Genomic DNA, 72089 nt, shown 5'->3' with positions numbered 1-72089 from the left:
AAAGACATTCATTTTCTAGAACCTCTGAGACATGAAGAAGAATCAAATTTAAATTTATTTTAAAGAAACAACAGGATTCAGTGACATAGAGAATATAAAAGATTAAAAAGAAAGAGATGTCTTACGCAATTCCAAGTTTTATAGACAAGCATCTAGACAGTCATCTGGAAAAACCTCACTGACAGAATGAGGTTAGCTGGAAAGTAAACGCGCTGTGGAGGATGATGAGAGGAGTTAAATTTTGCATACACTGAGTCGATAGAAACAATCCTTTAAATGGTACATTTTTTTACACATACAAGTTATAAATTTGTAGTTGAAACCATCAGTCTATAAACTTGAAGATATTGTTAAAAATTAAAAGACTAATGATGAGCTTACAGAGGAAGAAAATACAGTAGATTTCTAAGACTGAGTATCTTCCTACATTTTATACATCATAATGTTTTCCAGGGAAGTGAGGATTTTCTGAAAGATGAGTGGATATTAGAGGATATAAACTCAGCATACCTCTCTTTCAGATTATTAAGTGTCTAAGTAAGTCATTCTTAACAAATGAAATTTTCATGAGGGTTGTTGCAGACATGTCATAAGAAGACCTAGTTTTCAATTATGTTTTACCCACACAGCTAAAATAAAATTATCATGATCTAGAATGTAAGAATGCGTTTATGTTTTGGAGGAACAAAATTCATCCAAGTGTGTAAAGTAATGTGTTATTGTACATAGAACTAAAACAAAGCCGTATTCTTCTGTTGCACTCTTTCTGTTTTATTTATTTATTTTTGTCTCTATTTTAAAGAAAAAGTAAGCACACAGCCTGAAGCTGTGTCAACCCTATGTCAAAACAAATTGATAAACTCATCATGAATTCAATAAAGATGAATACTTCTTTTAAATAACTTTAATATTTCTTACATTCTTAGAGAGATTTCTAAGAGTTAAAATACACAAGTTAGTAGCCTAAGCCTTAATTTCTATGTACATGTCAAACATTCTTTATGGAAACATATGGCAGGGGTGTTTTCTATGCTTAAATTTTTGATTATTTTAAATATTCAGATAGTCATGTTATATATCAACCTATTTGCTCAAGCAATAAATGGCTAATTTAACTTATGACAGCATACTTTGCTTCTATCTTTGAAAATATACAAATCATATTACTGAAAAGACTAACAAGGAAAAATTGCATAATACCACAAATAAAGGCAGGCCATGAAGCCTCCTAGTTGCTCATGTAGCTATGTAGTCTCTAATATTTCACCTTCTTGGGAAAGTGAAAGACAACTTTAGCTACTGAATTCTGTCATGGTTATTTGTAAATGATATTGTGCCTAATTAATTAGTTGTAACAAGTTTCTAGAAATAAACTATGCTTCCTGATCATATTTAATCTACATTTAGATACTACTTATTCATTTTATCATTTATAATATGAAAATTAAGTCAAGATATAAAAAGGGAGCATTTAGTTTAAAAGTAAATAATTTATGAAAAATTAATTATTAACTACATCCAAACAGTGTAATATAACCCAGTTAGGAAGGGGCTTTGTCAGAAATCAAGCAAGTAAGAAAAAAAAAAAAAAAAAAGAAATTACATGAAGCATTAAAAACTAATAAGAAAATAAAAGGAATTGTTTAGCCTTAAAACAAATGAAAATAAATATAAATGATCAGAGTCTAGGAAAAGAAATATGAAATTTTCTTGATCTTTTTCTTTTGAAGTTTAAAATTATCCTAGACAGTTTAGAACTATATAGATATAATGAGGAAAGCCATGTTTCCAATTTGTACCATTCTGCTTCGATAGCAAGAAATATACAAATCTATTTGTCTTCAGCTTCCTACTAAGGAATAGGAAAATCTGTACAGGTTAAATAATAGTGCCCTGAAAAGCCACAGTGAAAGTGAAAGGAACCTTTTGTTAGAACCTTGACAAAGCAGAAATGAAATTTATTTTAGACGTTCTCTAAAACTGTGTCTATCTTTTTCTTAGACTTACTGTTATAAACACCAGAACAACCTAGGAATAAAATGAAAGTCAGTATTTTCTTTAAATTCAAATCTTTTCTTTTCCTGAAAAGGGGGTGAGGGGAGAAAAATACAGTGCTATTAAAAGATATGGTATCATTTCACTGATTACTTGTTCACTCAACATAATAGACAACATTGCTAAAAATTAAAATTTCTTATTTGAGTTATATATCTATGTTAACCAAGGATAAGAGATTAATTCACTTAAACTCTAAATACATAGTAAAGCTATTTAAAGTGAAATATAGCTTGTACCACTGCGCTTATTTGGGAAAACATATTCAAATAGAAGAATATATTTAAGAATAAGTTGTTTCCAGACCAAAATAAGACATGAGTGAATATTCTAAAATTTTTGCATGGGAGAAACTTTCTGTAAGTGACAATTCTTACTTCCAGCTCATTTTGTAACTGTTTATATAATCATGAAACCTGTTGGTGTGAGCCCAAGGAACAGTTTATTCATGCAATGTAAATTACCTCTCATCTCCTCCATGCTTCTTTCTCCAATATTCCTACTAGAGATAATTGGTGTAATTCATGTATTACCAGGAATCCTATGAGCCTACAAACAACTTTACAATTATAACCTCAGTTTAAAAAAAAAAAAGACTTTGTTAGCTCTGACAGCCACCTACAATTTACGTATCTTATTCCAACTACAATTTAGGTTGATTGTCACAATCTCAAACAAAGAGAACACGAGGGGTATAATTGATGACTGGTATTTTTCTCATATTAAATTTTTACATACATTATAAGAAAGTCTGTAATGTATATTAGAGATAATGCCATTAGAGATGATGCACAATTGTAATCCCACTACTCAAGAGGCTGAGGCAGGAGGATCACTGTGAGTTCGAGGCTGCCCTGAGCTACATAAGTGAATTCAAGGTCAGCCCCATACTACATAGGGAGACCTTGATTCAAAACAAATAAACAAAGAAACAATATGAGCAATATGAAATATCTGAGCAAATACCAGAAAGGCTCCTTATAAAGAAAACTCTGTGCTCTTTGTTTTTAAAACAGAGTTATATCATGCATTATAATTATATCTATATTTTTTGTTATGAATATATTTTCCTCATAAGAAATTTCTAGAATTTTGCCAACTTTAGCAGAAAAGTGGCCATTTTTATTCATTTTTATACTTTTAGCATTTAGCATAATGTCTGGCACAGTATGCTTTGTGGAAAAAATAATGGAGATAGACAGGAAACTTAGGAAGGAGAAAGGGAAATTGGTTGACTAGAAGGTTAGGCCTTCTGAGGACAACTAAACTAAATCTTATTAGCATGGTAGCATTTCACAGGGAAAAAGCATAAATATATCCTGGAATACTTATTCAGTACCTGCTTTAATTCATGGTAAAAATAACCAAGTGATATTGAGTTTTCATCTTAGCAAGTTGAAGAATGCTTGCTTAGCTGTCATGTGTAATATTGATTTAGAGACACCATGTATAACGTGAATGATCTAGAAAATGCAGAAAGTCTCTAGGAAGAGAGACACATTTTCTTTTGCAGAATGCTCTTGGCTGTTTTCAGGAGACTGCAATATGTATAGGCTAAGGACATGCTTTTGAGAAGCAGCTCAGCTCTACCTGTTCTCATATACTTAGGATTGTGAGATAAGCTTTGATGCCCTGTTTCAGCATGAATAAAACTTAATAAATCTACATGCGTATTCAAATCATCATTAGATTGTTAAACATCAAATGTCCTATACCCTGTTTGGGGTATAAGGATGTTTCCTTCAAATGTGCTTTTTGATTTACTTGAAGTCAATAAATTGAAGTTCTATTCAGTATTTTTTTAAGTTTCTTTTTTATAGAGCCCTCATTGAGCTTTTTTAGCTTTTTATCCTGTAGGGCTTGTTTCCTTCATTTTGACTTGAATATTTCTGTTTAAGAATTGATCAATTAGTTGGATTATATATTTTCAAAAGTTGCTTTTTTCTGTTAAATATAAATAAATATGCATTACTTTTAAAGTACTTTGTTATAAATATTTTGTCACTCAAGTTGTAAATAGTTCATCATTTTCATAATTATAATTTTTCATTTTATTTTTGAGACAGAAAATTGGCATGGATTCTGGGCTGGCTTTCAACTTACCATATAGGCTAAGAGAGCCCTAGACTTGGTATCCTGTTGCCTAATCCTGTCAATTACTGTAATTATAATGTCACCATATCTGGCATGATTTCTTTAATAATCTACATAATATTAAGAAAGTTTCAAAATAAAGTCATTTAAACTTTTTTTCCCCACTTAAGTTGACATTCTCTTAAGATCTGAATATGTGTTTTAGAGATAATACAGAGGTTAGAAATGGTATTGGTCTGTGCCCTGATGGGAAAGGGACTCCACAACACAAGGTGACAGGTGGGTGAGCTGGCTAAGTTTCATTGCCTACTCATGCAGTACCACCTGAACTCCACCTCCTGTCAGAGCAGCAGTGACACTGGATTTTCCTAGGAGCAAAATCTATACTGTGAATTGTGGATGTAAGGGATCTAGGTTTCTGCTCCTTTTGGGAATCAAATCCCTCATTACTAGAGGAGGAGCGGAGTGTGTAATGCTTGTGCTGGGGAATAGCTGCACATGCAGATTAACATTATCAGTAAGGTTTGATTACACAGAGACCACAATAAATTAGTTGCTTATAGACTCATTAGAACCCTACAAGTGAGTGACAAGTAAAGATTAGAGGCACCAGGGACTGGTTTCATAATGGCAAGTGAGTTGTGTCTTACGACAGGCTTTAAGTCAGTATGCAGCATCTGAATGTGGCCTACCCATTGTTTCATTTACCACATCTGTCTGTCATCTCTTTTCTCTACTGCATACTTGTCTCATTCACAGTTTTGGTAAGACCACACGCTAAACCTAGTAAAAATTACTGAAAAACAAGTGTCACAGGAGAACTTTTTGAAAAGGGGTTAAGACTCAATTATAAGAAAGCAAAACACTAAGACTGGCAATAAAAAAGCTGAATTTTATTTTATTGTTTTGGTCTCTTTTGAGGCCTTGAACTTACTTTGTAGTCCTGGATTGCCTCATGGCAATCCTCCTGCTTCAGTCTCTTGAGTGCTGTGTGTTTACAGGTGTTTGCTCCCACAATCAGATTGAAGGCTGAATTTTAAAGACTATCAAGGGTTCTAAATGAATTGCAGATTTATTGCAAGAAGTGATTCACATTCTGCAGGCAGGCTATTTTGTATAACGTATGGTGATTGGCTGGGAAGTGAAATGATATCTTTGAAACTGTTTCAGCACATGGAGACTAACTAACCATCCTGCATGAAAAGGCAGCACTTTGGAGTTTTTCAAAGAAAAATGATCATGAACACAATGAATGAAAGCAACTGTTGAAGCCAGTACATCATCAAATGTGTCTGCATTGAATGCATCATTCTTCGTTACAAATGACTTTGCTAAAGCTAAGAAGTGCTTTATTATTGGTGAAAAACTGATTCTGCCTACTGCTAAGGACACTGGTTACAAATTTTTAGAAGAGGCTGCAAATTTTTAGGAGTTGCACAGTTCCATGACTAGATAACTTGTTAGAATAACCTATGATATCATAGAATAACCTATGATAACTGTTAGAGAGGATTAATGAGTCCTTGGAATTTTTGTGTAAACAGGTTAGTAAGTCTGATATTTATAAGAAAACAACACTATTTTTGTGGAGTTATTTTAAGAAAGATGTGCATGAGGTTATATTATGTGCATTTTTGTGGCCAACCAAAATCACAGCTGCACAGCCATTCAAGGCTTTGAATGATTACATATCGAGAACTTTGAATAATCATTCATATCAGGAACTTCAAGTCTGTCATTTTTCGTCAGTATATGTGTGAATGAAACATCTGCCATGATGAACAGCTTCATGGTTTCACTGCATCAGTCAAAGAGGCTAGGTCTGAATATGAGTCTGCACACACTTTCATGAATGGAAACATAATGACACACTGAAAAAAATGTCACCTAAAACATGAAGTTTTCCAGAAATAAAGCATAATTAAAACATATCCACCACATTAAAATACATACCCGTGACTCACATATGTTCGTGCAGTCCTGTGAGGCCACAGAGAGAGAAGTCATATGTCTTCTGTAGTACTTGAAAGGGAGATAGTTTCCTAAAGGTAGATCACTGACCAGAGTTTTTGAGTTAAACAAACCATTCTAGAGATTTCTCATCAAAAGACAGTTATCAGTGGTAGAAAATAGCAGAAAATTTCTCAACCATGGAAAAAGAATTTAACATACAATAGGTAAGGCGTACAAAATTCCAATTAGTCCTGACCAAAACAAATGTGCACTGAGTCATGTAAAAATTAATATTTTGGAAATTCAGAACAAGAAGAATATTAACAACTGCTAGAGAAACAAACAACCTTTTTGATTTAGAGGAAGGGCCTACAGAACACAGGAGACATCTTAGCACATACAGCTTGGTGTGAAGTATTTCAAGCCCTGAAAAAAAAAAAATAAACAACTTCCAACCAGGCTGACGTTATCTTTCAGAATCAGAGAAATGAAATATTTTTCCTGAAATAATAACTAAACAAATTCATTACAGCAAAACTAGCCTTCCAAAAAGCACCAAACAACATTCTAAAAAGAAAAAAAACCAGGGCCACAATTCCAAGAGTACCAATTGAAAGAGCCAACATTCAGGGTAAGCAATTAAACAGAAAGAAATTACAGGAAATCTTCAGCAAGGAAATTATACGATAAAGACAAGCCAATACCAACCAGTTATAACTATCAATGTAAGTAGTCACAATTCACCAGACAAAGAAATTGCTGACAGAATGGATCAAGAAACAAGATCCAACAATGTGTTGCATTCAAGAAGCACATTTAATTAAAAAGAAATGCATAGACTGAAAGTCAAAGGATGGAAAACAATATTTCATGTGATTGGAACCCAGAAAAAGGTAGAAGCAGCTATCCTATTTGCAAACAATGCAAACTTCATGCCAAAATTGAAAAAAAGAGATAAAAAAGGCTACTATAAACATGTTAAGGTCAAGTTACAAGAAGAGATGAAAATCATAAATAAGTATGCACAAAATCCAAAGGAACTCTGCTAATTAAAACAAATATTAACAGACATTAAAAATCAAACAAGCACTAACTCAATTGTTTTGGGCAATTTTATTACCACATTGTCACATTCTTATTAGCACATTGTGCAGAAAAATCAATAAAGATATATCAAAACTGAAAAAAGTAATAAGAACTGTGGGAGTAATAAAACCCAAAAAGTGTAATTGTAATTGTAAAAAAAAAGAGGAAAGGAAAGTGGACTAAGGGATATAACCGCAGGTATGTTTGAGTGTGTAGGATGGAAAACCATATTACTGAGCTTTTGTTGGATCATTGAACAGAACTGTCTCCAATATCACTGTATGAATGTCCACTTTATATGCTTTAATTTTATAATTTGGGCAACTGTTTCTAGGAAGACAATATGTAACCTATGAACTAGTGATTTCTTACTGTATATTTTTCCTTGAAATTCTGTATTACTTGTACCCTTTTACTGCTTTTTTTATGTACTTTCTTTTTTCTCTTAAAAAAAGATGGGTCCTAAAAAAAAAAAGTGAACTAAATCTGTGAAAGTAGCAGACGTCTACAGTGTTTTACCCCATAGTTTCAAAATACACATTTTTTTTTTTTACCAATGCATGGAACATTCTCCAAAATAGACTGCATGCTATCTCATAGAATATGCTTAATTAATTGCAAAATAATTGAAATTATATCGCGCATATTATTGGACAATGCTAAATGGAAAATACAGAAGAAATGACAGGTTCTTAAATATACATGAATTACCAAAGTTGAATCAAGAAGATATAAAAATTTTAAATAACCTAATGAAAATGAAAATGTAATTTTAATTTATCAACAAAGAAAAGCCCAGGTCCTGATACATTAATTTCTGAATTCTGCAAGAAACTTAGAGAAAACCTACTACTATCACTTGTCAAACACTTCAAGAAATTGAAAGGTAAACTGTGATAAAACCAGAGAAGGACCCAACCAAAAAGGAGAACCTCGGGCCATTCTTCATTTTGAACATAGATGCAAAAATTCTCGAAAAAATTCTGAAAAACGGAATGCAACATATCAACAATAGGAGTATACACATGACCAAGAAGGATTCATTGCAGAAATGCAGGGATGGTTCAACAAACAAAAACCAAAAAATGTAACATGTAGTATCAGCAGAGTCAAAGAGAAAAAACACATAAAGTTCTCAATAGATACAGATAAAGTATTTGACATAGTCCTATACCCCTCCATAATAAAAGCCCAGGAGAAAAGTGGAATAGATGATTTTTACCTCAATCTGATTTTTAAAAAAACATGAATGACATTTACTCCCCACTCTGTTTTTCTATTGCCATTGTTATGGCTTTTGTTTAGATACTCATCCAAAGCCTCATGCAGTCATAAGTGGGGCTCTTCAGAGGTGGCTGGATCTAGAGTGTATGATGCTAGTTTTAAGTATGAGATGCTGGAATCAAAGTAGGTAATAAGTTGGTCTGCTCATTCGTTTGACATATTTCTAGGCATGGATAATGGGAGGGCCCACTCTGGGTGTGAGTGCTAACCATGTTAAGGGCCTGTAGGCTGGCTAGAATTTAAGGACAGAAAGAGTCCTTGGTGCTTTATTGCTGCTTTTTCACTATATCTTTGACAAAGGAGCTAATTATGATTACTGGAAGACAGAAAGCCTCTTTAATAAACGGTGCTAGCAAAAATGGCTTTCTGCATGCCCAAAACACTAGACCCATGTTTATCACCATGCACTAAACTAACATCAAAGTGGATCAAAATCTAAGTGTTAAAACAGAAGCCCTTAGTCTCCTGGAAGAGAGAATAGGTAAAGCTCTTGAAGACACAGATACAGGAAAAGATTTCATGAACAAAATTTTGCACAGGAAATACTACAGATAATTAAAAACTGGAATCTCATGTGATAAAATCTTTTTACAAGACAAAAAAAATCACTAAAAGAGTAAGAAGACAACCCATAGGGTGAGAAAAAATCTTAGAAAGTTGTTTATCCAATAAAGGACTTCTATTGACAGCAAATAAAGAATTAAAAAAAAAAAATAGACTCACCAAATTTAAAGACCCAACGCCAAAATGGCTATCTGAAGTGAATAGACACTTCTCAAAAGAAGCACAAATGGCCAATAAATGCATAAAAAAATTCAACATTACTGATCATTTGAGAGATGCAACATAATACACACTTTGATTTCATCTCACTCCAGACAGAATGGTTTTTATCAATAAATCAATCAATAACAAATACTGGCGGGACTGCGGGGAAAAAGGAATGGTTCTGAACTGTTGGTGGGCATATAAACCGATGCAACCAGAAATCATCTTGGAGATACCACAAAAAATAAGACCAGAAGTTCCATTTGACCCAGATATTCTGCTTCTTGATATCTTTCCTCAAACAATTAAACACATCATAACACAGCAACATATTTACACCCATATTTATAGCAGCACTTTTTGTAATAGCTAAATCTTGAGAACAACCCAAATGTCCATCACCTAAGGAATGGATAAAACAGTTGGATTTTTCTTATACAATGAGGGAATGTTCAGCCATAAAAAAGGATAAATGAGACATTTATAGTTAAATTGATTGAACTTGAAATCAAACTCTTCAGTGTGTTTACACATGTGTGTAAGTATCCCATCACCTCTCTGCTGTGAAAAAATGAGAGTGTAATGAGAAGTGAAATGTATGAGAGATGTTAGAAAATAGAAAGTAATTGTTCACTGGGCAAGGAGAATAAGGGGAAGAAAGGGACACCAAAAAAGTAAGGAAAAAGGATGAAATGGAAATAAGCTTTGCAAATAGGAGAAGAGAAGTTGAGAGGGGAGAGGAATGGAAAAAATGAGATGCAAAGTATATCAGGTGCAGGTACAAACTCCCTATGACGAACACCATCACCTACGCATGTCTAAACTTTAACAATAAACTTAATTACAAAAATGAAGATAATTACAGAAAAATAAATTTGGATTAGTGTATAATGTTAACATATTTTATGTTCAATTCCACAAGTGACTTGTTTTCTATATTTATATGATATAAATTCAAATTTATTTTATAGTGATTTAAAATATAAAGGCTGTATATTTAAATTTGTATAACATTTAAAACTATAGGTTGTCTTTTTAGTTGTATCCATAATCCCATGACACATAATCACAAACTTTTCACTCAACATTTTATTTTGTTATACCTACCGTTCTATACCTATTGCAGAGTTTCATACAAATTTCTGTTTAATAAATTTCCCATTCTTAAATCATGAGAAAAATGAAAGACTTGTGTCTCTCATGTTAGCAACTTTGCCATTTCATTTATTTTCACTATTTAATAATGAAACGGTCATCTTAGGCCTTGATGCATTTTTCTCTTTGAAGGTAAATGGTCTCTTCATAAATTATTCTTTTAGTTGGATAAATGTATATATATATATATATATATATATATCACTATTTATGTTTCTCAGACTTTGATCCTAATCTTTGAGAAAAGAAAAACATAGTTTTTGAAAATGATGTTATAGCTCGAGAAATTTTAAAAAAAAAGAATATTTTCGCCTTAAACAAAATAGGAAAATGGGAATTACTTAGCTGATTTATTTTATCATTTCAGATTCCTCTCATTTCCGTAATTTTAGTGTGTTGCAGATAAAATGGGAGAGACGGAAAATGTACACCATAAAAATACGTAGGCAGCTGAGCATTGTGATACGTGCCTTCAAAACCTGCGCTCTGTTTGGCTGAGGCAGAAAGACCCCAAGTTTAATCTCAGCCTGGGAAATTTAAGGAATAGCCAAGATCTTATCTCAAAGGGAAAAGGGATTTGAAGATAATACAGTGTGAAGACCCTGGGTCCATTCCCTACGACATCCCCTCGTAATGGTTAGGCATCTCAAAGGGTCAAAAACATTGTGATATTTTAAATGCTGCAAAGATTAGTTTGTATTAAAAAGTACACATTATAAAATTTAATATCTGGTGATTTTTAGGGAGATAAATTGCAGACATTTTTGATTATTCATATTAATGTGTATAATTTTAAAAGGGAAACCTAATTACATTTGCTAAACAGAGAACAGACATAAAAACTCAAGTCATTATTGTCTATTTTAATGCATTATATGTTTTTAATATTTTACTTCCAAAGGACACAAGATTATTGTGGAGTTCACTGCAAGTATTTATGTGACAAGGCATACATAATAATAATGAAATAGAATGCATATGGTAAAAATTTATATACTAAATTTTTTTCCAACGCTAATTTAATTTTAGGGCAATGACCATCTCCTATACTTACCTGTATTTATTTTTAATTAAAATATTCATCCTTTAGTTTCTTCCAGTTCAACAGTGCATGGCCAGCTACTGAAAGCCTCATCTTGTGTAACTGATTCAGATTTAAACAGATCCATCAAAATCCATATTAAGCATTGTTTAAACAAAGATTATTCTTCTTGTGATTGAAACATAGGTTATACCAGTTAATAACTCATTACTAAGCTCTGAAGAGTTTTCTAGATTTTGCAGTCTACAGAACAAAACAAGGTTTGCACAGGAATAGTCTACATTTTTCAAAAGATATGTCATGTTAATAATCAGGATTATTTTTCCAACAAATTTAGTATACCTTCATGAATATATAATTAACTACTTGATGACACAAAATGTACTCTAGATGGTGAGGGGAACAAATGAGCAACATTTAATACATATTCACAAGGACCTGTGAGACTGGTAGTGAGAATGAGTAGCTATGACAATGAGTAATCATAAAGATACTGCACAGACTTTGAAAGATTATGAAAGTGCATTGGGAAGGTCAAAAACAGTGATCCAAGTTACCTTAATATACTTGAAGTTTAAGGGATTTGTAAAGAGCAAAGTATTTTTATAGCGCAGTACAGCTACTGGTGAGGGATACTTGACTTAAAATAATGCTAAAAAGATATAAGATACTCCTTTGGTTATTGCATTTTATTTGACCTCACGTGTTCTGGCCTTAGTGCCTTTAGGGATATGTAAATTATGCTAACAGTTACACTAGATATAAAAACAGTGCATAAAAATATATCTTATCTTTTCTTTCCCATAGTGAAGTTATTTGATATGTAACATGCAAATATTTGGAATATGAGTTATCAATAAAGCACTGCTTAAAAGAAAAAGGTCGATTACTAATTCATTAGTTACATTTTCTCTTCCTGTTTGCCAGTACAGGAAATTCAGTATGAACAAGACAGGGTTAGTTTATGTCAAATGTGTACACTACCTTTGATCATACATATAACAATATGAGGGGTAGAGGATGCACACTTACTAAGAATGTTTAATTGGTAAGGCAACAAATTTAGACTGTCCTCACCTTTACTGTTTTCTTTCTAGCTAGAATCAATAAAATTTAAAGGCAGTATCTTACACTGATTACATTATAAGTTTTATACTGGTTCACCAAATAATACTTGTGAATTAATTTCATATAAATCAATTGCAGTAATAGAGATGTTTTGGATAACATATTTATTTCCTTACACTCACATAATTTTGTAAGTACATTGCATGTTAAAATCATGACATTCTGTTTACACAACCAAGAAAAATAAAACCCATGATAATGTTTAAGTATGTAGACTATTAATCTATATCAGATTTTTCACACTAAGTGAATAAAAGCTATTGGAATTTAAATTCTGTAAAATTCTTTTTTGATTACTGTTTTCTTTTATCTAATACATGCTCCTAAACTAAAAAAAAATTATAATAAACTTTTTTATGTAGTCATGCTTTTTTATTGTTTTAGAATTTTTTGCTACTATAAAAAATACCACATATGGGATATTTTATATTGAAAATAAATTTATTTTGCTTACAGCTCTGGAGGTTATAATGTCCAAGAGTATGGCACTGGTTTCTGGCATGCATCCATAGACAGTGTGCTCCCACAGCATAAGATAAAAGGCAGTAAAGTTAAGTCCGCAACAGTAAGAAGAGTCTAGATTTTATAACTACCTGCTAGCTAAACCACTCTTTCTAAACAGCCAGTGTCCATTCTTGAGGGTTCAATGACCTGCCTCTGTATATGATGACTCATATTTAGTAAACTCTTATATGACTTCATATATCAGTAAAAAGAACATCAAATATCAATTAAATATTTAGGACATCACATATCAATAAAAAGATTCCTAAAAGAGACAGATATATTGCAGTTTGCTTTCCTAAACATCTTTAAGTTTAGCACAAACAAAACAGAGATTGTTTTCAATGTGTAAACTCTACCTTTGGTTGTACTTGAGGCGGGAGTGTAGTTACCACCATCAGAGATGTTGTCTTCGTTAAATAATTACCACTTATTGTGCCACACATTCCAAAGCTGTTGTCACATGAACTATATGGGACACCTGTAAATCATAGCACACAAAATGTAGGTATCAGGCAAGGGAAATCTGGGTTGATTTGAATTTCAAGTCATAGTTTGGACTTGGGTTAACACTGAAAGAAGGCACTAATTGCAACAATGAAGGAGAAAAGCTTTTGATTCAAGAATATTGAAATTATTTTCTTAACCATATATTTGCCATCTGCATGCTGAGATGACAATGTACAACCTAGTCTCCCAACAGTTAAAGTAGTCTCATTTGAGCATTTTTTTTATCGTAAACATGTTTACCAGTTAGATCTAAGACACTTGGAGAAGTCAGCAGAAATTACAAATGTCTTCAAATCCTTGGCTCAATTGCATTGCCTGCACAAAAGCAAGTATTGATCTGTGCTTTTCAAATGATAGTTGAAATTTATCAGATAATCAAACTTAATATATTGCCCATTTTTTCTTATATTGAACTATGTTTAACTGGTACTATTTTTGAAAAAGTTAAAATTTACATTAAAATGCTTTTGAGTTCTAATGTCATAATTATGCTTCGTTGTAGGTCACTTCCTAAGGTCAGCATATGTTAGTAATTCTTAGACTTTATTGTACTTGAGAATTACCTTGGGAGTTGTTATAAGTGCCTGATTCTTATTCCCCAACCATTAATAGTAATTGGAATTACAGTGCTGTAGTCTAATAATCCACTTTGTATTAGGGTTTATAAAAATTCTTATTCAAGTTATTAAGTTACTAAGATCACCTCAATGTGTGATTTTAGTTGAAATCCACTGTTTTGAAGTCTCATGAGTCATACAAAGAAAAAATATCTTCAGCATGAATCATATGCCTCCCTTTAAAGATTTTAAATTTAAATCTTTATCCTGTCTCATTGTGATCCCAGAAAGCAATAGTCATTTCTATCCATCTATTTTTTCACTAACATCTGTGTGAAAAGCTTCTTCCCACACTAACAGTCTGTCTGCCAGCCAGTCACAGAAGGACCAAGTTTGGAATGCTATTCTTATAGCATTGTGGAAGATGCTACTGCTGCGTATGATGCTAGTCTATGAGTTATGGCATAGAATGGAGCTTGAAGATTAAAACAAGAAACACCTCATTTCCTTCAGTTCATCCAAGTCTTTTGCTGTTCTCTTTATGGAGGAAGTTGATTCCAATCACAAGATCAGGTGAAAACACCCACCCAGGGCACATTCATTTGCTAGCAGCAAGTCATCATCTATTTTTCCTGCACCTTAGCTCCATGGGACTGCCAGCTGCACTGTAAATGTCGTTCAGCTCTCTCGCTTAGAGTAGCTGATTTTTACCTAGTGAGATATTGATGAAGATTGTATGATTCCAGTCAATTTCACTCACAATGGGTAAGAAGTGCCAGTGTACAAGCTGGTATGACACTTTCAGAACAGCTGCAGCCATTTACATGAACCAAGATGAGATGCAGAGATGAAGTGGAACAAATAAGAAGCTGGGAGGCAAATGTGCAATTCTACCTTATTTCTTATATTTTTATATCAGAAAGTGGCTATTCTTTTTCTCCTCAATTAAATTACTGAAACATTCACCTGTGCTCAGAGTTTGATCTAAGATAGTACAATTCCCAAATAGTTCATAGGCTTTCAAACAATAGGGGATTTATTTTGAATGAACTACACAAGAGCACAGTTTTATTTTTTGGTCTTCTGTTTGTTTAGTTTTATCTTAAATCTATTTTCAGAATAGAAGACCACTAACAAACCATGACCCTTTCTAAACATTGTAAATCAATATTTAATGAAATTCACTCATTTTTGTCAAACATTTACAAAGCAAAATGATTACCTTGAAAATTTTACCTGAAATTCAGACAAATAAAGATAAAAATTATAAGGGAGTCTCTGCAATTCTCTGCTCAACTTCTACATCAAATCTAATTTACACACTGTTGTGCATGCAGAGCTAATCAATTAGCCTAGACAGCAAAAGTGAAGTATTTTTACAGCCTTCTCTTCTTATACCTCTTCTCTGGATCCTTAGATACGGCTCTATTCTTTTGCTCTATTATATATGTTCAGTTTTTTTTTTTTTCTGGTGACAATGTACATACACTATTCACCTAGATTTTTCTCTCTCCTTCAATTTCTTTTCTTCGTTTCTTTGTCTGTGTGAATGTTTCCCAAACTATACTAATAGTCTACTAATAAAGGAATCTCTTCATAATTTTAAATATATTTATGCATATAGTAGCATCTGCATATTTCTAATACCTTCCACAATTTTTTCTTTGGAAAGACACCAGTAAATTCTTTATTTCCAACAAATATCAGAATCTCACACTTTTATCTCCAACTCACCCTATTTAGACTTGCTGACCATATTTTTTTCCCTAAAATATAATTTTCCCACTTGGATCATCTGATATTATTTATCCAACTTCTCCATCCAAGTAGACATTATTATTTCATCTTTTCTCTCAGTTTTGCTTTTTCTGTTCACTTTCTGATCTATTGTATTGGTCAGTTTTCCCATTCCTGCAGCAATTACTTCATGGCCACAATTTAAAAAGGGAAGATTTTATTTGGAACAAGGTTTCAAATGAGTTAGTTTGTGGTTGGCTGACTCCACAGCTGAAATGTCATGGGAGGAAAACTGCCCACTTTGTGGTGTCTGGAGAATAGAGCACAATGGAAGAACATCTACTAAGGACCAGGTACAGATCCCAAGGTCACAACCCATGAACCACTCACATGCACAAGACTTAACAGCTTATCTATTAGGTAGTTCCCAAGTCAAAGAAGCTAACAATTAAGCTTACCTATGATATTTTACCCATTGTCAATTTGAGATCCAAACGTATTTCCTTAAATTATACATAACGTTGAAGAGAAGTTCCTTATTCTGCCTGCTATAATACAGTAATGCTGTGTTTAACCACAAACTCAAGAATTCCTTCTTCAATGTATCACAAATTCCAACATCACTCAAAAGCCTAACCCTAATTTTCCTTTAGAACTCAAGGTAACCTCTCAATTGTGAGCACTTATCATAATCAAAAAGCGAGTTACATTATGCCAAAATTCATAGGCACAAGACAAATATTTCCATTTTAAAAGAGCAATAGAATAGAAAAAGAAAAAACAGACCCAAACAAGCCTCAGGGTGTACCTGTTATTTGTTGTCATTTCATGTCAAATATTCAGGACACAGTGAGAAAATGTGAGTTTTGAGGGGCTTTGCAGTCCCACTACTCTGTGCTTTCCAGTTTCACCCCAAAATGCCTGTCTCTTGAGCTAGTTCTATTCACTGGCTGTCAAGGTAGACATTCTATATTCCTGAGTCTTGGAGTTCCTCGAGTCTCAATAACACCTTTTAGTTTTATTTTTGGAGCTCCACGCACTGTCCCCTCCAGTTTCCTTGTCTAATCTCCCAGACTCCTTTTTGAAATTCGGGTGTAATTCAGATTTGACCCTCCAACTCTTGCAGTCTACATGCATGAAAAACCCGCATTACCTGAGCAATGCCAAGCTCCACTCCAGCTTGTGCTCCTAGAACCATTGCTGAATTGGCCACTGAGTGCTTGGATGATTGAATATGGAAAAAGGAATCTTCCACAACCAATTTCTTAGGTGAACTTCCTCAAGCAAGGGGCCCAAAAGCTTTTTTCTTAATTGACTGGTTTACCATTTCATATTCTTCATCCTCTTATGGTGGGATCTTACTGATACCTGAGATGCCTTCAAGGTGTCTTTCTTTTTTCTGTCCTAGATCAAAGTACTTTGTTTAATGTTAATGTCACCAATCTATTTAGCTACTCCAAGTCTTTTGGCTCAAATTTCTTTTATTTCCTTTCTTGCCAAAATTTAAGATTTTTCAAATCTTATGCTCTGATTTTTGCTCCTGAGTGTCACTAATTTGGTTAAAGTCAGCCATCAGAACTCATGCTATATCCTGAGCTTCAGCTGCCTTCAGTGCTCCTTTGTCAAACTTAATTCATATGCCACTTTTAAGTTGAGTCTCAAACAAAGCCCCAGATCATGGAAAAATATACACCTTGTTTTCCCCAAAAATGTAACATTCCTGGCCTTTAATTCAATTCTACTAGAGTATTCATTCCCATTGAACTCTTTTGGAACTAGTCTTTTTTTTTTTTAAAGAGATTAAAACAAAAGAGGACAGAATAAAGCAGATCAGAACAGAACAATGTAAGCAACACAGCACTTCCAACAAGACAACAGAATATTAACAGTAGCTACCATAATGTCTCATTCTTTGAAAAAGTTGAGCATACCTTCACATACAATAGCATCAAACATTAACAAAATAGTATAAAATCATTCAAGAGAATGAAAGTATTACAGAGCATTAGGAACCAAGTAGCAGAAAATGAACAATGGCTACTATATTATCTCATTTTCCATACACAATTTGTTTATACTATCACACAAATTGAAATCCAATAACGTACATGATAGAACAAGTGGAAACAGAAGAACAAAAAGCATGATGGGACTTCAAAGCAAGATGATATTAAATCAGCAATGGCTGCCATAATGTCTTGTTTTCTTCAACATAGCTATTCCTACCATCACACATAATAAAAATCAAACAAAACAGAATGAAACCATTCCAACTAATGTTCTTAAGTGTTTCTTGTCATATTTGTATTCTCTTCCAAGGTTTGATCAGAATCACCTGTTTGATTTCTAGTTACAGCATTGTTAACTTCTCTAGCCTGCATCTCCAAACCAATCCAAATTCTTCTCATATACCAGTTCCAAATGTTTATGCATCACATGATCATATATAGTTGCAGCAAGCACTCTACCTCTTGGTACTAGTTTTCTGTGTACTTCCGCTTTCCCACCACTGCACAAATGCCAAACATTCACATGTGAAATTTTACTTTTGTTTTTGTTCTAGCCCCATTTTCAAAGAATTTAATCTCTGGTCAGCTGGCCTCAAACCATACATATTATAGAAAAAGGGCATGATGGAACAACATTCTTAAATTATACAGCAGTGAAGAATAGCAGAGAAGGGAACCAGATAAAGACCCACAGGTCATGCCTCCATAATTCACTCACATAGACACAGGTGTATGCTATAATAATCCCTAGAATTTCTGAAGCCAAATGCATTGACAATCTATTTTAACCAGCACATATACAGTAGGGTCTTTACCTTAATACTTTTTTATGTAAAATAACTTTCCCACTTACCAGTACTTTGTTGCCAACTCTCGATGTACAGTACTATAAGTACCAAATACTGGCTCATAAAATACTAAACTGGGTCTACACTTGCTTTCTCATTTTTATCCCATTTCAAATAATTCCTCTCAGCCTTCGTTCTCCAAGCTGCTGTGGAAAAGTATAATAAAATATATCACTTAAAATAAAAAGAATTAAGATAGGACGTGTAAAAGAACTAATCCCCCTTTTTTAGGATGTCTTGCAGTATTCTCTGTAGAGTTGAATTGGTGATTGCAAATTCCCCTACTTCCTTTTTATCCTGGAAGCACCTTATTTTTCCATCAATTTCTAGGGACAGTTGTGCAGAATATATCAATCTTGGCTGAGGTTTTTATCTTTCAAAGCTTGAATTATTTCCTCCCACGTTCTTCGTGATTTGATGGTTTGTGCCGAGAAGTCTGCTGTAATTCTGATGGGTGTTTCCTTGTAAGTGATCTGTTTCTTGTCTCTGACGGTTGTTAATATTCTGTTCTTATATTGGATTTCTGGAATTTTGATTACTATATGCCTGGGTGTAGCTCTGTTTCGGTTGTAGGTGGCTGGAGTCATGTATGCCTCATACATCTGAGTATATTTACCATTTGCTAAATTAGGGAAATTCTCTTGGATTATTTCTGTGAATAGCTTTTGTAGTCCATTTGTTTGTATCCCCACTTCTTCTCTTATGTTCTTAATTCTTAAGTTATAGTTCCTCTTATCATCTTCTAGCCTTTGTATTATTGCTGTTTGTTTTCTTCTTATTTTTAAGAAGTTTTTCATTTCATGCTCCCAAATTACAAATCTGCCCTCCAATTCAGATAATCTATCCTTAGTTTCTTTCAAACTGTTATGACAGCTTTCGACAGTTTTTAGTTTCCTGGAAATCTCTTGGAACCTGCTTCACATATTTTATGTTTTCTCTATTTTCTCCATCAAACAATTCTCCTTTTTTCTGTTCTTTCATTCAACATCTGTTTTTTCTTGGGTGGTGCTTAGCATTTCTCTAACTATTCTACTTATTTCTTGCTTTATTTTGTTAAATACTTCATTTTTAAACTCGTGTATGAGGCTCTGGAGATAATCACTTTATGTCTATTGGTGCCGTGTCTCATATTGCATGTTTTTTGTCTTCCTTTGTGTTTCCCTTTCCTGGATCAGTGTTCTCAGGATTGGGGACTGAGGACCCTTTCTTGTTGCTTTCTCTTCCCCTACTTTTTGTTCCTTCCATACAAGTGAATGTAGAAGGCCCAATTTTTTTTCTCTTTTTCTGTTACAGTTTATTTGAATTGCACCAGCCAGGTGTTCCTGCACACTGCAGTGTACTAGGGAGACACAGACCTGGGCAGCCTCTGATGGGCCCACCCCTCAAGGTCAACCTACCAAAAAGCTTCACTGCTAGGGTGCACCTCCAGGCACTGGGACCTGGTTTGGGCAAGACTACTGGGTCTTAGTCAGTGGCATCACACAGGCCAGGCACTCCCCACCAATCCCACTTGAGAGGGGAATATGTGACTAATGTCACTGCAGTGTCCTGTTCTGGTAAGTCTACCCAGTCCCAGTATGTCCTTTGCTGGAGCCTCTTACTCTATGAAAGGGTCCCCATCTGCTCACTCACCGCAAGTCGATGTAGGGCTCCCTGCTAGTCCCGCTCTCAACTCCATTCGCAGATTCCCGCTCTCAGAGCTTTTGCGAATCTCTCTCCCTGTCCAGTAGATTTGGACGCAGCAGTGGCAGCAGGAAATTCAAATCACGGCTTCCAGTGGCGCGGGTTCAAGCTTCCGTGCTGAGATTTTATCTGTTCCTGTTATAGCACCAGGATTGGATTTCCAGTTGGTTTCTCTTAGCTTAGTTTATTCCTGGGTCAGCAGGGTGTATCTCCCCTTGCTTAGGACTTCTCGTATCACACCATTCCTGGATTTTAAGTGGGGTATCTCAGAGAGCCTCCATAGCTGCTGCTATCTATCCGCCATCTTCTTTTAAAGTCCTGTAATGTCTCCAATGTTTTGGTTTTATTCTTTACTGTTTTGTTCAATTTTATTATAACTGATGATATAGGTAATTCTTTTTAAGATAGCAAGAGGCAGTATGGTAACCATTGTTAATCACCCAGTATTTTGTTTTTACATTATCTGTTATGTCCATCATTTTGGTTTGACTGATTCTGTTCTGTTATGTCACATTTGGTTGTACTCTCTTCAAAGAAAAGTAATAAGAACTATGGGAGTAATAAAACTCAAAATGTGTAATTGTCATTGTACGAAAGAAGGAAAGGAAAGTGCTCTAAAGAATATAACTGCATATATATTTAAGTGTATAAGATAGATAACCATATTACTGAGTTTTGTTGCATCATTGAACAAAACTGTTTCCAGACTCACTGTTTGAAAGTCCACTTTATACGCTTTAATTTTGTAATTTGAACAACTATTTCTAAAAAAAATATATAATTATTAACTAGTGATTTCCTATTGTTTATTTTTTCTGAAATTCTGTATAACTTGTGCCCTTTTTCTGTTTTTTTTTTGCTCCTTAAATAAAAAAAAAGGAACCAATTCCCCATAATGACTGTATTTATTATGTATCACAAATATACACTAATTTTAAAAATGAGAAAAGACAATAATTTATTTCCTACAGTTCTTAACATTCTGATATCCAAGACAAAGTCATTGACAGAGTCTATCTGGGGAGGGCCTGTTTCTTCATAGACTGTATCCTTTTATTGTATCCTGACATGGTAAATGAGCCCTCTGGAGCTTACAATAAAGGGATAATCCCACTCTGAGGTATCTATTCAAATGACCTGTTCAACTTCGCTCTAAAGCCATCACTTTGGGGGTTAATGTTGGAATGCTTGAATTTTGGGCAGGAAAAGCATTCCATGTGTTTTACCCACATTAGTTCCCTTATTATCATCTGGAAATATATGCATCATTTATTTAATTTATAAACCTAAAACAGCCACATAGATGTCTAATGCTGTCCTGTACATTTAAAATAATGTCAAGTGAATACACATTATTTTATTTTCTACTCTTTTACACTCTTTTTCTCTTCATGCTATGGTTCTTTTATTTATTTCTAACATTTAAACTATAAAATATGTCCAATGGCATTATAATTTATAGATTTTATGATAGATCCATGACTGTATTCCCTGTCTGCTCCTTTATGCTCTCATAAGCAGAAACAGCTTGTTTTTCTCTTCAAATATCACTTTGTTCCTTGCTTAATGGATGAATATTTTTTCCTTCTCTGATGATAAACCATGGGCTATCATTTTCCATTCTTAGTAAGCCTTTATTGCCCCAACTTTGTTCATCTATTGATTGCAAGGAAAATATCTTAAATCTTAAATAAAATTGAGTATTGCCTCATAAATAAACTAAACACAGATAGCACTATGAATTTTTTAATGAATTCAAGGTACTTTACAAAAATGAAATATGTCTGGCAGAGAAACAAGTGCCATCATTAGCATCAATGATATATAACTATAAAATATGCCTTTCTCTCACTAGTCCTAAAATCAAATAATATGAATAGAGTTTTTAAAAAAAATTTAGAAAGAAATGACCATTTCTTTTTCTCTTTAAAAATTCCAAGAAATTCACTAATTTTTGTATGACTTAAGAAATCCATGAAATACTCAGCCATATCCACATTCTGTACCAGGAAAAGGGATATGGGTCTGAAAACCAAAACAGAAACCTATAAACCACAGCTCTCTATATTTCCTCCAACAATCTCAGTGTCATATAAGATATCCAATACATGGCAATTCAGCTTAGGAGAAACATCCCATAATCAAAATTTATTAAAAAATGACAACTGTTAAATTAGAAAAAATTACTCAACCTCAAAAATACATTTAAAGGTATATGATTTCACTCTCACATTTCTGAGATACAGTAACCCACACACAAAATTTAAAGAAAGAACAGTTTATATTTGTTCACATTTGCTGTGAGTTCAGGTTAAATCTTTAAGGCAGAAATGGCATGAGGAAACTGTATGGTAGAGGGAAGCTGCTCATGCCTCAATAGCCAGGAAACAGAGACAAAAGAAGAACCTGGGATCGTAATACACCCTTCCCAGGCACAACCCAGTGACCCATCTCTTCCCAAAATTCTTCATATATGAAATCATGGTTCACATTAAATTCAATAAAAATTAATCCACTGATGATAAAAACATTTTCATGACCTAATTATCTTCTAAAATCTCACTTATGAATGTTGGAGACTTATTGTGGACATTAGATTTCTAAATTATAAAGTTCTGCCCTTGGCTTCCAAAATACTCATGTTCATCTCTTTATGCAAAATGTGTTTAGTCTTTCCATAAGAATCACAAAAGTCTCAGCAGTTATCGAATTGCTGCAAAATCCAAAAGTAAAGTCTTCCTTAGGATCAATGCAAACTCTTAAGCCCCAGAATCAAAAGGCAAGTTCAATACATCATAAATATAGTGACACAGGATAAATATTCTCATTCCATAAATTAAATAAATAAATAAATGGAAAAAGAGAAGAGAAAGAAATCAGACCATAACAACACTGAAACTCAGCAAAGCAATTATTATTTCCTGAAGCTCCATATACAGAACTAGATTGTGGAGAGATGGCTTGAGTTGCCAACCCCAATGGCTTTCCTCTCTTAATTTCCCAGGAATGTTTCTTGGGGTATCTTTATTTACTATCTGATGTTTTTCTCAGCAGGCATTCCCCATGCTTGGAATCTCCAATTTCCTGGGTCCTTAAATGAGTTTTTGGTTTCCCTGTTACAGCATCACACATTGCTCTCTCAGTTACACACATCTTGGTTTCCAAGCCATCTATTTAAATATGTGTAGAAATTTTCATGACTTCGTAACACTTACATTCTACATGTCTGTAAACCATCAACCATGGGTGATGGTTTTTTTCAGTGTCGAGCATTAGCTCAATCTGAAGTTAAATCCCTTTGGATCATGGCTACAGAGGCCTTTAAGTGGGTAGATGGCTGAGCATTATGAAATACATCAAGTCAACTGTTTCTCTAGGTGATTCTATTGCATTAGAGTGCACAGAGGCTCTCTTAACTGAATGCTTTATATTACTGCAATATTAGTCCTGCAAATGGTGGGTCTTGCTGTTTCCTGATGCAACTTTGAGACATCTTTCCTATTGCAAAATTGTTGGCTTCCTTTTAATGATATTCTTTTATGCAATTAAGCTCTCCTGCTCCTAAACTTACAGGAGAAAATTTTCTTGCCACCACCATAATTTTTCAAATTATTTGCCTTTGCTATTTGATTCTTATTATCACAGTAAATTTTGCTGAAATAAAACAGTAAGATGATGCCATTGATTGAACATTGATTGCATTGTGTTACAGCTTTCAAATTAATTAATCTACTGCCAGATTAACCTACTGCTTTTCAATTTATTCTCCAGGAAACTCTCAAGACATGGACAAATTGTGGACTTTTTTTTTTGCCACACTGAAACACTGATGGTCTGTATTTCAACTGCCAATAGCGTCATTGCTCCCAACTGAAACTTCTTGAGTACTATCATTCTTGTCCACATGCTGATCTGCATTCTGGCCTCCTAAGTTCTGACAAGTACAGCACATTGTTTATAAGATTCTGGAGGTTCTTTAGCTCACAACTCCTAACTTTTCCAAACAAGTTCCAAAGGTTTCCAAAGCACAAGTCAACACAATAAAAGAAATGTGCCAATTCTCTGGTACCAATTTTCTGTGTTAGCCAGATTTTCCATCATTGAGATGCAATACCCAATATCTGCAATTTAAAGAAAGAGGTTTATTTTGTCTCATACTTGAGTTCAATCCACAGTTATGCATGGGAGGGAAGAAATGACTTGGTGAAAGTACATGGTGGAGGAAAGCAGCTTGTACCGTGGTAGGCAGCAAGCAACGAAAGAAGGGGAAAGAAATATCCCTCCAAGTCACACCCAGAATAATGCAACACTTCCAAACAGGCTTCACTTCTAAAAACTCCATTATCTACCAGTTCATCAATACACTAACTTACTGATGAGTGTAGTGCCCTCATGATCCAATCACTTTTGATAAGCGCTATATCTATATACATGGACTTTTTATATCTAAACCTGGCAAAGTATTTGAACATCAAATATTTTAATGATGCTTATGAAGCAACACTAAAACAGTTTTTAGTATAAATGCAATTACATTTTGTCCTAAAATTGAGAAAATTTAAAAGTCTATAAAGGTAAATTCCAATTTAATGATGCACATGAAAAGAAGGTGGCATTTTTCAATTCTAAATTTACAAAAGATAAATAGGAAAATTGAAACTCAGTGCCTTATACTGCAGGGTTCAGAGATCATATTCTTCACATTGTAGTTTGAAGATACATTCCCAACTAGAGACAGTGAGATTTGCTTACCAAGACCAGAAGCTATTTTAATCATTAAGGGCTGTGAAAGCAGTGATAGCAATTTCAACAAATTTTCCCTGATGTGTGTGAGAAACAAGTAAAGGTTAAACACTGTGGATTCAACAATGAATTCCACCACATTCTCATAGTTACATAGACTCATTAAATTATGAGACTTCATCAGAAGATTTTAAATTGTTTTTTTTTCTTTTCCACACCTTTCTGTGACTATAGTGTAATATCAAAAATTACAGCTGAAGCAAGTACAAAATATAGACTATGTCTGAGAAAGGTGTACTTAAATATGTCCAGAGTCAAGGTGAAACCAATGAAATATAGCAGAGCTATCTGAATTATTGGGACTATATGAAATTTTAAAGGGAACCTGAATCCTAGCCATATTAACAAAAATATATTAGACTAAAGCACTGTTTTCTTTGGTTTATATTGACCAAAATGAGTCTCTTTTAATGACAAAGGTGAAAAATTATAAGGTATGACAAGAGCCAGAGGGAAAATTCTAAAGAGATAAAAGAATCAACAAATTAGATTAAGATGTCACATCTGTTGCAATTATCATAGGAGTCATTTTGATCAACTATGGTTAACATGGTATGTTGATTACTTTTCTCATTGCTGATGCATATTCCTTACACCCAAAGTCAAAGGAGTAAAGAGTGATTTCAGCTCACATTCGGTGGAGGTTTCAGTCCATAGTCTGCTGGCCCCAAGGTAAGGAGGCATGGCTGGGGGGGGGGGGTATCACAGAGGAGAAATAGTCCAGGGTAAAACAGGGCAGGCAGCAGGCTGCAGCAGTCACAAACAACAGAAGGAGCAGCAAACTCCTTTGTTCCTTATATAATCCAGGTGAAGCACACCGAGGGTAGGCACCCTAGATCCCAGCACCCCAACCTTAGGGCCAGCATCATACCTCCTAGATTCAGCCAATATGATCTCAGGAGACTTTGCTGTATATCTAGATACAAGCCATAACTTGTCAAATACTCTATGAAAAAAAAAAATCCAAACAAACCAAAACTAGAAAACATGCCAGAACAGATATATAATATATACAAAGGGATAAAACTCTGAGAAAATATCAACAAGAAATGCTACAAAGAAAAACATAGTGATAGAAGCATCCTTAAAAATTATACTTAATAAAATCATCTGCAAATCCTTGTTCCTTATGTGAAACACGTATTAATTTGCCAAAGTCTAATCCTTTCAAAAATCATATTTCTATTTTATATTTCTCATGATTGATAATTAAACAGTAGAAATTATCTATCATGTGTATATACTGTGCTATGATAAGACATTGTTATCGGCAAAAAATGTATGATTTTAAATACAAGTTAGAAACAAAGTGAAATGCTTCTTCTCCTCACAGTTTCTTCAGTAGTAAGCTATGCATTTTCTTGTGTTCTACTCTAGTTAAGCACAATTTGCAAAGCCTTGCCTTTGATAAATTGTATTTCAACCACAAGAAGTTTCACTTACCAAGTCTGAGTGAGAACATCATTTGCAGTAGCTTCACCTGAATATTTGTCACAATGAAATCTCAGTCCAACGTTATGTTAGAATCCTTACTAATTCAAAACAATGATTCTAAGTGAAATTGTACCATAATATAGATTCAAGCATTGATTCTCTTATTTAAATCTTGTCATGCATGGAAAGTAAATATCACATTATAGACAATATTGACATTACTGAAAAAGAAAGTCTTTTCAATTTTAGTTAACCATTCTCCAGTAGTGCTCATAATTCTGTTCTCAAAAATAGGTTGTATTCATAAGGAAGCTTGAAGAAAAATGTCTCACATGTATTTCCAATTAAAATTAAGTTATTAAATAAAGAAGAAATTATAAGAATGAGAGTATTTTTCACTGTTTACATTAAAATGCTTGGAAAGAATTTACAAGTTCTGAGCTTCTTATTTCAATTATAAAAAGTGTTTAGGAACATTACTTCTGAAAAGATTGTATCACATTTCTTTGCAGAGATTTTTTTCTGCAACTAAGAACATACACATTTTATCAAGGAAGATAATATGAGGAATAATCTTGTAGACAATAGATATAGTATAATAACTGCTTTGATTTGTATTGGTGAAAGAAAATAAGTTTTGTAGCATATTTATTCTTTCATATATTCATTATTTCAATGTACTTTTGGAAATATTTCATGTAACTTGTGAATTAAAAGTTGTGTATTCTTCACTTTAATATTGTCAATATGTTTTGCACACAATTTATTAATAATTTACACACTTATTTCATATGAGGAAATTACAATATATTGAGGTTAAAAGTTAAAATTACACTATTTTTTAAGAACACTATATTTTATTTATGAAGTTTTGATAGCCAGAACTAACAAATAGGATGTTTGATATATGACCCACAAATGATGGCAGTATAAGGAAAATGACTCTTATGTAAGAAAAGTATATCAAACTGAAGAAGAGAATAAATAGGATATACTATTTGTTTACAGATAAAAGTAATTTTACCTACTATTTATGGAAACATGTTTAGTAAGTTTTATGTTATCAAAATATACAAGAAACAAGACTGTTTTAGCCAACACAAAAAAATAGCAGAAAAGGGCAGGAGAAAAGAAAATTTTGGGTTTCAGTTTTTGAAAAATAAAAAGGTATAAATCATCACAACCATCTTTACTAAAAAAACTGCTGAGTAATCAGGAAATCAATAGCTTTTCTTAAACCCATTAGAAGATGAAATCACAGGGAAAACCAGCCCTTTGAAATCTAAAGAAACTGTGAATTTAGAAAGCCACTGTTGAGGTATGATTACTTAGAATAGGAACTGGTGACTGAGGAAATAGTTTGGCACCTGCCTAGCAAGTGTAAGGTTCTGAGTTTGATTCCTGTTACCAAAGTATTTTTTAAAAAAGAAAAAGAACTGGTGAAAAATATGCTGGTAAGAATAAGAAAAAGGGCAATTTTGACAAAATTCTGAAAATGTAAATGAAACGGAGAAATTATGTTAAGTAAAACTACCAAGACATACGTGAGAGACAAGCGGATAACTGAATTAACACAAGACTTTAGAAAAATAAAGCGCCAGATTTCATTAATGATATTGTCTTTAGTTTCAGCGATTGTAAACCCCAGATGAGGGTGTCAGTGGGGCTGGTTCTTCTGAGAGCTATAAAGAAATATGTTACACTTTCCCCCTGCTCGGGAGGTTTTTCTCTCCATCTTTGGTGTTCTTTGGTTTGTAGAAACATCATCTTGGTCTCAGCTTTCATTTCTGAATTATGGTATCACTGTGTACTGGCCTGCACATTACCTCTTCTTATGAAAACATCAGGAATACAGTAAATTATGAACTTAAGAATATTCAAATTGTTAACTTGCACAGATACTAATGGACCTCACATCACTACATTCATAGTTTTAAATAAATCACAGAAGTAGCTCACACGTCAACTGGACCTTGTTGCAGTTTGTGCTGCTGTGTGTTTGCTGTAAGGTATGATAGTGTTCAAATTAAATTACAGTCAGGGACTAACTAAACATCTTTTTAGTTTTAAAAGCTTTACATTGTATATTTTTGTCAATGGTGTATAACACTCACTTTTTTGCACTTCTGAACAAATCCAACCTATAAATGTTCTCCCAGAATGGAGTTCTTTTGTAAGTCAGGGGCTGATTGTATTGGATTAGAGCTTATCAAATCATTTTACTTTAAGATGATTATTTCTGTAAATACTTTATTTCTAAAACAAAAAGTCACTTTCCAATATACTGCAATTTAGAACTGCAGCACGTATTTTTCAGAAAAAGATTCAACCTGTTTCAGAAAACTATGTATACATAATAAATTATACTTAAGGACATATATCAGAGGATATTAGGCATGTCCTTAATTACAGAATATTTTAAGGATATAATTAAGGATATATATTAGATTAGTAACTATGCTAGATGTGATCCCAGAATATAAAATTAACATTAGACAAAACTGAAAAGATATTTGCAAAATGTGGACTTTAGCTACCCAGAATGTAACAGTGCTAGTAAGTTAGCTCTAAGAAGCATACTACATTAATGTAAAATGTTGATTATAGAAAAAATTGAGATATTTAGAAACTTAGTACTCTTTTCAACTTTTGTTCCTTAGTCTCCCCCCAAAATAAGGTATAAAGTTGTTCCTAGATATATGTCATCCTTAGGAAATTCATTCTTCCTTGCCTCAGTGAACAAGAAATACACAGATGTTTAAAACTTTTATCTAAGGGACTGGGGATTTAGCTCAGCAGCATAAGCGCCTGCCTTGCAAGCAGGCAGTTGTGAGTTTGATCCCTGGTACCGATAAAAATGAAAAAACGAAAAAAAAAAAAAAACTTTATCTAAAACAGAATAGTGTTTATATTTAATTTGTGAAATTTCATCTATTTTCAGAATACCTCTACATTATTTTTACTACATAATACTACACATTGTGTAAGTACTAAATAAATCTACTGCCTAGGGCAGAATGACAGGACAAATAGTCTATGTAAGTACAATACTGAGGTATTCTTTAAAACATTTTTGAATTACAATTTGATCTATCCACAGATGTGGAAGTCAACTATACCAAAAACGTGTAAAACAGATGTACAGTATTTAGCAAATTTAAGTTTTCTCATCTCAGATGTCACAGATCAATTTGATACTAGGTATCACTAGATAAAGTATAAACAATTCATGGCTTTCCATGTTCAGTAGGGTTAATGAAGTATTTACTTAAAATTCTAGGCTTTAATTGATTTTTAAAATAATACCCAAGGATTTACCTGAGATTACTCTAAAGTTTTAGAATTTTTTTTTACTTTTCTTAGTTAGTCATATCTTAAAAATGTGGCAGCAATCTAATTAGAAGAAAGTTTCTTTACAGTTACCCATCATTTAAGAGAAACCATAATTTGTATCTTAAAGAAAATATTTTTATTTCTGATACACTGGAAAAATGTTTACAACTTCTCAAGAAAGCTACTAATTATTTACTTAGGAGAGCTAATGCCAATATTATTTTTAAATAGGGAAAATTAGAGCAGTGTATCAAGATTATCAAAATTTGAAAGATTTCAATAAGGATAAAAGTCATATAAACTCTTTAATACATAAAATTAATTTTAAATGAAGATTAGATACATTTGTGAGAGGTATAATTCTCATTTTCTGAATGAGAAAACTAGAACATTTTCTGAATTGTATAAGAACTTTAATATGTTCTTGTTTTGATTACTTTTCTCTCATTGCTGAGACAAATACGTGATGCCCAAAATGAAAGAGGAAAAATTTATTTAGCTTATAATGTTGGGGGTTTCAGTCCATACTCAGCTAACTTTAAGGCTAACTGGCATGGCTGAGGGTCCACCTTTCACAGTAGCCACAAACAACATGGGCAAAAGCACAAAACAGGGAAAGGGTGTCACCTTCCCTCCCTTATATTGTATGTGGTCTACCCGCCCCCATATGGGTGTAGCACTCACATCACAAATCCTAGGGCTAGACAATGAACCAAGCACACATGCTAGACTCAGCCACCTTCCAAAGGTCTGACCCACTTTGCCACATGAGCCTTGGAGGGACACCAGAACACAAACCATAATAGTATCCATTTAGCTTTTACATTTGAATGCTAATAAAACTATGGCTTTCAGTAATTCCTCATAAAAGGCAGAGGATTTAGTTCAGTGGTGTAAGCACCTGCCTGGCAAGTGTGAGGTTGTGAGCTCAATCTCCAATTAAAAATACTTCCTCATGAGTAAAAGTATACATCAAGTGTTACAAAAATATTCATCCACACAAAATTTCTATATTCAAAAATAAAAGAATTAAAAATATAAAACTAAACATTTCATGTGAAAGATACAAGTTTTTTTGTAGTTGCTGTGCTTGACAAATCATATCAGTGATGAAAGATAATTTTTAATATTATGGTCAAAATTGAAGAAGAAACTGGGGAAGAAAACATCTCAGGACTCATGTAATGATAGCTAAGTTGTCAACTCTACTTGTTGAACGGAAGTGTTCTCAGACACCAGTGTCAATAGAGTGATCATGGTTAGTGACAGACAAAACAAACAAAAACAAATAAACAAACAACAACAACAATAAAACAATCACTATTCCATAACCTTTTTTGAGGACAAAAAGAACCGCAGAGTTTTAAAAATCGCATGTCTGAACAACCAAAAAGAAGCAGCATCACCTCGTTCCAGGTAACACAGCTCATTGTGATTTTGCTTTTTTTTTTTTTTTTTTTTTGTCATTTAAAGAAGTGTGATCTTTTTTCAGTTTTCCAGCTTCTACCTAAGTCTTTATTAGAAACAGATTTTAAAAAGTATTTGAGCCATACATACAACCAGTAAGAAGGATCTGTTATAGCTTGTATCATGATGTGTCCTCAGACTCGGTCATAAGTGTGGCTTTGGGAATGACGCTAAATCTAGGTGACATGATTCTGGGATTAAGACTGTGATGCTGAGATTGATGGCACAATGCTGTTATTAAGGATAGAATGTCAGAGAAAGGAGGAGGGTGCTGTCATCGTGTGATGCTTCTTCCGTTCTTCACAGCTTTGCAGCCTCATGCTTCCCCGCTTTGAACAGATTGTGCTTTGCAGTGCCCCTCTGCTATGTCACACATGAAACCAGCTTAATATGAAGTGTAACATCTACAAACTGTGAGCTCAAGTAAACCTTTCCTTCTTGAACTTTAGGAATTTGTCTCAGCAGTGAGAAAAATAGTTAAGACAGTATCCAAGAGAAAATTTCTCAAACAATATTCCTAAGTATCCATCTGCCTAAATATCCACCAGCTGATTAATGGATAAAGAAAAAAATGGCATGATGATAGATAGATAGGCAAATGATAGACAGATAGGTAGATGCCAGACTTTAGGAAATTTTGTGACAAAACATGTATAAACCTGAAGAATATTGTGCTAAGTGACAAGCAAAAAAGCCAGGCAAGAAGGACAGATATTGATTATCTTCGCTTCTATATGGAACTGAAGAAATATTAGTTCCATAGGAGAGACAAGACTGCAATTACCATGGCTAAAGGGTTAGCATGATAATAAGAAGATGTTGGTTATAGGGCAAAATATTTGTTAGACAAGAAGAATAGGGATTTTTTGGAGAAAAGAAAGATGAATATAATTAATATTAGTGTTTAGTGTATTTGAAAATTTCTGGAAGTAGATTATAAATATTTTAAACACCAAAAAATAAAAATGTAAAATGATGGATATTAATTAGTTTAATTTAAAGATTTTATAATATATGCTTATCAAATATTAGACTGTGTCCCATAAATGCATGTAGTTATTATTCACTGAGAAATATTAAAAATAATTTGTTTCTCAGTCCTTTGCTAATCTCTATAGATTCTTCTGATATTCAGGACCGAACACTTTTACAATTATGCCAATAACTTGTATCATACTTTTCATTTTTCATTAGAAGTTAATCTTCTGTGAATCATTTCCATACAGATGATTTCAAGTATTTTTGTCCCCATTAATAGGAAGAGCTATCTAAGGTCTGAGCCATTCTATAAATCATCCTGAAACTTCAAAACATAGTATCTTTTAAAGTCATCTGAAGATGTATTGGCAAAGGATAGTGCCTCTTCCTTACAAATGAAATTTTGAAGGCTGTCCAGGGGAGGATTCTTCCACCTGTAAATATCTCCATGGTGTTAAAATCCATCACATTAACAAATTGTTGATGCAAGTAATTAATGTGACTAACACAGTATGTTTTCTAAGTTTTAGTGAATGTGAGCTTTCTACTTCCAAAGAGCACACATATAAATCTTTACTTTCTCCAGTTTTATACTTCTGAGGAATGACTTTCATCATCTTAGAGGCTTGTTCATAAGAAAAATAATTCAAGTACTATATTCATTGCATAAAGAAGTTGACAATAATTAGAAACAAAATAATGTCTAGAACATGTAAACTATTCAGCTAAAATAAATTCTGTAAATATGTAGATTAATAAACAACTTACAACAAGTTGAGAGATATAGTGTTTAGTGTTTTGGTGTGTGTGTGTGTGTGTGTGTGTGTGTGTGTGTGTGTGTAATGTGATGCTTGGGCACAAACCTAGGGCTTTTGGAATGCTAGATGAGTACTGTACCATGAAGTATATTTCAGGGTAGAGATACATATTTAAAAGTATGCTTGGAGCACAACTTCGAAATGACCAAGGAAATTTGATGATTTGATTTTGTGAGAGTTTTTCACATTTATCAATCTTCAGGAAACTTTTTAAAGCTTTTTTGCCCACTATGATGATAATAATTTAATAATGAACATAATAAATATAAGCTAAAAGAAAGACATTGGTCTGTTCTGTGATATTAGACAGTATATACTGAAAAGTAGATGATAATCTGTGAAAGATGCAATGACATTCTTCTCAAGTACTCCTAAATTACTATTTTTTCCCCAAGATGGTCAAATTATGGAAATATATTTTAAGAATTTTCAATGTTTTGGATTTCCACACTGGTATTTATTTATCTATAGAATTATTGAGTAGAAAACTGAAAATTTTTTGTTTTCTTAACAACAAACAGCATAACTGTTAGGTATGTATTAGACATTGGTGGGTCTGAGGGATTGAGCAGTCTAAAACAGCATTCTCTGATACACCTAAAAGAAGAAAGTTTTATTTTATAAATTTTCATATCTAAATGAAGAGATTTCAGTGTGCAAAACACTTAAAAGCATTTGTTTCGTTTCAGACTCTAAGCAAATGCACAAAGCGTATGATAATATAGGGATACATGCTGTGCACAGATCTTTCAATAGAATACCTGGCTATCCTGTTCACTGTTTCCAGAATAATTCATATCTAATTCCTGCGTTCCATGGCCTACACACAATGATATCAGAATGGATAAAATTGGTTAAAGGCACACCCTCCTTGAGCTAAGAATTGATTTGAATTAGAATGTTTTCTTTCCTTTATAGGTTTCTTACATAAGGTCTCTGATCATGTGAAAATAATAAGGAAGGCATTGATATATGCATCAGATTTTGGAAGTGACTTCAAAGAAATATGTCAATAAGTGTCATATTCACCATATTCCTTAAACACCACATATAACTCTTGTGTAGATAAGAAAGTAACTAACTTTCAGGGGACATGTCTTTTCTTACACTATCCACTTCCTTGCTTTTAAATTCCTTGCTTGTAAATTCCTTTTTGCCTACAATAAAATAAACTATGCCTATACTTCTGCATTACTACTCATAAATCTTGACTGAAATCTTTCATCAAGGCATAAAGTACTGAGGATAAAAAGGAAGAGACCAGTTCTTTGAAGCATTGGGACTTAAGTTCCCAGTGAGAGCAGACATGTATATGTACTTTGACATCTACTATTTGCAAGCAGATACAAAATAAAACAAATTTCAATAATATCATATTAATTGAGAGTATCTTACTTCAATAAGAGCATAAAAACATAAAACTAATGTATAACATTTAATAAAGTAATAATCAATATGCAGATAGTTAAGGTAGGCTAACAATGCAGAGTGTTGGATGTCAATAGAGAATACTTTATATAGTGTATCATATCAGATCATTTAGCCAAATTCATGATATAATAACAAATAATCCCACACTTTTTGTGGCTTGTTTACTTCCAGAGAAAACATTTTGCACAAAACAATGTCCCATATACTGTAAATACATCAAAATTAGACTACAACTAACTATAAATTATACATCTGATATACAATATTGACAATGTTGTCTTTGAAGACAACATACCCACAAAGTACTCTAAACTCTAGTGATGAGTGTTATGAGAAGACATACTGGGCTGTATAATATTTCAATAATCATATTACATTATTTAGAGGGATGCAATGGTTAATTTCAATATCATAAACAAAAGCAGAATTGCCTAGATATTAACAAAAGCATTATTATCTTTTAGCAAAACATTATTTTCAAACATACCTAAGATAATATTTTGAATGAAATTAACATTTGAGTCAGGAGACACACTGATATTTCTCTCACCAATATATTTGGATATCACTGAAGTCCTAAATGCAAGATGCAGAGGAAGAGAGAGTTTCCTGTCAAACTCTCTGAGTTGGAATATGATCAGCATTCACAATGGGACTTACACTATTGGTTTTTAAAAACTGGATTCAGACTGGAGCTATACAAGTGCCTTCCAGGGTATCCAGCAAGCAGATCACGGATTATGCAACTTCTCACCTTCCAGAATCACATAAACTGTTAGAAAGTGGCCACCAGGAGGAAACTATTAGGCAAATTCTTCAAATGGATGCCAAACAAGTGTACAATTAAGATTCACTACAGTTACAATGTTACAGTAATCCAAATTAGTATTGTAGTGTCAAAAAAAGCTGACATGTAGAACAAAGGAAGAGATATAAGGGCACAGAAATGCATCCACACACAGATTATCAACTAATCTTTGACAACAGTGTAAAAATGAATCATTAAAATGGGGAGTCTCAAGAGAAAATCTTATTCTCAAAACTACAAGATGCTGCTTCCTTAGGAGCAGAGAATAGTGAGAATATGGCAAAGTGGGCTCAGTATGTGGCCTATGCCTGTAATTTCAGCACTTGGGAGGCAGAGACAGGAAGATTTCTGTGAGCCTGGGCTAAATAATCAACACAAGGCTGACCTAACTACAGAGTGAGACTCTGTGTCAAAAAAAAAAAAAAAAAATCAAAATAAGAGGTGTCTGTAGCCAGCAGGTGCTGGGAGAACCAGTCAGCCATACCTTAAAGAAGCCACAGGTATCTGAAGAAGCTCACCTCACACCCTACCACCTCCCTGGCAACCTGGGTTAGGAAAAATCCAGGTACCTGACCCATTCCCCCTACACCATGGATGGGTAGCCAGAATGGGAAGTGCCTGGGACCCCACAACCTGGTTTTCTGGAGGAGCCCAGGAAAACATGAAGACCAAGGAGAAAAAGGAAATTTCTGGTATTCAGCTCACACAGAACAAGTCCAGGAGACACTGTCATGGAAAAAAGTGGAAGCTACTCACCTGAAATTTCTGGGGTGATAGCAACAGCAGTAAAACAAAATAAAACAAACAAGCAAACAAAAAACTGTTTCATGAGGCTGTATGAGATCAGAAATACTATTCAGGTAAAAAAAAGAAATGACAAACATAACAAAAGAGTTACTGAGTGTATCTAAAGAAGACATAGATTTAAAAAAAAAGATGAGGATAGGAGAATGATAAAAATCTTGAATGAGTAATATAGAGAAGAATTGGAATGCGAGAAATAGACTCAGAGAAATGTCCAATAAATTAAAAACTCCATCCAAACCTGGAAAAACCATTTGAAAGTAATTGAAAATAGACTTTTGAGATACTAAAGATAGAATAACAGCTAGCAATTGCAAAAGGAAAAATCCCAGAAAAATAATAAGAAACTAGGAAATAGCAATTCAATGGCTGCAAAATGATACAAGAAATAATAATTTAAGAATGATAGGTATCGGCAAAAAAGCAGGAGTCGACACAAATGACATTAACAGGCTATTTACAGAAGTTAATAGCAGAAAACTTCCCAATTGGGAAAAAAGGACCTAACATACAGATAAGTGAGGCATATAGAAATCCAAATAGCCATAAGCAAAATAAATCTACATTTAGACATGTAATAAGATTTCAGAAATTCAGCACAAGAACAGAACATTAAAGGTTCTTAGAGAAAAGAAACATGTTGCCTACATAAGAAAACCGATCAGAATCAAGACAGACTTCTCAACACAAACTGTCAACTCAACTGAAATCCTGAAAGGAAATGACTTCCAATCTAGATTGGTGTACCCTAAAAAACTATCTTCCCAAAATAATGGAAAAATAAGATACTTACACAACAATGAAAAACTTAAGTAATCCATGACCACCAAATCAAACCCATGAAGAGTACTGAAGGATACTCTAGAGAGAGAGAGATTAAAAGGACCACAGTCATTGTCAGCAGTAGAGTGGGAACACCAAGTGGGGCAGACAATTGAATGAAGGTGAAAAGTAGGACTCCAACAGCAGGAAAAAAGCATGACAGAAACAAACCAGTGCATACTGACCTCAATACACTAATAAAAACACAGATAGAATGGATCAACAAGCAAGTCCATCAGTATGTAGTATACAAGAAACACATTAACTCAAAAGGAAATTCATAGGCTGAAAGAAAAAGGAGAGAAAGCAATGCTCCAACATGACAGGAAACCAGAAAAAAAGCAGGGTAGCTTGCGCATCAACTGTAGAATGGATAAAAAAGATACAGCATTTTTATACAATGGAAAGCTACTCATTTTAATGAAGGATAATCATAAGGCTTTTGTAGGTAAATGGATGCAACTTGTGATCAGACTGTTGGGCGAAATAAGCAATAGCTTAAATGTTCATAAATGGAGACATGGCTAAAGAAAAGAAGGTCATACATGCAAGGAATACTTTCCAATCTGTAAATTGGAGGACATTCTGTATAATGTAACAAGATGGGTTAACTGTGAAGTCACTTTGCACAGTGAAACAATGATACTTCTGTCACAGAAATATATAAACAACATAATCCAGGTATAAGATGAGTGTTAAAGAGTCAAAAATATAGAATCAAACAGTGAACTGGCTGATGCCAATATTTTACAAATTTTCCTCCAAAACTGACAGAAAAAGAGAGCTTTTAAACTTAGTTTATGATTTTAGCCTTAACGAATATTATCAAGGCAAGAAAAAGGTATCAGAAAAAAAAAATAGTGGGTAATGTCCTTGATGCCCATAATTACAAGATCTTCAAGAACAAAGTAGCATATCAAATTCAATAATATGTTTAAATCATAATATGCTAGGACAGAATGGAACTTATCCTTGGAATGCAAGGGGGGCTCAATACATATAAAAATTTGATATATTACAATAATAAAGGAAAATCATCTTACTACTGTAAAAGCTTAGCTCACGAACACTTCTATTCATGTATATTCAGTTCACAAACAGAAGCATTCAGCAAAATTTTGCTTCATTTGCAATTCTGCATCAGGTGATAAACACAGCCACTCTCATTTTCCTCAGACAAGCACGAAAATGGTAATCGTCGCAAGTCTGGCATGAAGACATGTCTTTCTCTAGCCAAGATTAAAGTTGTAAAAGGACCTACGCAGAGATGCTATGAAACTTTGTGGTAATTTCTCAGCTCATACAGCACTGTAAAGTATTATTCCTTCCACCATGGCTCCAAAAAATGAAGTGCAGAGTAAAAATAAACATGGCAAAAACATGCAGAGAGGTAATGAAAGGAACCGAATTGTGCAGAGCAGTAATGAAAGTTAAACAGAATGTGCAGCAAGAATGGTAAAAAGAGTTTGAATAAAATAACCATTAAATTGAAGAAGCAAACCAGATAAACATAAGCATGGTATTCATGTGAGTTATCTGGTATCAGAGTACAAGATAGTGTATTAGACAATCTTAACTGGTTGGAAGAATAAAGATGGTATCAAAGTTGATGATGTGACAAAAGGAAAATGATGCTAACCAAGCAGAGGACGTCAGCTCTGGAAGAGGTGGAGAAATGTTTGTTAGTGTGGTTGAATGAGAAACAGCTGGCAGATGATAGCATAAGTGAAGTTATGATCTGTGAAAAAACCTGAAAATAGAACAGTGATTTATTGCAAGAAAATCCCTCTGCAAGTGCAACAGGTGATGAATTTAAAGCTAGTAGAGACTGATTTGATAAATTCCATTAGAGAAGACACATCTACAGTGTGATAAAACAAGGTAAGGATTCCAGTCCTGACAAGACTGTTAAAGAAGCCTGTGACATGATATTTGTGGAATTCATGAAGACAGGATACATAGTAGTCTTCTTCTGGAAAGACTATGAAAAAGGCCTCTTCTGGAAGAAGATGCTGAACAGAACCTATTTAACACAGAAGTAATAGGCACTGCCAGGACACAAGCCCATGAAGGACAAGTTGACCTTTTTGCTATAAGTGAGTGCAAGTGTTGATCTGAAGAGTAACTCATGACTGGTGAGCCTTGTTAATACAAGGCAGTTAATGTAAACAAGTCCAGATAGCATGTCACATTGTGGGTCACTGCAAAAACTTGACTCCCAAGCCAACATTCATAGCATGGCTGCACAAGGTTGTGATCAGCATTAAGAAAGGTTATCTTTATGATAACCAACTGCCTGAAAAGTGCCTTCTTTCAAGGAACAATGCCCAAGTACACCATCAAGCCTTAGCAGGTGATATGGACACTGCATGTGACTTTATAAATGTCAGACCCTCTTTGTTCCCAATACAACATCTCTTCTGTACACTATTGATCATCAAATGATCTGAAACTTCAAGATGTACACAATGGTGCTATTTAATTGGTGTTTTAGTGTAAGTGAACATATATGCTTGACTCTTTTAAAAGAGTTACGAAGGAAACATTTCGTGTCTTTCACTACATGAACATGATTGACAAAGAATCACATGTCATTTACTGGATCTTTTACTCAGCATAGAGAAAACCATTGCCAGAATGTGTCACTGAACATGATTTTGAGAAGTCTGAATTATCAGAAGTGGAGGAGACTATATCATTTGAGACCAAATATCAATGCTTCAGACATACAGAAGCTTGCTTGGGATTATGAGAAGCTGACAGTGGAAGAACTTGCTGAACTCCAGAGTAAGCAGCAGAAGGCACCTCTTGAGAAGCATTCCACTAAGGAAAGGAAAGAAAGATAGGATATTAGCACTGATGTAAGAAAATCCATCATGGAAAAGTGGAATGAGTGCCAGGGTTTGAGAAGGACCACATCAACATGACTGTAATGAGCAGTGTTAAATCTAATGAACAAAACGATGGTCTCCCATTTTCAGAAGGTTATGCAGTGCAGGAAAAAAATAACATTAGACAGACTTTTTGTGGGAGTCAAAATTGACTCTGCAGCTAAGAGACAAAGAAGAGAGAAAATCTCTGAAGAAATTTCCCCATGTCCTTAATGGGCATTGGGGCAGATTTCCTTCCAAATGTCAACCTCCACTCCACTCATCTTGTTATACACATCCATAACTGTCACAAGCAAGTTATTGTTCTCTCTATTTGTAGGATTCTGTTCTGTAGTTTGTCTCATACATTTATGGCTAAAAAATACAATGTTATTTCAGTTCATCAACTTAATATGTTTTATGATTCTGGCTGCAAACTAAATTGGTCACAAACTGAATCAAAGTTTTCCCAAAGTATTTGTGTAAAATAAGGTTAATTCTGAACTAGACGAACAGTATATAGAAAGTCCTCAAGACTTCAGTCACCACAAGACATTTAGAATTAAATATTTGAGAACAGTTACTAAAATTGGAAATATACAATAATCCATTGTACTTCTTTATAAAACTGTTTGTGCAAAATGAAATTAACAAACAAATCTTGTTTTACTTTAATTTTTAAAATTTAATTTATTAACTAATTAATTAATTTGAGGGGAAGTACCGGGAACTCACGACCTCAGGCTTGCATGACAGTCACTGTGCTACTGAGCTATATCCCTGGCCCCAAACCATGCTTTTTATAAATAAAAAAGTATAAAATATTCAAAAATAAGTATAACCAAAAAAAGTGAAAAATCTCACTAGAACCAAACATTGATAGAAGAAAATAATTCAGATACAACTATTCTCAAAGTTGTGTACCAGTAATTAACTTTCCAAAATGTATTTATCACTCAAGACCATTTATAGATTAAGTAAGTCCCTCTCAAAATGACAGTGGCATTTGTTATAGAAATAGAAAAAAAATTATGAAATTTATACAGAGCCATGAAAAATCTTGAATAACCAAACAAGCTTAAACAAGAAGAAAATTAGAGGCATTACATTCTCTGGTTTCAAATTATAATACAAAGCTACATTAATGAAAATAGCCAGGCATGGCTTCAAAACAGGCACATTACCAATGTAACACAATAGGACACCGAGAAATAAAAATACATGTACCTGGTCAACTCATATTAACCAGGGCAAACATAAAAGAAGCTCAGTGACTTTGCTTTTGGCAATGATTTTCTAGATGTGACACCCAAAGCACAGCATATTAAAGCAAAAATCAACACTAAGGAGTAGAGCAAGATAAATGTTTTCTGCACAACAATGGCAATAAAGAAAAATGAATGGCAACCTATGGAATAGGAGAGCATATGTGTTAAGCATATAACTAGTAAGTAATATCCAATGTACATAAATAACTCACATAACTGAATAGCAAATAATAATAATAATATTTTGACAACTGAGTGAAGGTCCTAAATAGACTGGTTTTCAAAGCAGAATAACAATGAGACACTACACTATACATATTAGGATAGCTACTTTATTTAAAAATATAAGATATAACAAGTATTGATGAGGAAGTAAAGAAAACTTATTCTATATACACTGTGGATATAAATGTAAATAAGTATAGTCATTATGGAAAAGTTATTTCTCAAAAATTAAAATTAGAATTGCAGTGTAACCAAAATTCTGCCCTCAGGTATATATCCAAAAATAAATAAAATAATTATCAAGAAGATACTTTTTTAGTTTTGTTAAAAATTATTCACAAATGTCAAAATGCTAAAACAAGTATTAATGAATGAAAAGGGAAAGAAAATAATGCATTTATATGCAAAGTGTTATTATATAATCTTTGAAATGATGGAAATTTTGTGTTTTCCAGTGACAGGGTTGGACTTGGAGGGTACTCCATTATTGAAATATGATGAACATAGAAAGAAACTGCATAAATTTACTTATATACACATAAATAAAATTAGCATATTATACACTGTAAAGCTATATAATTTGTATTTGTTAATTATCCTGCATTAAATCCAGAAATAATGACTACAAAGGAAAAAGAATATACATTTTACCAAATGAAAGAGAAAATGTTAGTTTATAAATACCTCCAGTGTCACGTGTTTCAGTAATAGTGTTATACAACAAACAATTTTATCAACGGCATAAACAAACATTATTATTTCATTCACAGAGTCAGACACTAGTTTGAATAATTCTAACATATTTAAAGTTTACATTCTCCCTGGAAAATGTTCCACTATATAACTATATAATATGCATCTATTAATGGTCATTTCAGTTAACCCCATATTTTTTGGTGTTATGAGTAAAGCTGACCTGTGCATGGATTTATTCCATATGAGCACTTCACAGTATAGGAGAAATTTTCTTTTGATATTTGAAAAAAATTATGTAATGTAGCTATAGTTTGTCACACACACACACACACACACACACACACACACACACACACTGCCCACTATCACACACTATGCTGGATTTTGGAAACTCTTTTGAAGTACAGAAGAGTAAGATATAACACAAAGCTGAATATGTCTATGTAAAAATGAAACAGATGTTTACAGGTCAAAATTTGTTCTCTTTGGAAGCCATTTCAATCAGCTTTCTTGTAGCATTGCTTTATTCAAGTATTACTTATTGTTCCAACCTTGGCTTGGACATTCAGGTGTTCAAATTCACTGAGCTAATGTATGACCTGCTATCTGTACAACCAAGTGGCACTGAAAGATCAATAAATGTTCCTCCAGTGAAACGGGCAAAACTTGGATGAAAATATCATCATGCTGATTCAATTAATAAAAGAAAGTAACGGACTTTACAAGAGTGAAACATTCTAGAGTCTAAAAAGCCTATTTATGCAGTACTGACAATTTAGAAAGATATCAATATCTCCTTTTTATTCTATAAAAATACATATATGAAAGTAAATCATAGTACACATGCCTATAATTCCAGAAATCTCTGAGACCAAGACTAGTGGATGACCAATTTCAGCCTAATCTGGATAACTTCATAATTTAGCAAAAACCTATCTGAAAGCTTAATAAATAAATAAATAAGTCTGTGGATGTAGCTCAGTGTGAAAAACCTGAATTCAACCCACAGTACCACAAATAAAAGGTAGATAGATATAGATAAGCTATAGATAGATGATAGATAGATAGATAGACAATAAATGCCTTGTAATGAAAGGAAAATTTTTAAAATAAAGATATTTAAACTTATGCTATTTATAAATATCTTTATTCTAAAACTAAAATATAACTGCATTTTCTGATTAGAAAGTTATAATACTTTATTTGTAGATGTATTATTATTATTTGAATAGGCTTATCAGTTATCTTAATATTCATTGTTCTATTATCCCTACCCTGTTAAATAGTCTTTAAGTTTTGATATGAATCAGTGATCAAAAATATAGATATTTCACATTTCACTTTAAAATAGGAACAATAGCAAGAACGTTTGGAAAGTTTATGAAATTTATAATGCATATTTGTTATCACCTTTAAATCTTTTTTAATTATAAAAACACTTGGGTGGAGGAAATATTCAGAAACAAGTTCGGGTCATCTATGTATGACATATGTACTTTTCAAATTAGCACATGCATTTAAAGATCAGAAGTTTATATAGTGTGAGTACTCAAATTGGTCTATATCAGTAGTTCTATGTAATTTGAAAATATTTGTCATAATTTAATAGATGTTCTAATATATATGTTAGCCTATACTTTTTTTTCCAAAACAAAATAAGAAAAATTATAATAAGCTTTAATCAAAGATACCATCTTTCTAGTATATGTATATATATATGTATATATATATATATATATATATATATATATACTTTTGAATCGCCAGCATGGTATTTGTAAAGAAATATTAGTCTTGTGTACATGAGATTTCCATGAAGTTTTTAATTAAATACTGAAGTTATAAACAACTTTAATATGAAATATAGTAGATATAACAGACCCATGGCCTTAAGAGTATCTAATACTTACAATTTCTATAATCAAAGTCAATAGGTGATTTAGGGGGATCTGAAACGGAACTTCTGAGTTTTCCCAGAGATATGGTCTATCTGCTCTGGATTTTGTTTTTGTCCTCTCAGTTCAAGTCTGTGCAAAACAATTTCAAGATATATCCCTTGTAAAGTTGGAGAGGTGTTTGATAAGGGTATTCAAATTGCTTTAAACTATGTGATTTAGAAATTATATAATCACTTTGTTATTAGACAAATTTTGGTCATCTGTTCATAGCTTTCAAAAGTGAGCCTGGAGTATATATTTCCACTAACTCAAAATGAGACCAATCTAATTTTTAGAGAAACATCCTTGTCATGTATAAACTTTTTGATGATGCTAAACACAGTCTAACTTTTCACTTTGTTGATTCATAAAGAACATTAGAACATTTTTCTTTGTGCTTATTAGTTTTCACTGCATATTATGTTAAAATTGAACTTTCTATACTTTTAACTTCAAGAAAATTATGTGCTTGTATGTATATATTTCTATATATGTGCATATATACATACATATTTTATAGATTTTGACAACAGGACAGGAAATCCTTCTCTCAAATATGGAAATATTTCTCATATACTTTCAGTTCCTGTAAATTAGACTTTTAAGACCATGGCTAGTTTCAGTAAAATATAGCAAAATGAGCTTTAATACATCATAGTTTTATCCATCATCACAAATATCCAAGTCTCTAATTCTAATGACTTAAACTCATACTACATTTACTTTAAGTTTGCAATATCAAATCAAAATATAGAATGAAATAAATTCCATAATAATCAAAGAAAATTATTAATACTATTACTATACACAGTTAAGCTCAGAATGAATTATATCTCATAAATCAATACTTGCTTGCATTATTTGGTAGGTTTAATTTATGCTGCCTCATATACTTACTCAATAACATCAGAAGATATAGTACTCTCAGATTATATTTATAACACAGAGACATAAAATGCTCTCAAGACTGATGAAATTTTTGATCCATATATTCTCTAAGCTTAACTCCAAGATGGACTGCTAGGGCAGTTAGTGCTTCTTTGCAAACTTCTATTCCTTTTGGAGCTATATTAGCCTGGGACCAGCCATCAGAACAGAGCAAATTTCCGCAGTTCTGTTTTCTGGCTTCTGTTCCAAGAGATGTTGTTCAGAGCAATTTAGGGATGTAACATACAAATCTGGAATAGGTGTTTGGGTTACAAACTTTTATTTTAAACAAAACATAAGTGAAAATATGCTGCATAGTGTTTATTTCTAGAGAAGATTCTGTAATACTGAAATTGTTTAGCTTATAGTATTCGCTTATAAAGAAATTATGACTGATTTCAACCTTAAACTTTTCATTTATGGGGAAAAATCACAGCAGCAGACTTTATGAAGATATTTATTGCTATGTCAAAGATAAAAATAAGCTGTGTTTTGCTTCAGTGATAGGACGTTAAATAAGTATATCATGTCCTAATAGATAGTCTAATCATCACCAAAATCAAAATATTTTGTCAAAGTAGAAAATTTCAAACTTCACTCTTTTTCTCAGTTTCTGTTTTTAACGATTACAAGGAAATGTGAAAAGCATGGCACTGAAAAAATTATAGACCAACTCTTTCTTTTTGATATATGAAATGCTCAGAGCTCATTTCTATACCAACTATCACTTTAATACCATATCTTTTACTCGTTCAAACAGATTATTGATTTTCCATGGTTTCATCTCACAATCAAAGCTTAACATGAAAACATGTTTGTTGACTGAGCCTTGATGTAAAATTCAGTTTAACTCTTCTTCTAGTAATATGTCTGTAAGTGGCATAGCAATTTTCCTGTCACTGAAACCAGTGGATCTCCTAAATGCTTTGCTCACCAGAGTATAAAATTATTGTTTACTTCATCTTGATTGTTCAAGCCAACAAATGCTAATTTAAAAAGAAAAAAAAAAAAAAAAACTGTCTCCAGTGAATGATTCACATTCCACTGAGCTGAAATGAATTCTTCTGCTATGGTAGTTCTTACACAATTTTTGAAACTAAGACTATAAAGCAGCTACTAAGCTGCTTTAAGGATTGATGCTGCATTTGCGATGCCCAGAGGATATGTAGACTCCTGAGCTGGTATTTTTATGCATTAGATGTATTTTTATGCATCTAATATGAATGCTAAAGTGTTGGCTACAATCAGGTGGGAAGGAACAATTTTTATCTAGGAATTTTGAAAATATGTAGTTCTTATCACCTTAATTATATCACAGTATCTTTATCTTCGATGACACTGTTAAGGAAAAGAGAAACTTGAGACAAAACAAATCAATTCCTGAAATAACTCAGTGAGCCCAGATTAATTCACCAAACCCAATGAACTCTTTAAGCATTTAATATTTTATTTAATGGCAATTCCTAAGGCATAGTATTTTGTTTATACACTGAGAGTGTTAAAGTGGATGGTTTTTCAATTTTAAAATAATATTATTTTGTTAAATGGGAAAGTTTCATTTAAAAATTTTAATATTTTTCTAATAGTTCTATTTTTATATTCAAGTTCCACTATAGAAACATGAAAATTAACAATTAGCTTCTAAAAAAAATAGAAAAACAAATCTCTGATTGCTCACTTAATTTTAATTTTCTTAGTTTTGAGTAATATGATAAAATGAAGTGAAGCTTTCTTACACCATACCTGTTATTTTGCTTTGCTAAATAACCTTTTGACGTTACATATTTTTCCATAGTCTTGTTCTCTTTCCATTTTTATGTTATTTCCAAAAATCTCAGTTGCAGGAAAAAAAAATTCCTTCATACTTGAAGTTCTAATAGTAGTTACGTTTAGACTTCTGCTAGCACATTTTTGATTGGGCTACCAAAGTAAACAGTTGGTAACCCCACTCATTTCTAGCCAGAAGGAGCCATTAGCTGTAATGAGACAGCCATTCTCATTCACTTCAATCAAATTGAAGATCAGTTTCTTCGTAATTGGATTACTAGAACACAGTTTCAAGTTTCTTAGTCAATTTACATATTTATACATTTCATACTCCCTCTGATTTATAACTCTTTCCTATATATTTACATGACAGTCTTTCAATTTACAAGTGAATGGCCATCCAAGAAAATTTGATTGATTTGAGCTAGCTCATATTTACATGAATGTTTAAGTTTCCTAGTTTAAGGAGATTGATTAATATAATTCTTATTTTCATACATTTATGAAGGTAAGGCATATTTCATATGTAAATAAAACTCATGTTTATCTTCAATTCTATAGTAAGTCAAGGTATTTTGTGCAGTCTAATTTCTCAACTATATATATGACATATAAATCTATATACATGATACATATGTGATGTATAAATCCCATTTTTATATTGTCCTGGAATTTAAAAATCAGCTTCTATAATTTTCTGTAATGAAGTACCAATTTATTGAGTAAAATATGCCTGTAACCCAGTAATTAAAATTAGAAATATCCACAATATTTTTGATATGCCTCAACTGTCGTTTATTCTTCAGCTTTTGAACCTTTTTCTAGTAATTTCTTTTAGTAGATGCTAGTATATCCACATGCAAGAAAGTAAAAGCACTCTAGAATGTGCATCACTTTACTTCCATAAGTTTTAAATTCTTCTTAAAAAACAGACACAAGATAGATTTCCACAAATGAGTGGATTATTAAATTAATTTAAATATGTGACGTCATCTTTTTTGAATTATATATTTGGTATACATGTTGCTGCCTAACAAATTCTCCCCAGACCTAGAGTTTTAAATGAAACAAAACAAAAATCTATGTAATTTTTTGCAATCAGGTATCTGGTGACATCACTATGGTCTTGTTCAGATCTGTTCTGAGGTTATAGTCAAGATGGCAACTGAACCCGCTGTCACCTAAAATTTTAACTAGGATGAAGAATCTATGCCTACCTCATCTATATTGCTGTTGCTCAAGTAAGTCACTCTGTGTGTCTCCAATGGAGGTGCCCAGAATATGGTAATTAGTCTATTCTACAGTGCGTGGCCTAAGAAGGAACAAATGCAATGGCGAAAAAGAAAACCTACATCTTAGGATTAGACTTCCAGTCACACATTATCACTTCATCTTTGCCTTATTATTTAGAAGTTGGAATCAAAGTATTGCCAACTCAGTGGAAGAAGTTTATACAAATAAGTGACTATTAGGAGACTATTAAGATCATTGGGGGTTTTAATGGATACTGAATGTCATTATTAATCCATTTATTCCATAAACTTGAGGAGTACTTTGGTGTACTGTGCTTAATAGATGAAGAATGCATAAACTAAATACATAAAATTACATATTATAAATTTAACATATAAAAGACTATGATATCAAAGTAATTCCAATAAATAATATGCAATTATATAATGTTAATTTATGTAAATAAAATAAATATTTTCAATTTATATGTATAAATTTATATGCATATTTTGTTAAAATTAACTCAAATACTTTAATTATTTTTCTATGAATAATTAATTAGGTATGTTATTGGAATATTTTGATTGGTGATTATTCTAGTAGATGTTATGTATATTATATTCTTTTATCATTGCATCTATATTTTAATTACATACTAAAAATAGCATTCAGCTATCAAATTAGTAAGTGAGTAATTCAAATAAACCATATATTAAACACTCGATATCTGAAGAGGAATTTTCCTTTCTTGTTCTGACACTTTAAATATAAAATGATAAGAAAAAATATAAATTTTTGGAACAGCAATATGCATTATACTCAAAACACAAAATTGCATTGGTAAGGTTTGTAATGAAAATTTAACAAAACTACATAAAACTTTTGTCACATATACTTGTTATCATGATAAAATTATTTAAAATTGACATTTTAACTATGTTCATATCATAAAACATATTGTTACTTTGATTTTTTTTTAACCAACTCTCTTAATTACTTTCTCATTGCTGGGATAAAATTCACAGCGACAATAAATTGAAGGCGATGTTAATTTTAGCTCATATATGCAGATAATCATTGGCTCCTTCCAGGGCAGAAATGACAAGGCAGTGAGGCGTGGTGGAGGAAAACTGTTTATATCATGGCATCTAGGAAGTAGAGACTGAAGAAGGAAGCCAGGAAGGGAAATAACACCTTTCAGCTTAGCTTTTAGTGACCCACTGAATACCTTCCCTTACAAGGCTGCTCCTCCGAACAGCAAGCCAGCTATCGGTGTCCCCTTGGTCCAATCCTCTTCCAAAAATACTAGTTCTGAGTACAAGAGGCTTTTCTGGGTCAACTAGTTCTATTAGTCACAACATCATCTAAAAGGGTAAAAACATTTTACCTCTGAATCAATCTATGTATTAAACTATGATCCTAGTACAGTTCATGGTTCAAACAATAATGGATTAATATTAAAGAAAATTAGACTCTACTGACCATGCACAGCTTTTTCTGTCACACTTTCCTCAGTAATATTTTATGAAAATTTCTTATATAACAATAACATTTATTTGGCATCATAAGTAATCCAGAGATGACTTAAAATAAACAGGAAAGTGTGCAGAAACGATATTAAAATAGTATTCTACTTTAAGGAATTTGAACATGCTTGGCCTTTTGTATCTATGAAGGTCCTGGAACAAAATCACCAAATGGTGGAAATGATTAATAAAACAAAAACCAAAACAAACATTTTGAAGATTTGTAGCAGCTGTAACACCTGCTTGTGGTTGTGAGACAGACAAGAAACACCTGACTCTCTGCATTACACAGGCGGACTGGAAAGCTGCCCAATGTCTGCTCTGCCCCTTCTTCTGGCCTCCCTTTATTCCCATCACCCTTCATCTTTGGCAGATGATGCCTGCACGAGCTTGAGACATGTAATCTCATTCTTGAAAATTCTCCTCCCAGAGGTATGAAGTAAGACTTGCCTCTGGGCTGGGCCATCAAACAGACCACCTCATTGTGACCTACACTTCCCCCGCGGCCATCAGATGTCATGAAAACACAAACAGGTATCCAGCCACACATCAGCCTTATAGACTCTTAATCACCTTGGGCAATATCTCTGTGCCCTCAGTAACACAGCCAACAGTTTGAACTACATGATTCCCAACCCATACACCCTTTTTAAACTGTTACTTATTTGCCACAAGGGACTGGGAATTCTCCCACTGTTTTCAGGGAGGACCTAGCAACTGATTTCACCAGCTTCCAATTGACTTCTCCTTGGGACAGCCTGTTATTCTGCCTCTTTCAGCTCCATCAATGTCCTCCAAAGAAGGGAAAATAATGAGGCTTATAAACTGCAAAATGTTTATAGACTTAAGAAACTGCTAAAATATACTTCTGTTTGTAAAGCCAATTCAGGATCTCTGAGCTGTCAGTGCTGCCATGGTTCCCTTCCATATATTGCCTCAATCTTCTGCCACCCATAGCCTGCTTGTATACTTGCCTGGCCCTAAAGAATGCCTTTTTAAATTTTTGATTGACTCACATCAGCCAGGCCCTCTTTGCCTTTAAATAGAAAGACTTCAGCTCTGGACTCAAAAATCAACTGACCTGGACTCAGTCTCTCAGGGATTCAAAATTTATTTACTTTTTTTTTGGAAACATCACTACACTTCTGATTAATGTAACCCAAGCTGCCTCTCGAAAAGACACAAAAGCTCTGCTACATTATATTGCAGGAACTGGTTATTAGAAAAAGAAAAACTGAGCAAATTTCTTGGAGCTGCTGGCTTCAATAAGAATCTGGATCCTAAGTTAATGATCCTTACCCAGATTGTCAGCCCCTGAGAGTACCCAATGGCCTACCTGAATAAATGCTTGGATCTAGTTATTAAGGGCTACCTCTCATTTGATTCAGTGTTCTAACATCCCCTGTCATGTGACACATTAAGTACAGCCTTTGAAAATTTTGGTGGGGGAGGACTATGAAGAAATGAAGGAAAGAGTGACAATGCAGAAAGCTGAGGCCAAGTGGAGGTCTATGATTTGGTGGAGAAAAGAAGTCATCCAACAGCTGTAATCCATTTATGTATACACCTGACAAAAAGCCCACTGCCTAATAATTTGTTCCCCTGCCTCACTCCAAGGCACTCATGTTCTTGGGACAGTATCAGCCTGTTCACCTGCCTTGTCTTGGGCACTCTGTGTTTTGGGGACTGGCCTTGCTCTAATCTCACTTGTAGGATTAATCTTCAGCTTTTCTTACTCTCTACACTTCCAATAATCTGACAAGCTCACCTTAGGTTGTCCAGGTATTACTTTCTGTGGTGGATCTTACCCAGTACAATGACTGCCTGGCACTGTTCTCAAGCCAAAATGAACCTCCTGACAGACGCTGACTATACCCTGTTATGGATGGAAGTAGCTGTGTTAGGAAAGGAGGCACCTTCATTCTGTGGGCTCCTTCAAGAAAACTATTTTGGCCAAACATGCACTGAAAACAATCCAGTCCAGTGTCTAAAACATCTTTGGAGATCTGACTAACTGAAATATCAACCCCAGCCAGGAGAACTTTATCTAGCATTCCCAGCAAATCATCTTTATCAAAGCTAGACATGCACCCACAATACATTCTGCAAGTTCATACCAAGGTGCTGACAGTTATATTCCTACATCTAGCTCAGGCTTCAGGATCTTTGTCATCGGCCCTGGCTTCCACCTGACATGACTCAGTGCTTATCTGTAAGTACTGAGCCTGTCCAAACAACAGAAATTTACAAGGTCCTACTTATGAAAATCATCTCTAGATGTGGCCTAACCTTGATCACTGGCACTGACAACAGACCTTTATTCAGAACAGAGTTAACTAAATAGACACTGCACACAGCATTCAGGCTGAAAGTTCAAAAAAGTCAAAAAATAAACTATAACACTACCAAAATAGCTTACTAACTCCACAAAAGTTTTGCTAAAAGTTCAGTTTTACCTGTAGGCACTCTTTAACACACATGTAACCAAGGTGTATATTAACTACCTCTACAAGTTTCAGAAATTCAGCCTTAGATTTGCTGGAGAATTGACCTGGACCAGAAAACATCATTCTGAAGAGACAATGCACTCAAGGCCCTGCTCATGTCACTATGGGTGCTGACCAGTTCACACATAGCTGCAGCTTAAGGGCATCATTCACAGGATCAATCTATACTGCAATGCATTACACTCATGATGTTTGTGCATCTCCAGGATACTTACTCCAGGCATTGTTCGACTTAGTTTAGTGTATGATTGACCTGAGAAAACAAAAAATAACCAATAGGTCCTTACAAATGATAAAGAATTTATGAGAATCCAAGCATACTGGAAACTCTCCTAGATCACATTAACTCCTTCACTGTTTGATAGAGTAGCATTACAGAACTGCTTCTAGTTTGACTTTGTCTCAGAGTATCATGCTACATGCTTACAAAGATTTGCTAAGAAAACTAAAAAAGGGAGGAATATACCAGAAAAAGCCAGACCTCAGTCAGTACACTTCAGCTTGTTAGTTGTTCAGGTAATCGTTCCAGTTACGGTCCCTGTTACTTTTGTTTCTTAGAAACAGCCGATCACTCTGATGAATACTGTAAGAACCAATACTAAATTGACAAGCCATTCTGCCTCTGCAATTACTTCTTGCTTATCAACTATAAGACTTAGACTATCAGAGATCAGGGCATGATATTGTGAAAATGATCCCAATTAGTGCCCATGGATAAAATATAAATCTGCCTCCAAGTCCTTAGTGTTGAAACAGTATTTCTGCTTGCTATTGCAGTGTTGATTTGGAACATACGGTAAAATTTATCCTGATTATTCTGTACAGAGTGGTCACTTTAAAAAGGAATGAATAAATAAACAAAAAAAGACTAAATGCACTAGAGCCTATTAGTGCCAAAGAGCTCTAGAGACCCCAGGTGATGAAAATCAACAATTGAGAGCAGCTCCTGTCAGAGTCAACTGGCAGCATTTGAAACAAGCAGGTGCCTCAGAACAGCAGTGATCAGCAGCAACAGAGAGCATTAACAGTCTCTTGATTACATCCAGCACTAGCCAGCAACAAATGGTGGTGGCCAGCAGGTGGCAGAGACTCGCAACTGGCAGTGCCAATTATTGGCATCTAGCTTTAACTGTTGTCAACTGGTGGCCACAGGGATGCCAGAACAGTGTTGCTTTGCCAATCATGGTTTCTATCTGAATCAAGCAAATGAACCCTTAACTGATTGACAACAATAGAACCATGGTTTCCTTATAGAGAATGAGGTACTCAACAAAAAGAGCAAAAGTAGCTTCTGGGAAGCCAGTGTGAGGCAGTGAAAGCCAATGTAGAGGAAATATACACATGTGAGCTGTTTTCTTTAAAGGAAATTTTAAGACTGGTTATGAATAATGTATCAGTAGTGAAGCAAGGAAAGAGTTTAAGGGGCATTTTATTTGGTTGGTTAAATTCTTAAGCAGAAATGAATAAAATTCACTCAATTATCTGAAAAGGGTGAAATGTATTTTCTTTTTGAAATGTTGAATTTCAGGATTTAGGAGGTTGCTAGTAAAAATGTGCGGAAGGCAACTCTATACCTCTTCTATGGCATATGCACAAGTAAGTCAAAGTGGACATAAAACTTCACTGTCATTAGCATAGCATCTATAGTCTGCCCATTGACAAAATGAATCAAGAAGAGTCAGATTGAGAAAACATCAAGGATGGAGCTTTACTGACAATAGGATATTATGAGGGATTTATGCTTCAGTGAGAGTAATTTATTATGTTACCTAAGGTCAAGTGAGTCTAAATGCATTGTAATACAAGACAAAAATCTTAATTGAATTTTCTGAAGGAAAATAATTTCATTGAAAATAAGTATAATGAAGAAAATATTTATAAATCTTCATTCAAAATTAGAGCAAGTGTATGCATATCTCATTTCTAGAAAGCAGGCAATACTAAAATAGTATTTATTAAAATTTAATATTATATTATTCTTGTACACATTGCTAAATATAAAGAAGATGCACATAATATTACTAACATTTAAGTTGCAGTCTATAATCCAGCCAGGATAGTGATACAAGAGAAATTCATAGCAAAATAGTATACTTCATATGGTTGGAATTATTTTGAAGAAAATGAGCCATCACACAATGATAATAATATTTATTGAATGTCTAGGATGCCATTTATCACTTTGAACCCTTCTTTGTTTAACCATTGTACTCCTACACCTCATGATGTAGGTGGAGGAGTTAACTACCAGTTATTCCTGAAGAACATACACACAGTCCCTAGCACTTAAATTGCATTCTACACCAAGCAGGTATGTTGATATAAGATGAACTTTTAGAAAAAGTTCTATGCTTCGAGTAGTTGCAGTCATTTTGAAGGGAATGAGTATTGAGAACATAGAAATAATGTTTATCAAATATATAGGATAATGTTTTTCAAATTTATCACCTCATTATTTTACTAGTACTCTCAATACTTTAGTATCAAGATAGAATAATCAATTATCAATTATTCCTAAACATTTGTACAGCCCCGAATAATGCATTAGCTCACCATATCCTTTTTCAATTTTTAGTACCAACTTGTATTGATCACTGTTTATCTAGAATTGCAACTGTGTAAACTAAATTATATATAAAATATTTAAATGTAAGTTAATTCTATTAAAAGAAAATTCTTTAGAAATATAGTTTATTTCTGTATATTTTAATAAAAAGTTTGTAGAAATTTGTCAAAAGAAAAAATCAAAGAGAATGATTATTTTTGCTGTGCCTAACATAATGGTTCTCAGAAAAAAAAAAAACTTTAACTAAAAGTTTGTTATAATCTAATTTTTCAACTCCACCCAATACATCAATATTGGCATATTTTAAAAATCATTTTAGATAATTCCATTCATGTTAAAATTGAAAAATGTTTGTATATAATATGGGATTGTATGATTCCAAACAACTTCATGGAAGATAGAACTCAGATTTTCAAAGATATATTCAAGGAAAAAAATTCTTTAAATGCTTAACCCTGACTAATTAATCCTAATCTCTGTTATTCCCCATATAATAAATACTAATCAAATACTTGAATTGTAAAAAACCCTCACATATCATACATATAGTATATGTTAGTGATAATGGTATCAACTGGTATCTTTATCAATTATTTGATACCTACTATTTGATGCCAAGATTATATTTGTTTGCCTAGGAAACACTAAAGAGTTCAGTTTATGCTATTTGCTTCATAAGTGATACTAAAAATGAAAATCATTCTAGTTCAATAAAGAAAGTTTTAAGTAGGCCGTAAAACTTAAAAGTAGGCCTAGGATTGAGGAGAAATTAAAAAGAAAGAAGATACAGTGAAGGAGGAAGAAGAAGATCAGGAAGTGAAAATAACTAGTGTATATTAGCATTTGCAGCCTGCCTGATGTTTTAGGATGGGTTAATTCACTCTTCAATCTTCCATTTCACAAACTAGGAGAGCGTAACTCCTAGATATTAATGAAATTGTTCAGACTTACATATTCAATACTTGTGAGAACTGAAATTTAACATAAAAATTAACTCACATGCAATTCACTTCTAATGATCACACTGTAGTACATTTCAAGCAAGGAGAACTCAGGAAGCATAAATCAAGTCGAAGGAATGTGTACCCTATATGTGACAGTGGAAGCAGTGATGAACATTTGTGTGGTTACCTGCCTGGTGGTTGAGAGTGGTACAAGAAGAAAGGAATCAAGTTGGCTGCATTACAATTTACTGAATCTATGAGAACAAGGCTGGTACAGGCACAACATTTGAAATATTTATTGGATTACAATGTAAAAAATAAAATGACACAATGTGAGTTTGACAGAAATAGCAGTGCAAACTATATACTGAAAGGAAAAGCCCATTTCCACTTTCCTCCTACCAGAAATTTTTCTTATTTGTCCAATTTTCAGAGATTTTTAGTGTTTTTAATATATTACCCTCTCCAAATAAATCTAAGAATGCTTTAACTGCATTATTGAAACCAAACAACCTTTATGAAAATTAAATCATTTACATTTTTCAGATGAGTAACATGACCTGAGAAATTAATTTACTTCTGCAAGTAAATTGCATGAATATTAGTATTCACAACTATTGTTTGATAGACTTCATTAAAAGTGTGCATTTTTCTAAAGCAATTTTAAATTTGTCATTTTTTGACCTGTTGAATGGATTCTAGCATATGTTTCCTTGCATGAGTTTATAAACCAAGTATATTAAAAATTCTCTGTTCTCTGTGTTAATTTAAAGTTTAATTTACATGCATAATATTGTATACAAGTTTCATTTCTATGGAATGCAATAGTCCATGGAAGATGAGCAATAATTCACATTTTATGTGAAGACTGTAAAAGAGGTAGCTTAAATAATATGACTTTATTAAAATATATTAAAACCAAAATAACTGAATGATGCTATACAAATTGAGCCTTCAGTGAGATTTTATCACTCAGAGTACTGGAAAGTACATTCAGAATTTTGTGAGAGGCAAAGTTTGAACCACAAAATAAAGTAGGAGAAAGTATCTACAAAAAAACCAAGTTATGTGACACTAAAAATTTTAAGCATACTTTGATTCTCCTCACTTAACATCTAAATATTTACAAATATTTTCCCAAGAAATATCTTTATGTAACAAATGATGAAAAGATTTAAGAAATAACTTTTATTATACTTTTTAAAATTAAAAAAAAAAATCTTAACTAAATTATTTATAGTGTTCTGAAAAAAAAGAGAAAACCAAAGACAAATTTAATCTGGAAGAGATATTTTTAAATAAAAATAAAAATGTATCCTCATTAATAATTTTGGTCATTTGTTTATCATTTTGTTGATTTATTATTATTATTCCTCCAACAACAGAAATGTAGACTTCAGATCAGTGATGGAGAACTTTTAGAGAGAAGTGCCCAAAGTTAACCTCAAACTCACTTATTTTCTCAAAGTGCCAACATAACAATTAGACCTGGATACTGAGGGTTGATCTAAAAAAAACAATTCATTAATATCTTTTGTCTTAAAAGAAAAATATAATGTATGTGCCATATTTTTGACATTGCTGCTGCTTCTAAGTTATAGATAAGTCAAGGTATCCAATTATACTCAAATGAATTGTGTCAGAAAAGTTAAAAATGAGCAGTCTGACGCTCTGTTAAGACAAAATGTGCTCACTCATCCTACCAAATAGAATTTAGACTCAGTTGGCCTTAACTGACCACATCACCTACCAGTTAGAGACAGTCCAACCTGATTCAACCTGATAATATCCATCCAGACTGCTTGTGCCATCAGACATATAAATATATTCTATTTTCAAAGTCTGTCCAACTGGGATAAACTAGACAAGCACATGCTTAGTTTCACCAACTCGCTGCTTCTATATTTTCTCCTACCTCATGATAACCCATCTGACCAACATGCCAGGAACAAACCTGCCTGACAACATATGACTTGATTCATGTAACCAATCACAATGTAATCTGCTATCAGCTTTTGTACTTTCTGCTTACAAAATCTACAGAAGTTTCCATTTCATTCTCAGTCAGAGCTGCTGATTTGTACTTGGTCCCTCCAACCTGCTAGTGTTTTGCAGCTCTTCAGTACAAAGGGTCTTCCATTTGGTTTGATATCAGATTTCTGCAGCAGTATATTGTAAATTCTAAACCCTTTCTAAATCGATACTGGCAGAATTCTCAAATGACATTAGCTTGAACATCTTTATCACAGAAAGCATTTCAAGTGGTCTTCAAAGAATTTGACTGAATGATTGAATAGGTAAAAGAAGATATTTCAAGTGAGAAAAGTACATGAGGAATAGTCTGTAACTGAACTGACTGGCAGAGATCAAAAGCATCAGAACAAGGCACACAATTAAACAGAAGAAAACAAGGGAACCAACAACAGGAAAATAATATTAATGACAAGGAAAAGTCAATAACTATCATTTATAATTATCAATGTGCATGGTTTTAATTCACCAACCAGCAAAATCAGATTAGTAGAATGGACCAGGAAATAAGACCCCAAATTATACAGTGAATACATTCAACTGAAAGATAAATTCATAGAAAATAAAGGGATGGAAAATAATATTCCACGAGATAGAATCCAGAAAAAAAATCAGATACAGCTTTCTACTTGGAGACTAGGTAGATTTCAATCCAAAACTGATCAGAAGAAATAAAGAAAGTCACTATATACTTTTTAAGGGAACAATTCAAGAGAAAGAGATAACAATTATACATGTACCTAATCCCAGTGCATCCATCTGTATAAAACAAACACTAGCAGATATAAAAACTCAGATGAATACTAATACATTTGTAATGTGGGACCTCAGTACCCCACTATCACAACGTGACAGAACAGCTAGACAAGAAAGTCAGCAATGAAATATCAGAGCTAAACCAAATGTTTGAATAAATGAGCTTAGTAGATATTTACAGAGTATTCCAGTCAACAACAACAGAAAACACATTATTCACAGCAACACACAAAACTTTCCCTAAAATAGTCCACATACATGTTTAAGTAAATGCAAAGGAACTAAAGTTATTCCATGCATAATATCATATCACAGTGCAATGAAATTGGAAGTTAATGGCAAATAAACCACAAAATTACACAAACACATGGCAATTAGTAACAGTCTCCTGAACAACAAATATGTCTTGGATGAAATTAAAGAATAATCATAATACAACATAATTGGAACTCATGGGACACAATGAATATAGCCTTTTGAGGAAAGTTTATAGTGGTGAATTTCTGCATCAAAAAGTGTAAGCTGAGATAAATAACCCGATGTTTAACATAAAGATTCTAGTAAAAGAAGAACAAGTTAAAACCAAAGCTCATATGAGGAAGGAAGGAAATTATGAGAGCAGAAATTAATGAACTTGCATTAATGCACTTGAAACTACCAAAAAATTAAAAAAAAAAAAAACATTGAAGAGTTGGTTCTTTGAAAAAAATAAATAAAATAGAAAAAACCTCTATCAAAAACAAAAGTAAGAAAAGACCCTAATTCATGGCATTAAGAATAAATAGGAAGGGGTTTTAGCTCAGTGGCATGAGCATCTGCTTTGCAAGCCTGGAGTCCTGAGTTCGATCACCCTTTCTATCATTACTAATTAAGTTTGTGATAGATGTACCAGTCACCTTAGGATGAGGAAGGAAATAGGAGAATTACATGAATTTTTTGTGAATTGTGCTGATGATCATGCTTTCCCAACTGAAGATCACATGGAGTGTACGGTTCACATTTGTTATTTTTATTTTTTCATGTATGCAAAGCACAAAACAATGATTTCATAAGTATGCATACATTCTGACGGTAGAACATACAGCCAATGTAAATCAGAAGACTAGTTTATTTTAAAGACCAATACAAAATTGTCTCATGACAATAATGGTGTTTAGTTTCTTGTATGTCTAATTAAAACACTGAATTTTTCTGAGATTCATATTTACTGTAGCAGATCTTGATGGTGTCTTTACATTTTCAATCAATTGGTTGGAATCACACTATTAGATGTTTCCTTATAGATTTAAGTACCATCCTTAACTTTGTTTTACTGAAAAGCAGTTTATTTCCATCTGCCCTGACAGACTTATATGTAAGATGATATACAAGATGAGTGTAGGTTTGTGATATTTAATTAGCTGAGCACAGATAATAATTCCTAACTCTTGGCTGTCATTTTCTTTTTATCTGGTTTGTGCCATTTGCTGTTTTTCAATGGCATGCACACATGGTAAAATCAAGATAGAAAATTAAGCAGCATGACACGGAAGAAAACACATTATAAGCATTATCTAGTTACTAATTAGACTCTTGCAGAAACTTCATTTGTAATGATTAATGTGCTGTTAACCAAAGGGGGGAAAAATGAGTTGTCCTGTATGTGAAAGAGATTTGGTTAACACTGCAATTAATCTTTCAATTTATGGAAGAAAATTGTTTAATGCAAATTTTAGTTCACAAACATCCATGAATTATTCTAGGTGCCAGTCAAAAAATTGTAAGCTATGATATCTGTTATTTCAGTATTTATTAATAGGATCCTTTTAATATGTTATTCTTATATTGGCTTCTTTAGGCTTAGTTGCCACAAATAGCTGGAGCCTTCTCATTGATTTTAATAAAAAAATATAATCTGTATTTGCTACTTGTTCTAACTTTTAAAGTTTTATTACATACACTTTTAAAGACATGATAAGTTTATGGTTACAATAAAAAAATTCTAAAATAAATGTGTCATGAATCTAAAACAAAAGGAATCAATGATTTTTTAAAAAATCACTGATGATGTTGAATGTGAAGACATACTATCATCAATAAAGTTAAATGGTTGATCTTCACGATATCATGCCATTCATGTAATTTATGATTCAATAATACACTTTGCACCATGAATAATAATATCAAAAGGATAAAATGTTCTATTAGAAATATTTATGAAAAGACATTCTAATGATCATAGTTAGTTAGTGGTTTGTAAGAAATTCTTTTCACTGGATAAGAGTACTTGCCATTACTAGTGACAAATACTCTCTCAAATGATTTACCCCCTCCCATGGAATATCAGTTTTATATTTTTTTGTCTTTTTTTTTTTTTATCGGTACCAGGGATCGAACTCACGACTGCCTGCTTGCAAGGCAGGTTATGCCGCTGAGTTAAATCCCCAGCCCCTGGAATATCAGTTTTAAATATCTGTCAGTAGAAAGAAGTTTTTAAGCAGTTATTACTGTATAGATTGCATTGAATTATGAATATTAAAAATGTGTTCATATTATTTACATATAAAATAATATATATGAATTAACAGCATTAGGAATAATGTCCCTTTAAGAGATAATCTCTGAATTGCATTATAACACTGTTTCAGAACTATTGAACTACTCAAGGGCAATTATTTGTTTATCATTTATGACTTGATAAATTCTTCCTTTCAAGATAACAGATACTAATGTGGGTGAGCTGATTTCTTGTTAGTAATACAAGAAAGATATATTTGATTTATATTTTATTATCTCAATTTATTTTTATTATCTATTCATGTATAATTATATCTTACATGGGAAGACTTTAGTTACAATGAAAGCACATAACCAAAGGGAAGCAGTAAATAGTGGCAGGTCCACAAGTTATAGCTTATATTTACTTGTTATATCTACTTGTTCCATTCATTTATCCATTTACTTAGTTTTTCAGGTATTCATTCAATATTTAGTGCATAAATTCTTTCTTCCGTTTACATTAAGACACAATATCTGAACATAAATATTATAAAAAGACTTCACTTTCTAGCTAAAATATTTTGAAGTTTAATTTTATACGCCAACTAAATTGAGTCATGAAGTATCCAGATATTGATCAAAAATTATTTTTATAATTCTCTCAGATAATTTTGGATTTGATTGACATTTAAATTGGTAGACTAAAACACTGCCTTTCCTGATATACATAGACATAGCTCCTACAAAGAGCTAAAGTCTGAATAGAACAAAAGGCTGAGAATTCATTTGGACCACTGGCCTTTGACTGATGCTTTACCACCAGCCCTTTTGATTCTACAAAAGCTAAAACATGAGCTCTCCTCATTGCTTGCTCAGTCATCCTGCATATCTTGGCAACTGTAATGTTTTTAAAGTCATGTCAGGTAATTCAGATAGATAGATAGATAGATAGATAGATAGATAGATAGATAGATATAGACAGATTTATATATCTATTGGAAAGGTTGGAAGTTGGAGAGTGTGTTGACATTACCAAGCACCCGAAGCCTCAAAATATTTAACCCCCTCTCTTTAAGAAATGATTAGGTTTTGTACCACCCTGGCATTCTTATTTTTGAGGTTATGTCTAAAGAAAAAACTTGAAGGCTCACACGCCTACTGTTGAGAATTCAGTAGTTCTCTGTCCTTAATTGTGTATTTTTATTTTATTGGAATATATATTTTCTCAACACTGTAGTATGAAGTGTTATAAATTCTGTAACACTAATGAAATAAATGTGTACATTCAACAAGGTCCACATTTGTCTATTTACTATCTATCTACTATCCATCTACTATCTATCTGTCTATCTATCTATCTATCTATCTATCTATTCAGTGTAGCTCAGGTCACAATTATTTTAGTTTGTGAACAGTTTGGTTAGCAAACATGAAGCATCTGGCAAAATTTTGTTTGTGATTTCTGCATAAGATGACAAACATGACCATGTTCTTCTTTCCCACCTGAATAGGAGTGTGGTAATCTTTTCCAGAACTGTGGAATGAATTAACTTTGCGAACTGAGGTACCATTGTATATGAGTATAGTTTCATCGGAAAATTCCTGTCACCTCTTGAGTTGCAGCTATGATGAAATCAGAGTATAGCTACATTATTTAAAACAACAAAAACAAAGGAAGAAGTGAATTTTAGCAGAAAACTGAACTCATCTGAAGATTCCATGTGTATAAGAAGGCAGGCTTCTGCATGCCAGCATATCTTCTGCTCTATAGGACTAGCATTACTCATATGACCAAAGATAGATATCCATATTGTGTTGTTGTTGTAATGAGGGGTATGGGTTCCTAGCTAAGTGCTGTTTCAAGTTGACACAGAAAAACTATGAATTCATTTACATAAAAGACAGATATATTTCACTAAATAGAAATCACTGCTTGAACAAGTTTTGTATCTACAGTCCCAGAATGAAATGAGTGTTCTAACCTCTACGTCCAAAAAGGAAGTTTTTCATCCTTTCACCAGCAAGCAAAAGTGCAGATATATGGTATAAGGATTCCAGCAGACCTCCAGAAGCTCTGTAAAATTCTCATATCTACTTTCATTATTTTCTAGAACTTTCCTGAAGTCTGAGGTGCTGGGTATATCTGCCTAGTAATTCCTATGTGAAGAAAGATCTTCATTTCTAATAAATGCTTTTTCCATAAAGATTCAAATCTTTGGATGAATTTTAAGTCTTTTCTTATGATCACCTGTTCTGAAATTTCATGTTCTCAAAACAGTTATCCAGACTTGTCTTTTTATCATTCCCTGAACATTTTTTTCTATTTTTAGCAGGAAATAAAATCTATCTTCCTCAGCATCACCAGAGTAAGCCTTTTACTCAAAGGTGTCACAATATTTTATGAAATAATATAAACAATTTCATTTTAATTTACCAATTTAGTGATTTCTGTTCCATCTTACACCAAACTCACACCATATTTGTTACAGTAAAAAATAAGAGAACCCCTTGATTTATTCATTTGGGTTTGTTAGAAAATCAGGATCACCTTGATGCAACAATTACCAAATGTTACTATACTTACAACTTCCTGAGGGGCATATGAAAACTGAAACCCAGTTTTCCCCTGCAAAAATAAAAGCAGAAAAGTTCAGGATTGAGAATAAGACACCAATCAAATATACACAAACATTTGAAAAAACAGCCATAAAGACTTTACAGCATTTCTTCATCGAAACTCAAATTCTGAATGGAATAAAATAAAATAAAATAAAATAAAATATACTTTAAAAGGTTTTGCTGCATCAACAAATTCAGAAAAATCATAACATAGGAGAACCACAAAGCAAAAAGCATATTAAAAATGCTCAACCTCATATGCAATCAGGAAAATGCAAATTAAAATAATCATTATCTACAATTTCATAACCATTACATTACAAAAAAACAAAAACAAAAAAAAAAAACTTTTTAACATGGCAATAACTAACACCAAGAAATGGGACAAGATGAATTTAATTCACTGTTGGAAAATTTGTAAATTGGCACATTACTCTCCCTTTGGAGAGTAATTTCACACTGTCTAGTGAAGTGGAAGATGCACATGTATTATATCTCAGCAATTACAATTCCCCAGAAACAAGCTCATGTACCCTGGGAAACTTGTGCCAGAATGTATAATTTTGTTCACAATATTGAAAAATTGAAAATGGTCTGAATTTCCATTCAGAAAATTAAATGTATTATCTATATAGTAGAACAACATATAGTCACTAAAATGAAGAAACAAAAGTTCTTGCATTGATGTGGATACTTATCTTTCAAATTGACTAAAAGAAAACTCCACATGGTGATGAAAATGTGTTTAATTTTGATACATGCAAAATAGTTTGAATGATGTTTCATGATGACATAAAATAATATAAAGAGTATATGCAAAATTTATGACAGTATTTGTCTATGAGTATCAGCAATGGAAATGAGATCAGAGGGAATAAATCAGAGTCTTCAATCATGTTTTATTTTTGAATCTTCATAGTGGCTAAGTTATGTTATGTGAATATATTTTCTTGTGCAAGAATAATTTCATAAGTAAAAATTTCTTATTGTACTTTAAGCACTGAAAATTTTATGATTCAAAACTATACTTTTATTTTTCAACTTGAAAGTCTCTTAGACTAGTCAATAATAATTTTTAAGACATTGTTGCTTAACATTATTTTTAATATGTATTGATAGTTTCCTAAACAAGAAGTTTCAATATACAAATTTTGCGTCAGTGTTGCTCACAACTAAATAATTTAATGTACAATTGTTTTTCCTTTTTTTTTTTATTTAAGGAGAAAAAGGAAAAAAACAGAAAAAGGGTACAAGTAATACAAAATTTAAAAAATAAACAGTAAGAAATCACTAGTTAATAGATTACATAGTCTGATCTTAGAAATAGTTGTTCAAGTTACAAAATTGAAGCATATAAAGTGGACTTACAAACAGTGAGAGTGCGAACAGTTTTGTTCAATGATCCAAAAAAACACTCAGTAATATGGTTATCTATCTTATACACTTAAACATATATGCAGTTATAACCTTTAGAATACTTTCTTTTCTTTTCTTTCGTACAATGACAATTACACATTTTGGTTTTTATTACTCCTACAATTCTTATTACTTTTTTGAAGAGAGTAAAACCAAATGTGACATATCAGAACAGAGTAAGTCAGATCAAAAGGATGGACATAATAGATAATGTAAAAACAAAATATAAGGTGATCAACAATGGTTACCATACTGCCTCTTGCAATTTTAAGAAGAATTGGCAGTTATAATAAAATTGAACTAAACAGTAAAGAATAAAACAAAAGCATTGGAGACATTACAGGATTTTAAAAGAAAATAATAGTCAACCAGAATGGGGGTCATAATGATTCATACTGTCTTCACAGTGATGCATATACTTTCGAACTTGGCACTATCAAGCAAAGCAGAATAGAGGAAAGTCAGTCAAAACAAGATGGTGAGGGCAATACAGGATTTCAAATCAAGTTAATAGGAAATCAAAGTAGGTTACTATAATGTATCCTGCTATTTTTTATTTATTTTCCCTTAATTAAAAAATAAAAAGAAAAAAAGTAAATAATTCAAAAAAAGGGGATTGAGATAAAAGAGCACATAACAACAGAACAGAGGAGGTCAAAACATAACGATTTAAGGAAAATAGTGTTTCACCAAAGATATCCTGACATAAAAATAGTTACCATAGTGTCCCCTTCCTTGAAATCTTTGAGTATAACTTCGTATACTGTAGCACCAAACATATCAAGACACTATAAAACCATTCAAGAGAATGACATTATTACAGGGTATTTAGAACCAATTAACAGAAAATGAACAATGGTTTCTATATAAACTCCTTGTCTATAAAAGTTTTTGTTTATATTATCATATATAATAAAATCCAATAAGATACAACCTTTTAAGACCGATGGCGGCAGAAGAATACAATTGATGGGACTTCAAAACAAAATGGATACTAAATCAGCACTAGCTATTATGATGTCTTTTTTCTCCAAAATAGCTGTTCCTACCTTCTGATTTTCTCTGCCTCATTTCTGTTGAGCTCTTTTTCTATTGTTTGTTCTCAGTTTGTCTTCTTCATTTCATTTTCTGCTCCATTCATTGTGGCCTCTCTGCCACTAATTCTGGAGTCTTGGTATTTTCCTTTTTTAGACTATCCTGCAGTATTCTCTGAAGAGTTGAATTGGTGGTTGCAAATTCCCCTAGTTCCTCTTTATCCTGGAAGCACCTTGTTATTCCATCAATTTCTAGGGACAGTTGTGCAGGATATATCAACCTTGGCTGGAGGTTATTATCTTTCAAAGCTTGAATTATTTCCCCCCATGTTCTTCATGATTTGATGGTTTGTGCCGAGAAGTCTGCTGTATTGCTGATGGATGTTCCCTTTAGGTGATCTGTTTCTTATCTCTGATGGCTTTTAATATTCTGTTCTTATATTGAATTTCTGGAATTTTGATTATTATATGCCTGGGTGTAGCTCTGTTTGGGTTGTAAGTGGTTGGAGGCCCGTATGCCTCATATGTCTGAGTATCTTTACCATTTGCTAAATTAGGGAATTCTCTTGGATTATTTCTGTGAATAGCTTTTGTAGTCCATTTTCTTGTGTCCCTACTTCTTCTTTTATGCTCTTAATTCTTAAGTTATAGATCCTCTTATCATCTTCTAGCCTTTGTTGCTGTTTGTTTCTTTTTATTTATAAGAAGTTTTTCATTTCATGCTCCCATATTACAAATCTGCCCTCCAGTTCAGATAATCTATCCTTAGTTTATTTCAAGCTGTTATGACAGTTTTTGATAGAGTTTTTAGTTTCCTGGTAATCTCTTTGAACCTGCTTCATGTATTCTATGTTTTCTCTATTTTCTCCATCAATCAATTCACCCCTTTTTTTCTGTTCTTCCATTCCACCATCTGTTTTTTCTTGGGCGGTGCTTAGCATTTCTCTAACTATTCTGCTATGTCTTGCTTCAGGTCATTAATAACTTCATTCCTGAACTCGTCTATGAGGATCCGGAGATAGCGCTTTATGTCTATTGGTTCTGTGTCTGCTATTGCATGTTTCTCAGGATTGGGTTCAAAGACCCTTTCTTGTTGCTTCCTCTTCCCATATTCTTTGTTCCTTATATGTAAGTGAATATAGGAGGCCTAGCTTCCTTCTGCATTGGGCACAGTCTGTTTGAATTGCACCAGCTAGGTGTTACCACCCACCCCAGCACACCAGGGAGACACAGATCGGGGCAGTCTATGCTGGACCTGCCCCTCCAGGTCAACCTACCAAAGGCTTCACCACTAGAGTGCACCTCCAGGCGCTGGGACCTGGGTTGGGCTAGCCTACTGGGTCTCAGCCAGTGGCATCATGCAGGCCAGGCACTCCCCACCAATCCCACTTGAGAGGGGGATATGTGACTGAAGTCACTGCAGCATCTCATTCCAGGAAGTCTGCGGGGTCCGAGTATGTCTCCTGCTGAAGCCTCCTTCTCTATGGAAGGGTCCCAATCTGCTTACTCACTGCAGGTCAATGCAGGGCACCCAGCCTGTCCCGCTCCCAACTCCATTCATAGTGTGTACTAACAGTCTAGCTGACATTGTTTACTGTACATCTAGGTCATGTGTTACAGCCACACAATTTATATATCTATATAATGTATATTTATAATCTATATATGATCATAGGACCACAGAGAACAAAGCAATACAAAACTAAATCAAGTGCCCCAAGCAAAAATGATATAAAACACAGACACATACTGGTAACTCAGTTATTTGTTTATTACCAGCCTCATGACAAACATGAAAATCTGTTGTACTGTGATGTTAGATGGATACAGCATCATTAAGTGATAGAAATTTTCCAGAAAAATTATTTTTATTATTATAGGCTACAAATATGCTTTATATTTTGTAAAGATCTATTATGTAAGCAAATTCCTAGCAATAATTATATGGAATTATCATTCTTAAAGGAACAATTTAAGCCCAATGTTGTAATGACCAGAGATGCTGAATATTTTCCATATGTGTATGTTCACTTGTTCTTCTTCCTCAGGAAGTGCTTATTCATTTCACTTGCCTTTTTTATTTATAAGTACATGTTCATAGTACATAGTGATATATATTGTAGGGAGTTGGCACAGTTAGACACACAATACATCTTCATTCTCTAAGTTTGTCATGCCCTACCATGCTCCCTCCGACTTTTGGTACCTTTCTTATTTATAAAAACTCAATCTTTAATTAAGTCTTTTTTCTTGACTGATGATTAAAACATGTAAATAAGAGAAATACTGAGACTCCATCTTGCTTCAGGTAGAAAAGCTATCTTCAAGAAATGAATGATACCCAATGCTGGTCAGACTGCAGGCAAAAAGGAACACTTCTACATTGTTGGTGGGAAAATAAACCAGTTCAATCACTGCATAAATCAGTATGGGGATTCCTCAAAAATATTAATTCATTAAAATTAAAAAAGAAAAATGATCATTGTTTTAATCACAAAATAATTTCAAATGCTAGATGAATATATATATGTAATATTATGCTATGAAAAAATTTATTGTGAATCTTTCTTTTTACTTTTAGGAGATTTTAGTACTCTTTTAGGAGCTGTGAAGTCACATTTGTCATTTTGTCTGTCTGTCTTTGACTACTCATGCTAGCACGTGCCAGCAGTAATGCTTATAAAATGATTTGAGAAACATTTTTACAAAACTAAGTACATCTAAAAGAAATTACATGTAAAGGTAATGAAAACTATCACATAGTATGTAGAGGAATTCTTACATAAAACCTTAGAAAAATTTAGGGAGAATTAGTTTTGTTTTTAAATAGAATTCATATTTTTATATATAAAGGAATGTGGGGATTAAAACACTTTTAATGATAAGGATGATAAAAATTCTCTAATTTTAGTTGATTAATAAGGAATATTAAAGTATGAAATCTTATTGTTTTTAAATTTTGAAATAGCAGTATAGTAAGATTTAAGCCCACAATTGCTACTGTATCATTTTCAAAACTTAATACTCTACATATTTTCCCTCCTTATTTTTTTGGTTATATAATTTTTAAAATATTTTGTTTTGGGAAAGACCACAAAAAGTTGTCTTATTTAACTTCTTTATCTAGAAATGTTGTAAACAGCCGCTTCCAAAGTCGCTTATCACTTTCAGAAACCTTCAGCTATGGGTGATTTTGCAGAACTTCTAGTATAATATGATGATCTGGCATTATGTCTTGCCATTCAGCAACTTTGAACATTATTATTTTTAATTGTAAAAGCAATTTAGAAAAAAAGGAAAAACTCTCTTTTAGAAAAGAATGAAATTTTGCATTTTGTTAATGGAACATTGTATAAGCTAAACAGAGTTGTGGGACATTAAGGAAACCATGAAAACGGTGCATCGCTTACTTTAGATTTATGTTATCTAAATATTTTACAAAGTGTACTTTCTCTTACATATTTATCATATTTATTTTTATGGAAAAATATAACAAAATATATTAATCAAATATGAAAATAGCAATACTTTTTACAGTGCATCATTAATTTTAAGGTGGATACCCAGAATGTAAGACATAAGCCAAAAAGACTTTTACAAAAACAAAAAATACAGATAATAACACAAACTTCTCTTTTTCAACAAACTAATATTTTGAAAGTACTATGTATAATAGTGGCAATATACCATCAAATGTGTAAATAAGCCTATTAAAACTAGTTACAATTTGAGAATAATAATGTTTTTCATTTGTGTCTTCATGTATACTCTTGGCAAAAAAAAAAAAAAAAAAAAAAAAAAAAAAAAAAAAAAAAATAGACTCCTCCAAAGAGATAGAGTAGAAAATGTGAATTAGTTTGTATTTATATGATTTCTTTTTGACCTGAAGATAGTTGTGTCATATATATATATCACATATAAATCACACTTTTTCTCTTATCATCCTTGTGCATTGTACTGAGGTAATGGAGAACTATCATAGCGTATTGTTGTTGGAATATAAAATAACAATATCTGTACTGTTGCTTACTTAGTATTTCTAGATTGTGACTAAATTTAAGAGATGAAACAAGTATCATCTCCTTTTCCATGTATCCTGAGAACTACATGAGAGATACACATGGTGACTAAACATACGTGAAGGAAAATTCTAGCTTTAGTTCTAATAAAGCTGTCATGCAAGATGAGAAAGCTGTCATGCAAAATGTTATGCTGCTGATGGGACAACCCAAACTGGGAAAACTGGAAGGACAACTGCCACCATAGGGCGTCACAAATGTATGATGCTATCTGCAGGATGCTATTTAGATGTCCAGGAATATTAGAGTCCTGTGCACACTCTCTTACAAATTCACCAATTAAAACAGCTATCAACCATGAAAGTTAGTGAAAGAAAGTATAGTTTAAGAAATAGAACTATTATTATGCATTTCTTTCTCTATGGAGACAGAAAATATGTGGAATAAGTGTCCTCCCTAAGTATGTTTTTTGGTGAAACCAGGACTACTACAAGAAAATGAAAGTGTAGATGTGAGACAAATTCTATTCATCTGTCTCATTGGTAGAAAGCAACAATTTATTTGCACAAAGCATTCTTAGATTTTTAACAATTCAGAAATAAACTGAAGGTCTCTGATCTTACAAGATTTAACAACAACAACAAATCTGTTAATACGCAATGCATGTATATATGTAACAGTGGTAAGGTTCTGGTATCAAATTAAAATTCGAAGATGTCGGTTGGCAAAGCTGTCTGTACCTCAGGAGTCTAGGACAAGGCCACTGTTTCTTATGAGTTTGGCAGGGCCCAGTGAGAGGTGTGCACAGCTCAGGGAGTGACTTGATCGTCACTTGATATAACACAGATGTTTTCCTCTAGTTTCTTGTAAAATAGATTAGATATTCTTCTTCTCTCAGGTCCTATTCTCCTTTTAAACTCTCTAAAATTTATTCATCTGCTGATTATATAAATGAAAGAACTGCAGGTGCTGGACAGTTCCTCTCTCCCATCAGGGGAGAGGGCTCCACCGACCTCAGCTTTTGTTCATTTGCTCAGTCTTCTTCATCCTCCACTGTCCTCCTGCTGAGTCTCAAGAGCTGCACTGGGCTTGGCATCAAAAAGAAAGGGAGGGGCTGCATAGCTACCAAGTGCTGGAGGAACCCACCATGAAAATTTGGTATAAGATATAAATCATAAAAAGCTCAAATTTACTAGCTTAGACAATTTTTATCTTTTCCTTTTTAATAGCTTCTTGTCTGATGAGTTTTTTTTTTTTTTTTTCAGTTCCTGGTTTTCTCTGAAGTTTTTCCCCACTTCCTTCCCATGATAGGTTTTCTAATTTCAAAGCCAATCTCTACTCTTCTCTCTGGGTTTTTATTTTACCCATAGACTGTCCATGGTGATTATTGCATATAGTTTTTATGTCTCTCAATCTACTTTTTTGTTTTCTGGAAAAACTCTTTTAATCTTACTTTATTTTTCATAGTTTTGAAGTTTCTGAAATATGCAGGGGTTTTGATTTAAGCATTACTAATGTTGCATTTCATTATATCACATTCCTTTTTCATTGATGATATCGTTTGATCAGTCCATTCAAATTATGTCAACATTTTTGGCTGGCTTCTAAATTTGAGAAAATGATTGATACCTTTGGGAACCAAGCTTATAGTATAAGAAAAGAGGAGAAGATATATGAAATTTAAGAAGCTTAAGAAATACCCTAGTAGCAAAATACATCTAGCATCAAAATCCTAGTTTTAATTACCTTTGCCTGCACACACACACAAGAAAGGAGAACTTGGCAAAATATTCTGAAACTTATGATAGCTAATTTGAAAGTGTTCAAAAATAGAGCATACAACAAAGACACAGAAATAATCTTTAAAAAATCCTGTAATAACAATTTGAGCTATGAAATAAATACATGGAATAGAGTAGTAAACTAAAGAACAAGTATAAATTCCTAAGCCCATACAGACAACAAATAGATTCATAAATAAGAGAGAAGAAATGAATTTTTTCCAGAAAAATATTGGCGTGCATACAAACAAACACAAAACATGTATTACGGGTATATATTAGAACATAAACTAGAAAAAATATATATGTATTAGAAAAAACTATTTTCACAAGGAACCATTAAAGTTTGATAAGTAACACTTTTTAAGTATTCTCCAA

The sequence above is a fragment of the Cavia porcellus genome, unplaced genomic scaffold (assembly GCF_034190915.1).
Source record: "Cavia porcellus strain 051 isolate PalLab524CR breed Dunkin Hartley unplaced genomic scaffold, mCavPor4.1 scaffold_8, whole genome shotgun sequence".
Taxonomy (NCBI): Eukaryota; Metazoa; Chordata; class Mammalia; order Rodentia; family Caviidae; genus Cavia; species Cavia porcellus.
This window is presented reverse-complemented; position numbering follows the sequence as displayed.